This window comes from Amblyomma mixtum, chromosome 3 (assembly GCF_055824585.1).
Source record: "Amblyomma mixtum isolate Tamu chromosome 3, ASM5582458v1, whole genome shotgun sequence".
Lineage (NCBI taxonomy): Eukaryota > Metazoa > Arthropoda > Arachnida > Ixodida > Ixodidae > Amblyomma > Amblyomma mixtum.
This window is the reverse complement of record NC_143014.1, coordinates 431309426-431381514: the sequence shown is the minus strand read 5'-3', so window position 1 is coordinate 431381514 and position 72089 is coordinate 431309426. Positions and strand designations below refer to the sequence as shown.

The 72089-nt window shown below is 50.4% G+C and overlaps 1 long non-coding RNA gene and 1 pseudogene across 1 annotated transcript; both read left to right on the top strand.

Moving 5' to 3' along the window:
• The first annotated feature begins 41985 nt into the window (after positions 1-41985).
• Positions 41986-43081, top strand: LOC149358109 (uncharacterized; annotated as a pseudogene).
• A 7498-nt stretch (positions 43082-50579) lies between these two features.
• LOC149358108 (uncharacterized) lies at positions 50580-70795 on the top strand. Its single transcript, XR_016289940.1, has 3 exons — positions 50580-50715; positions 67801-67864; positions 70478-70795. It is a non-coding gene; the product is annotated as an uncharacterized LOC149358108 (long non-coding RNA).
• Positions 70796-72089: the final 1294 nt, after the last annotated feature.

Genomic DNA, 72089 nt, shown 5'->3' with positions numbered 1-72089 from the left:
GCGCAACGATCGGCGCGGCGACGACCTGCATGACACAGCAACGCAGCTGGGACTCACTCCCCTCAACACTGGCCAGCCCACCTTCCGACGGCGTGGATCGCTAGGCTCCTGCATCGACGTTGCGTTCGCGTCCAGCGGCATCGAGGCGACCTGGCGTCGTGCACCATCCCTCTGGGGCTCGGATCACTTCTCCATCACCATAGAGCCCACTGCTAAAGAGGCGCGCCCCATGCGTACGTACGCTATCGTGAATTGGGGCCGCTTCCGCCAAGAGGTGGACGCCGCCGCTGCGTCCGGCGCCGATTACTTCACCAGTCTTGACCGGAGCGCCCTCGCAGCCACGCGTCGCGCAGAGGTGCGGGCAGGTCAGCCAACACCCGACAATAAGCTGCTCGATCTGCGCGACAAAAGGGACAAGGCGGAGCGCAGGGCGCGACGGACGGACAAGCCAGAAGACTGGACGGTCTACAATCGGCTATACGCAGCGGCAAGACGTCACTCCAACAAGCTCTATAGACGGCAGTGGGCTTCTCTCTGCAACAAGATGGAGAAGGAGCGCAGCTCGCGACGGCTCTTCACCACCCTGCGGCGCATCACTGCACCTCAGGCGAACCCTCAGCCCCTGGCCGCTCGCGCCATCTCGAGCGGCCAAACAAACCAACAGCTGGCTGAGCAGTTCGCTGACCGATTCGCGCCACAGTGCCCCGCGAGCAGTGCAGTGACGACATCGGGCCCCAGTTTCGACGCCATGCAGTGCCTCTTCCCCCGCCCCGGATGACGGCCCGTGCAACGCGCTCTTCACTGCGGCGGAACTGAACGACGCGCTGCGCCACTGCACCCGCCGCTCAGCGCCCGGGCCAGACGGGGTTACCTACCAGATGCTGCGCAACCTGGACGCGGAGCAACGTAAAGTCCTCCTGCGGCAGCTCAACCTGGTGTGGGAACGCGGGGTGCTACCTGAGGAGTGGCGCACAGCGGTCGTCTGCCCGATACCGAAGCCAGGCCGCCAACCCACGGAGCTCAGCGGATACCGTCCAGTGGCGCTAACGTCGGCGGCGTGCAAGCTGATGGAGCATATGGCGCTCCATCATATGGCACTCCATATGATGGACCATATGGAGCATATGGTTATATTAACTCTATGTGGCGCTCCAACGCCTGCATGCGCGGGCCGCGGAGGCGGACTTGTTCGACGAGCGTCAGACAGGGTTTCGCGGGATGCGCTGCGCGGCAGATTCAATCGCGGACGTTGTCTCCGCACTCGAGCACGCCGTGGCGGCGCGGCAGGTAGCACTGCTCTTGCTGCTCGACGTCTCGAGTGCGTTTGACAACGTCCACCGTGCGGTAATTCTCGCGAGGCTGGAAGAGGCGGGCGTGGCCGGTCGTCTGTTGCGTTATGTGCAGGGGTTCCTCAACGCTCGCACTATTCGCGTGCGCGTGGGAGCGGCTCTCTCTCAGCCCCGCCCGGTGGATCTAGGCGTGCCGCAGGGGTCGGTGTTGTCCCCGTTCCTGTTCAATGTGGCGATGTCGGCGGTGCCGGGCTGTCTGCCCACAAGCAACCGGCACCGCGTGTACATCTCCATATACGCAGACAACATCGCTCTGTGGTGCTTGGGACCTCCGGGCGAGGCTTCCCGCGTGAGAGACTGCCTCCAGGGTTCCCTTGACGCTATCGGCGACCGGTTGTGGGGCCTCGGTCTGGCGCTTTGCGCGCGGAAGTCTGCAGCCATGGCCTGCGGAGCTCGCAGATGCGCCCGCCTGGCGCCGCTGACGTTGGCTGGGACGCCGCTGCCGTGTAAGAGCTCCGTGCGGTACCTCGGCCTGGATATCGACCAGCGCCTCTCCTTTCGCCCCGCGGCGACCAGGGCCTGCCAGCAGATGAAGAGGACTACAGCCGCCGTGCACAAGCTCACCGCCCGGGGCCAGGGGATTTCTCAGCAGGCTGCGCTGCGCCTCTACAACGCCGCAGCCTTAGGGGCGATACTCTACGCGCTGCCCCTCGTCACGGTGCGCAAACCATCATGGAAGGCACTGGAGGTGCAGCATCGCAAAGCGCTGCGGACCTGCCTCGGCCTACCCGGCAACTCGCAATGCGAGGCCACACTGGCCGAGGCGGGCGCGTGGCCGCTGCAGCTACAGGCCACGCAGCGCTCGCTGCACCACATCGACCGCCTTCACCGCGCACCGGACGGCGGGGAACTCCTGCAGCGCCTTCGTCAATACCCGCGCCCAAGAATGGGCGCGGCACTGCAGGAATATGACCAGCTGACGCGCGCCACGCCCCCCTACGGCCTCTGCTCCCCCTGGCCCCTCACGACGGAGGTATAGCGAGAGATCGTCGGCATCGCGGGAAAACGCAGCACACCACTATGTGCGGTGCAGCAGCTAGCAGGAGCCGTCATCTACGAGCAACTGCGCGACCATCTGCTTGTGTTCACTGACGGCTCCGTGGTGAGCGAAAACTGCTCGCTCGTTGCAGCGGCCACCATCCCCGCCCTGCAGCTGCACCGCCAGCAAAAAGTGGCTTACCTGGGCTCTTCGACCACGGCTGAGCTACTGGGTCTTCGCCTGGGCTTGGACCTGGTGCTCACCCTTACTCCGCCGCCACCCAGGTGTGCTCTGCTGTGTGATTCCCGTGCCGCCCTCAGCCGCCTGCAGACTCCCGGCCGTGGCACCCCGTTGCTGTGCGCGTTACGCGAGCGCATTGAGCGCCTCGCGGAGCGCAGATGCAGTATTCGCGTGCAGTGGGTGCCCGGTCACTGCGGCATCCGCGGCAACGAGCAAGCCGACGAGCTCGCCACCGCCGCACATCAGCTTCCTCCCAGCGACGAACCGCTCGCCCTGGAAGACGTGCGTGCGGTGATCCACGACCACCTCCGTCAGCAACACCCGGAACCTCGCATCGCGCGGGGAGAGCGCATTTCTCTCGTCGGCGCGCGCTCACTGTCGCGCCTCCAGCGGGCGATGTTCATCCGAGTGCGCGTCGGCTGCGTGTGGCCCGGGGTAAGACGGGTGCGCCACGGACTTTCGTCGAGCGACGCGTGCGCTGACTGCGGCGCAGTGGAGGCATTGGAGCACATATTCCTTCGCTGTACCGCTTCTGCAGTGCCGCGTCGCGAGATGCTCGCGGCCTACAGGGCGCTGGGAATCATCCCGGACAGTCTCGAAGCGCTCCTGTGGCCGCGCGGCAGTGCGCGCACCCGCGACAGAACAATGGTGAGCCTCTGTGTGTTCATCGAGCTGGCAGGCTTGAGTTCCCGCTTGCTCTTCGCCAAGTAGTGCACGCGTGACACGAACGCTCCGTTGGTGCTACCTCGGACGGTATACGCGGCCGGGCGCCCCACCCCGGCCGCTAGTGCAGTGTGTCGCGAGCGCGATTAGTCCGAGACAGGACGCTATGTGTGCGCGCGGCTATGTACATAGAGTTTACATCTTTTGTGATTGTGTGCAGTGGCCGCTCGCGCGCACTTATTTTCGGACAATGTTTGGACATTAGCGCGCGAGCGGCGCGAACTTGATTACTTTTGTATTTTGTAAATGGTGTACAAAGCTCTCCCCTATCCTTTCTTGCTGTCGCTCCCGTCTATACTTCTGCTCACTATCCTCTCCCTTTCCCTTTCATTTCCGCCGGCTGCAGCTCGGGTGCTTATTGCCTGGAAGCATGGGGTGGTACATATAAAACATATCTAGATCCTGTTTCTCGCCTTCAAAAACGAGCTATTCGTATGATAACTTATTCAAATAATACATACCCCAGCAGGCCACTCTTTCAGCAGCTTCGTATCTTACCCCTATCAATGGCATATAAACTGAAGATAGCTGAAATAGTAAACAATGCAATAAAATCTAACAACCCCCTGCCCCTTAGTTTATTTAGATTACCAATGAAACAAACAAGAGCTGGAACCAACAATCTATTTAATTTACCACCTTGTTACAATATGTACGGCCGGAGACTCCTAGAATACAGCGGAGCCCATGTGTGGAATGAAATCCCTAATGAAGTTAAAGAAAAAAATAACTTTTCGGCATCTTTAAAACACTATTTAATTTCCACGGAAATGTAGGAATGAATTCAATTGTGTGTGTTAATCTTGAAGTTTTTTTTATTTTACACGTTCTGCAGTAATATTGTACTTGTTTTGTATTTGGACCCCTCACTAGCCGTAAAGGCTATGGGTCCAAACAACAGTTTGTGTACTGTTTCTGAGAATAAATAAAGAAAAAATTCAAATTAAAAAAAAAAGATATTAGATAGCAATTGCCGCGGCCGGCAACACTCTTTTGCTTCACTTTTTTATTTTTTAAATAAACCACTACCACCACCAAAAAACCGTCACCTCCCCAAGTACGTCTCTTCGGAGCCCTGCCCGCTCTTTGACTGGGACATTTTTTCTTTTTCTTTGCGGTATGTGCGGCGCTTGTTCGTAAACTGGGTCTTCAAGGCCTCTGTTATAACAAAATAATAAATCACTTATAAGCGGCACTCCCCGTTTCACCTCGTGCCACTGTGTATTTCGCTTGAACTTTTTCATATTGAGCAGCACGCCTCAACAGTCAAGCCAACGATAAAGAAAAACAGGGAGAAGGTTTGAGAAAAGCAACGACAGACAACGTAAATATAGAAGCCAGCTACGAGAGGTAGGCACGCAGGTGATTAAAATGAAGCGGCTAATAAAACAAACCAGAGGATAAATGAGTGGCACAAAACTTTAGCGAAGAATACAGCTGCTTTATGCCGCAAACACAGTAAAATTGAAGCGCACGTGCCAACAGTTAATGGCATGTAGCCAGGCCATGTCTGCTCCATTCGGTCCCGTATTTGAGCTCACATCACCTGCTTCTTTTGTGTGTTTGAATAATCATCCCGGCTTGTATTCCACAAAGTTGGAAACTCTTCAGTAAGAGAAATAACATAAACTGTCGTTTCATCCGGCCACGACATCACGGTAGCGAACGCAGTGCAGCTTGTCAGAACAGGGCGTCACTCAGAGAAATGTGGCAGCCGAAATATTGGCAAGAGCTGCGGTTGCCGGAGGTAGCGCGCGCATGCTCGCGGGCCGCCGCTAATTCCCGTGGGGGGAGAGGCACTTGAGGTTCCGTGCTTGACCAGTCCGCGGGCCGAAAGCGCGCCTCTCAATGTCGTGACGCATGAACACGTGAGGCGCGGGCGAACGGACCGTCGTGTGAATCGGCCTCTTTCCCCCGGTGAAGGAACCCCCTACCAGCCAATGGCGTCAGCTGATTCCCGTGACCCAGCTACTGTGGCAAAGCACGGAGTGGTAGATGAAAGGGAATAATCCCTTCCCTCTGGTCGGGGATAGACACCTCTCTCCATTGTGGCCCCGCGACCGACGCCATTCCTGGAAGGGGGACCTTTGACAGGCAAGAGCCACTGAGTTCTTGAGTTGTACTGGACTGTATGGGGAAGGTGGTTCAGAGCCCTTCTTTTTTTCACCTCTCCTTCTTTATCCCGTCTTATTGGTCCTCCTACTCGCTTCAGTATTGTGAGAATATTGTGATTGTGCTTGGGGTTCATCATCATTCACATGAGTCACAAATCAATAACGTCAAGCCCAGACCCATCCCCTTCCCTTTACTTCTTTCCCTTAATTTCTCTCTCTCATGCACAAGTGACCTGGACCACCTTGACTATAAAAACAGAGCCCGCAGTTTAGAGCCCTCATTTTTCAAACAGTTGGCGTACAGATTTGGTCCGAAGTGGATTCGAACCGTGAATTTGGCGACGTCTGAACAGTCGGCGTGAGGGAAGTGTGGAGGTTGAACCTGCCGTATAGCGAACTGCAACTCAGCAATTCCTGAGGTGAGCCCATCCAGCAGTTCACGTTTGCATGTCGAGAAATTACCGTTCTATTTAACATATCCACTTGTTGAAGTCTCGTTATAGCGCTCCTGTTCTTACAAGATTGTAGATGCTTGCACACTGCCGTTGGCGTTCGAGGTCTGTTCAGATATTTCTCAGATGGATCTCAATATGCATTCGTTATTTGAATGAGAGGGATCAGTCTCTGAATGGAGGAAATCCCGCTTCCCACTTGATGGCCTACACGTGGACGGTGTAATTCTCAATGAATTGAATTGCAAAATTGGCATATCTCGGTACACTCACTCATGAGTACACTCATATTGCCTCACTCAAACTCACAGTCACGTCTGTGAGTCTGAGTGGACGTGAATGTGAGTGAGTGGATACGAGTGTGGGTGGTCTTCAGTGTGAGTGCGAGTCAGTGGATGTCAGCATGGGTGGACATGAGTGTGAGTAAGTGGATGTAAGTGGAGATGAGCGTTAGTGCGAGTGAGTGGCAGTGAATGGTGGGTGGACGCGAAGTCGGTCGGAGGTCGGACAGCGAATTCGGTCGCGTATGTTTCTCGACGACGATACCCGCTTAGCTATTTTTATGTTGCTGACAGCTGAGGGAAGCAAATATTCACTACAGTGGGCGCCCGAGGAAGCATAAGGCATCATGCCGGTGTCTTTGGACAACCCAAGCAGGGGATATCGCTGGCACGAGAACGGCAATCTTTCGTTGCTTTTTTTGTTCCCCGTTGGCACGGGCGCAGGCCCTTCGCGGATGCAATGAGTCGCTACGAGTTTTGTGAGATTCTTTATCGAATTTCGCAATGCCCGTCCTTAAAATAGATGGATGTCTCTTACCACGCTCCTCGCACTGCTCGACCTCATATCCACAAGAGTTACAATACGTACTGCTTAAATAAATAACGACTGTCCGCTTCTCGGCAATAACTAGATGGGATCTCGAGTGCTGCAGTGGACTCTTAGGTTTGTTCTGTTCCAAGGTGTGCGCATTGCAGTGCTCTGATCTGGCCGTTATATGTTGATTGTGCCAGACCCACGCGAAAACCTGACGTACTGGGCCCAGCTCTTCAACTGCAGGAGCCCGGCTCGAGCCCGGATACGACGCGAAAACCAAGTGCGCTTTTCGGTAACGGCAGAGGATTCTTGTTTCTATCATGTACTTGAAGGAGCTCAGCGTCGCAAATCAAGCATGTGGTTTTAATTTTTTGTATGCGTAGCATTAGACATGGTGATGCCTTTCACGCCCAAGGATATACACAAACTGGTAATATTTTATGTTTTAATTTGCGCCAGAAATGATTGTTACGCGCCGATGGTGATAGTGAAGTTCGCGGTGCTGGGCATTGTTTGCCGCGTCCGGGTTCGCTATAAAGTAATGTCCACTAAGTTCTTTTTTCTACCCTCCGCACAACTGCAGAGAAGGGGGGCGAGTCACACTCGCTGCCCAGCGGGACAAGGGGAGCCGGAGAGCGGAAGATTCCGAGAATACGAGAAAGGCCAAACTAGAGCTGTGCACGGGCCGCAAATTTCAGCCCGCGCCCGGCCCGAGCCCTACACTACTGACGGAGGCCCGGCCCGGCCCGGCCCGGCCCGAGACCTAAGCCCGCCCGGGCCCAGCCCGGGTTAAGGCCCGGCCCGAGTTAAGGCCCGGGCCCGGCCCGACCTGCAAAACTGAAATTGAAGTGAGGATGAAACAGAAAGAGATAATTTAAGGAAAATCAGTTTATTTCAATATTTTTAAAATGCTCGGCTCTCATGGTCTAGATGAAAATTAGTGAGTATATGCAAACACGGCGCATGTAGAGAGTTATCAATCCAAGTTATTATGTAAAAACAACAAATCGTCCATTGATGACGGCTTGAGGCAAGTGCGGCGCTCCTGCATAATGAACCCGGCAGCGCTGAAATTTCTCTCGCTGCTTGAACTGGTAGCCGGAATGGCTAACACTTTCTTGGCAAGAAGAGAAAGCTTTGGGTACGTCGCTGCCTTGCTTCTCCAAAACTGTGATAGCTCAAACTCTGAGCAAGGGGTCGACTCTGTGGCCAAGTACTCGCTCAGCTCGTCTCTTTCGGCACTCTGATTGCTGATTTCGTCGCTCCACTCGCTGAACAAATCCATGCACGGCTTTTTCGCAGGAGGTTGTTCTTGCATAGTTTCCGGCAACTCCTGTGGTGTCGACGCGACGAGCTCTCGTATGCGCCCGTATACTTCATCGCGCTCCTCGGCGGAAAGCATCCTAAGGTGCCGAAATTGTGGGCAGAACATTGTTGCTATCTTGTGCTCCATGGTCAGGATAACCTTTTTCTTCAGGAAATGTTGGGCACGTTGTTGAATTTTCGCCATTTCTGTGGCATTTGATAGATGGACTTGGTCATGAAGAATTCTTTCAAGTTTGGAAAAGTGCAGTAAGGCCAAAGGCAACGTTGGTGTTTTTTCCGCCTCCAGGGCTCTTGTTGCTTCTGAAAACGGCTCCAGAAATGCGATTAGTTCCTTGAGAACCGTCTTGTCCAAGTTGTCCATGATGGAAGAGTTCCTCACTGCAAGAAGAGCTTCAATTTCTGCAATTTGGCCGAATATAGATTTCAGCATAGAAAGTTTAGAATTCCACCTTGTCGGAACTTCCTGGCGAACGGTTTGATTGAGTTGGCTGGCTAGGCCACTTTGTTTAAGAAATTTCACAACTGATTTTACATTTTCCAGTGTCTCACTAACACATGGGGCTTCAGCTTGAATGAAATCTTCAGAGAATGTGTTCCGAAGAACGGTATTGAGAAGATGCGCGCAGCAGTTCATTCTGTTGTAGGACTGAAGAGCACACATGATGTTCGCACCCTGGTCAGTCACGAACGTAGCTTTCTGCAGAGCATCCCTGTCAATCCCCAGTTTAGAAAAACAGCGTTGCAACTCTTTCCGAATGTTTTCCCCAGTCTTGCGTTCCTCAGAAAAATTACAAGTAAAAAGAACGTGGGCGTGCAGACACCACTCGCTGTCAATGTAATGTGCCGTAGCCGTCGTGTACGCCACTTTGCGAAAGTCGTCTGTCCACATATCCGTAGTGATCGCACAGCGACCCTCGATCATAGCTGTGGCAACATTCGGCATTAAGTTGCCTCGAATTTGCGTTGATAGGTCGGCTACTTTTCTGGAGACAGTAGTGCGATGCGGAAGGACATCACGGACATCGACATTGCCATGGCGAGCACCAATGCTGATTAACTCTTGTGCTATTTTTGCAAAGCCACTGCCACTGACCACGTCAAATGGACGCATATCTTTAGCACAGAAGTGTGCTAAAGCTGCAGTCAACTTTTCCTTCGCCGATGCTGGAAGCTGTGAGCTTGACGGTTTCAGAAACGAAGTTATTGTACTTGCGTTGGCTGAGCTGCTTTTACACCGGTGCCTCTGCAGATGCGATGTTCTAGTTTTAGAAGACTCGTAGGCGAAGAACGTCTTGCACATCTTGCACTGTACATGACCCACGGGAGAATTCGTTGCACTCTCACTGACGACGAGAAACTTGTCCCATACAGCGCTCTTAGCATCAGGTTTGGGATTAAGCTTAAAGCGTCCGCCGGAAATTCCGCTTCTAAGGTTTTCGGCACTGAACTTCTCCATGGTACACGCCTGAATGTTTCAAGCTCATAACGTGTACGAAATGAACGAACTGTTCTTAAGTACGAAACGGAATGACAGAGGCGTGGTCTCGTAAGCCTTAGATGCCGTGCCGCGACTGGCCGCTGTTTGTGTTGTCAAAGGATAAGCCAGCCAATAATTAAGCTGCAGCATGGCTTTTTCCTGGAAACGGCGACGTTGCGGCTATGTTCCTGCTTCTGCTGTTCACAGGAAGGAAGGGGCTTTGTTTACTTCGCTGGCATGCAAATACGGGGAAACACCACAACCAAGCCTCTGTCGGAAGTAGAAGAGAGAATGCAATCCCTGCCGCGGTGCTTTAGGTGCGTTTCGAATCGTCTTCCCGAGAATTGGACAAAACGTCCCATCTTTCCCTTCGCTTGATACCGACAACGGCGAGTCAAAGAAGTCAGTCCTTTCCCCGGACGCTGCTGCTGCTGCAAAAAAAAAAAGGACCTCTCTTGCGCTGGCAGTGACGTTCCGTTTGACAACTTCCCGTCAACAGCCAGTGCCGCAGTTCATTAGAAAATCTTCCCTTGCCACCAATGCATGGCTAAATTGTATGCGTTGCAAGGGCGACCCCGCGTGCGCCGTACGCAGCCTCACCTTCGCTTCATACTACCCTTCATACTGCAAGGCTCCCAGACCTAGTGGCTTCCAGCATTGGTACCTGCTAGAAACTAAAATGCGTTTCGAGCCCCACCTAGCTTTTTTTTTTGCTTTTTGCTAGCATTTGTACTTTCTACCCTCCTAGTACATTCCTTACTTGATGGTGCTAACACAAAGCACTTCCTGCTGTGCCTGCAAAGCCCCAGCGTACCGTGGCTAAATTCACACTTTCGCAGAAGGTAGTAGGAACAGCTTTTGTCCAAAGTTTAGAGCCTAGGGGGTTTGGTTCTGAGTCACACGGTGTGGCTCGTGATGCATTCCTAGAGTTCCAAGCCTGGAGGTAAAATTCCTAGTTCTGCCCCCTTCAGTGAATATGACTTCCATGAATACTACAGGAACCTTACTACCCGGAAACCCGCAGAGCTCTACACTTTTGACTAAAGGCTAATTCACGCTGGTGACTCGCGGAGCCACTCGAATCTGCACGGAGGGGGCGACCCCAATGAGTCGCCAGCGACATGTTTGGTGCCCGATTTCGCTGTCCTCCGTGACTAATCGAGCCGCGCGACCTCCGTGCATTCACGTGACGGCAACTAAACTTTGCGCCTACGCAGGTAGCCATGGCGAGCAAGAAGATAATGGTCACAACACGTCGTTGTTGCCACACGAGCGAGAATCCTGTTGTCCCGTACATGTGATAATGACCCCCCCCCCCTCCCACCCTGCCCCCGTCAACGCGTGGCGGAGGGTACTTTTGCGAGTGCCTTCGGTTCGACACACAACACCTTCCTTTGTGCAGTGTCATTTGGGCTCGTGGGACCACTCATGTGGAGATTAGTTTCGAACCTTGCAACAGTAGGGTGGCTGGAGCCACGCAGGACCGATCGCGATCGCGAAGCCCGGCCGGCCCGTCCGAGACAAATATACCGTGGCCCGAGCCCGGCCCGGGCCCGGGTGAATAGACTTCCGCAAGGCCCGAGCCCGGCCCGCGGGCCGGGCCGGGTACGGGCTTTCGGGCCGGCCCGAGCCCGTGCACAGCTCTAGGCCAAACCCTCTCCGGGAACGTATACGTCACGTGGCATCCCTGTGCACGTTCTTGCGGCAAGGCGGATCCGCGTTGCGTGCGTTGACAGCTTGAGGAGCGGTCAATTGGACATTGCCACGCTAGCTGCAGGCATGAAGACAGTTGGAAGTGACCGTACTGAACAGATGGGCCTTGAGGGTACTTTCTTCGAGCCTGGGTTTACCAGACGTTGAAATAACCTGCACCGTGGAAAAGCGAGAATGTTCGCGAAACTCGCGGGATGACGAGAGAATCCTCCGAAATCTTGGTTGTGAAAAGTGTACTTATTTGTACAGTGTTTGACGAGATGAGTCGTCTTGTTTCAAAAATCATTGATAGTCGTGTTGTCCTTTCCCAATTGTTGATTGGTGATGCGTTCCTTTCCTCAATGATATTGTGACGTGGCGGCCAGCCGAAGAACGAGGCGTGATGAACGATGGATAAGAGATGATTTAATGGCCGCTGGCCTAGCGCGAACGCTCCGTCCCGCGCCACTGCCAGCTGTCTTCGTCTTCGTATGTCTTCGTAACATTACCCGGGGCCACCGAGCGATCGTCCCGATCGTGAACTGAAGAAGACATGGACGAAGGGATGCGTGATTCAGCGATAGCTTCCAGGGCAGAAAAGAAGTGGCAAGGTGATGAAATGCTGGCCGCCACAGGGGATCAGATGACAGGCGAATGAGGCCTGGTCCACGAAGCATCCGAGCCGTAGGGTGCCAGGAGTTGACGGCCGGGGTCCTTGGACGCCCCGAATGGCAGGGGCAGGGGGGCAGTGCCCTTACGTGTGGGCCTTTTTGTCTGTCGGGTCATTGTGGTCGCGGCAACGTCGTCGGTTCGTCGTGTCTTGTGGTCCGGGCGGGGGACGGGGCTGGGGTGAGTGGCGAGGTCGGTTGAGGTGGGGCGGGCTGGGGCACGGCCGTGCGGGGCGGACCAGGTACTCACGGCCGACGTCCACGGCAGGCGCAGGACACTGAAGTTCCGTGACCAGGATGGCGATGAAGGGACCCCAGCACCTCACACCAAATGTTGCGTGGCGGCCAGCCGAAGAATGAGGCGTGATTAACGATGTATAAGGGATAATTTTAATGATGATGATGATGTCCTCAGGCTGAATGGCACATACCCACGGCGGGGGATGGCCGCTGGCCTAGCGCGAGCGCTCCGTCCCGCGCCACTGCCCGCGTCGTCTTCTTCGTAACAATATATTGGATGGATGTTTTTGAAGTTGCCTGATTGATTACTGTCCCCACCGAGGGGGGGGGGGGGTATATAGCATTTCAATCCGGCTGTTTCGGCGCGACCGAGGGCTGGTTTCGTCACGTAAATCTATGGCCCAAACTCTGAAAGCTTCCTTTCCCACGAAGTCTTCCTAACCTTACGTGAGGCCTCCTTTCCGCGAATGTTCGATGGAGGAAGCCAGCTTACTCTAAAAGCTCGCCTCTCCTCAAGTAAGGTACGCGTGTCTGGGTTTGAGGGTTCCTTCACATCGGCCAATAGGACGCCGAGTAGCAAGTTGCATTCCCGCGGCGACAAACACGGCGGCGCAATTCGAAGGTGGACCCCTCGATTCGGTCTGAATGCGTCGTTACCGCATTTTTCAGTGCGTTCGCTGGCCATAAATGGGGAATTGGCCTTTCGCTTTGTTGTATCCCCTTATTGCTTTTGTGTGTGTGCGCCCCCGCATCCTCCTCCTAACGACCACTCGCATCCTCCTCCTAACGACCACTCGCATCCTCCTCCTAACGACCACTTGCCCCTCGTCGCACGCTGTCGCCAGATGCCCCCCCCACGGTGCGCCCCCGCACCCTCCTCCTGTTCTGGGAAGCCACTCCCTCCCGTGGACGCTTCTCCGCTCCCTCCTTTCTTCGGGCGGCCAGTTCGGCTCCTGCCTCGGTCGACGCTGGTCGCACCCTCATCGGCTTTAAATAAACGAAGTCTTAAAGTACCGTGTGCGTCTTTCGCTGCATTCAACACAGCGACCGGACACGACAGTGGCGACGAGAAAGTGGATTCGACCCGCGCTACGCAACGCTATTGACAAGCCATGGCTACGCGAGGGTTTCCCAATCAGATACCAGAGTTCAACGGCTCATCGCGGTCATCGTGGGTTGGACGCCTTCAGTTCTACTTTGAAGCTAACAACATCACAGACCCAGCCTTGAAGAGGGCCAACCTGCTGACGCTGTGCGGGGAGCAGACCTACGATACTGTCTGCGCCCTTATTCAGCCAAGCACACCAGCGGCAGTGTCTTACGACGACATCGTAAAAGCGCTGCAAAAGCACTACGACCCAAGGCCATCCGAGGTCTACAGCCGGGCTCGCTTCCAACGACGAGATCAACTGGGAGGAGAAACTGTGAGCGCCTACGTAGCCGCGCTCAAGAAGCTCGCTGCCGACTGCAATTTTGGAACGCTGTCGACAACAGCTACCGGGCAGGAGGGAGACGCAGCTTCTTCTGCTAACACCACCATGCTTCCCTTGGACGTGATGTTACGCGACAGATTTGTGTGCGGACTGAGTGACGAGTCACTGCAGCAGCGCCTGTTCGCTGAGAAGGACCTCACATTCAGCAAAGCTTACGACATCGCCGTTCGAGCGGAGAGCGCCGGTCACCAGCAGAGAGGGATTCGCCGGAACACCGAGCCGGTACACCAGACAAGCAACCAGGTGCGCAAGCCTTCTGTTGTTGTAAAATCGGTCAAAAAGGCACAACGCTGCTGGCGGTGTGACGACCAACACAACCCCCAGGGATGTCGATTCCAGTCAGCCACGTGTAATTTTTGCCACAAGCGAGGGCATATCGAAAGAGCATGCATTACGAAACGGAGACTTGCCAAGATAAAGTCACCTTCCCAGCCTAATCACAGCGTCAACGCCTCAGAGAATACGCCGCTATCTGATCTCCATGGAGCAACATCAGCAACACCATCTGTGTTGTACGACCTGAACACCATGAATCTCGGCACGCGACCGAAGATTTTTACAGAAGTAAGCGTACATCACCAGCTGATTAAGTTCGAGGTGGACTCCGGCGCAGCCTGTACTCTGATCAGTGAGGACACGTTCCGAACTTCATGGCCATCTGACGCACCCGCCCTGCAACAAGACGACACGCACCTGCGAACGTGGTCAGGACAGAATCTGCCACTATTGGGCTCTGCCAACGTGCAGGTTAACTACAACGGCCAGACCCATACGCTACCTCTGCTTGTTGTGAAGGGAACAGGATCAAGCCTTCTACGGAGAAACTGGTTTTCTCCACTAGGCGTGATGATATGCGGCATACACCAGACGCCGAGCCAGAACATGGTTGGTAAACATCAAAACGCCGATGCGCTAAGCCGTCTGCCACTAGACGCAACTGTTGACGAACCATTTCCACCAGGAGACGTTCTGATGTTCGAAGCACTGCCAGAACCTCCGCTTACAGCAGGCACAGTTGCAGCATCTACGCAGAAGTGCGCAGCTCTCCGGCTAGTTTACACAGCTGTTCAACAAGGCAACGTGCATAAACTCAAAGGGGACAACTTCGACGCTTACCGCAGGCGAGCTACAGAGTTGAGCACCCATCGCGGCTGCATCATATTTGGGTCCCGAGTTGTGATGCCGAGAGAACTACGCGCACAAGCTATGTCTCTCATCCACGCCGGACATCGGGGCATCGTTGCAATGAAAAAGTGTGCCAGAAGCTACATGTGGTGGCCTGGCATTGACAACGACATCGAAACAGTGGTGCGAGAATGCAAGCCTTGCCAGAGCAGCCGGAGCGCCCCGCCGAAAGCTCCTGTCCCAGAATGGGAAAAGCCAGACACACCATGGCACACACTGCACATTGATTTTGCAGGACCAATTGAGGGCTGCACTTTCCTTGTGGTCGTAGATGCCTACACAAAGTGGCTTGAGATAAGGCAAATGGGACAGACGACTTCGGCAGCAGTCATTGACAACCTCCGATCACTATTTGCAACGTTCGGCCTGCCGCGCAAGGTAGTGTCGGACAACGGAACACCGTTTGTGTCTGCGGAGATCCTCAAGTTTTATCGCGACAACGGGATCTCATCAGTTACATCGGCCCCCTACCACCCAGCGACAAACGGACAAGCCGAGCGCTACGTAGCCGAGCTAAAACGCGCCCTTGAAAGAGATCAGACAGGCTCCCTGCAGCGCCGCCTTGCGCGCTTTCTCTTCAAGCAGCACACGACGGTTCAGAGCACAACAGGCGAGACCCCCTCGAAAATGATGTTCGAGCGTGAAATGCGAACCCGGCTCACAGCCATCCTCCCCGAGCCAAAGGCAGAGACGTTCCGGGAAGAAAAAGCAATTCCGCGCTGCGGCACGCTTAATGAGGGGCAGCGCGTCCTCGCCCGACAGTTTCTGAAAAAGCCACGCTGGGAGGAAGCTACAATTGTCAGACGCATAGGCCTGCGCTCTTGGCTCGTCAACATACATGGCACAGTAGCACGCCGACATCTCAACCAGCTGCGTAGATTTACGACGCCGTCTGAGAGCTGTCCGCCAGCGGAGAGAACACGTGCACCATCTTCCCACATAGCCTGGCACCTCTTCCCGGAAGAAGAGACTTCGCCCAGGACAGACCTAGGAGACACAGCGAACAACAGCCAGCCTACAAGTGTTTCTCCCCCGAGCGCACAAAGCCAGCGCGCCTCCACGCGTGAGCGCCGACCCCCTGCACGATACCAGGCAACTTTCTAAGGGGGAAGGAAGTGTTGTGTCCCCTTATTGCTTTTGTGTGTGTGCGCCCCCGCATCCTCCTCCTAACGACCACTCGCATCCTCCTCCTAACGACCACTCGCATCCTCCTCCTAACGACCACTTGCCCCTCGTCGCACGCTGTCGCCAGATGCCCCCCCACGGTGCGCCCCCGCACCCTCCTCCTGTTCTGGGAAGCCACTCCCTCCCGTGGACGCTTCTCCGCTCCCTCCTTTCTTCGGGCGGCCAGTTCGGCTCCTGCCTCGGTCGACGCTGGTCGCACCCTCATCGGCTTTAAATAAACGAAGTCTTAAAGTACCGTGTGCGTCTTTCGCTGCATTCAACACAGCGACCGGACACGACACGCTTCATCTCATCTTGGCTCTAAGAAAAGCATGAGTGTTAAATTTGCCTATTTTTTTTTTAAATTTAGATTGACGATTCTGTCGCTTTTCGGCTTATTAGAGGACCGTGGGTTTGTTGATAGAAATGGTTTCTGTCCTAAGAACCAGATGGCGCCACCAGGCAGAGCTGGGCGGAAAACTCGCCCACCAGACGCAAAGGGAATGGCCACATAAGCTAAAAGTGGGAATTAGAGAAATGTCGTAACGTCCCTCAAAATACCTGCGTTTAGTTTACGTAAGCATGCATAAGCTTTAGGCATAAGCATGCATAAGCATGCGTAAGCATGCATAAGCGTTCTGTTCTCTGTTCTGGACCAGTGCCCTCATGAAGTCATTCTTGGCCTCGACTTCCTGTCTGAGCATTCAGCCCTCATTGACTGCGCCACTAATGTTGTTCACCTTGACCTTCCTCTTTCTGCTGAGTCGCCGTCCCCAGTTATACACCGTCTTTGTGCTGTCGACTTTGTCCGTCTACCGCCTCAAGCCGCAACTTACATTTCTTTCTCATCTGTTCCCCCTGTACCTGATGGTCACTACGTAGTCACTCCGGAACTTGACGTCGCCCTGACGCGCAGCATTGCGCTTCCACACATTGTATTTACAATGTCGGCCAACCGAGCGTACCTTCCGGTCCTGAACTTTGGTTCATCCATACAACCGCTCCCGCAAGGCATCTCACTCGCCACGCTGTGCCCTGCTGCCGAATGTGTGATATCAGTGGTGGACACCTGCTTACCTTCCACTCAGCAATGCCGGCTGCCTGCGGCCTCATCAACTGAGAACCCAACGGACGACTACGCCGACATGATCGCTTCTGACCTACCGCCAATGCAAGCTCGCGATCTTAGGTGTCTCTTATCATCTTTCCGCGACATCTTCGACTTTGATAGCCGTGTTTTGGCTCGGACCTCCGTGGTGACGCATCACATAAACACCGGTGATTCCGCTCCTCTCCGCAGACGTCCGTACCGAGTGTCCAGCGCCGAACGCACCGTCATAAATCAAGAGGTGGACAAGATGCTCGCAAAAGACATCATTGAGCCCTCGTCAAGTCCTTGGGCTTCACCAGTCGTCCTGGTGAAAAATAAGGACGGCAGCTGGCGCTTCTGCGTTGATTATCGGCACCTCAACCGCATCACAAAAAAAGACGTATATCCACTCCCAAGGATTGATGATGCATTAGACTGCCTCCACGGCGCCAAATATTTCTCTTCAATTGATCTTCGATCGGGGTACTGGCAAATTGCCGTTGATGAAAAGGACCGCGAGAAGACCGCCTTCGTGACGCCTGATGGCTTATACCAGTTTAAAGTCATGCCGTTCGGCCTCTGTAACGCCCCGGCTACCTTCGAACGAATGATGGACTCCCTTCTTCGTGGCTTTAAATGGTCCACTTGCCTCTGTTACCTAGACGATGTTGTGGTTTTCTCGCCTACTTTTGCCACGCACCTCGAGCGCCTCTCCAATATTCTGACAGTGTTTCGTAACGCCGGCCTTCAGCTGAACTCATCGAAATGCAAGTTCGGTCGTCGCCAACTCACTATTCTCGGACACCTCGTTGACGCTTCTGGTGTACGCCCAGATCCCATCAAAATTCAAGCTGTGAAGGACTTTCCTCTTCCAAGGTCGTCGAAAGATGTGCGCAGCTTTGTCGGCTTGTGCTCGTATTTTCGCCGTTTTATCAAAGATTTCGCCGGCATCGCTCGTCCCCTCACCAATCTTCTGATGAACGACACCCCCTTTACCTGGGGCCCTGCTCAAGAGAACTCATTTTCATCCCTCGTTCATTTGCTGACCACTCCGCCCATCTTAGCACATTTTGACCCCTCGTCTCCCACAGAGGTTCGCACGGACGCCTCCGGATATGGCATCGGCGCCGTACTTGCCCAACGTCAACAGGGTCAAGATCGAGTCATCGCTTATGCCAGCCGCCTACTTTCAGCCGCAGAGCAAAATTACACCATTACTGAGCGCGAGTGTCTTGCCCTTGTCTGGGCAGTGTCTAAATTCAGACCCTACCTGTTCGGCCGTTCATTCGCTGTTGTCACTGATCACCACGCTCTCTGTTGGCTGTCTTCACTAAAAGATCCCACCGGTCGCCTTGGTCGCTGGGCATTGCGCCTCCAAGAATACTCATACTCCGTCGTGTACAAGTCAGGGCGCCATCACCAGGACGCTGACTGTTTATCCCGATACCCTGTGGAACCACCTGACCTAGAGGACGCTGAGACCCTGCCCTGCCTCTTAGCTATCTCCGATCTTGCCGATATTGCCAACGAACAGCGCCACGACTCATCTTTACGTCCTATCTTTGATGGCATCAATTTCAATTTCAATTTCATTTATTTTCCAGAAAATTCTGGCGGCTGCCTGGACTAAAAGCTGTAGGTATACAGCTTGACGAGGCCCAGGCAGCCGTTACAAGGCATAGGAGCAGACATTGTTGAGAACATTGACATACACACAAAAAAAAAATAAAAACGAACACATAGTCAGGTTACAGTTTTCACAAAACAGGACATCCAGAAAGCACAAAATCATCAATAAATTACAATAGGGAAATACAGAAAACATATTTACATAAGATACAAGGGAGCAGCTGTACTTTGGCGCGAATTATACGTCAGGAATTATTTTTGAAGAAATAATTCACGCAATGCTTTCTTAGTAGGGTTATTTATGTCTTTATATCTATTTAAAATTACTGGAAGATTGTGCTGTAATGCTTGGAACTTATAGTCAGTGCGAAAATGGGGAACAAACCAAGTGTCTGTGTTGCGAGTATTAACTGTGTGAGCGTTCTGTTTCAATAGCGCAGTGCCTTCAATCATAGACCTAAAGGATGACGACAGATGAAATGAAAGCAATATTCGGAATTCATACATACTTTGAATTTTTAACACACTGAATGTTTCAAAAGCTTGCCGTGTGTGGCTTAGGTAATCAAGATTAGCAATGTGACGTATAGCTTTCTTTTGCAGAAGGTAAATTTTTTCTAAGTTGGCCTTAGTTGTTGTCAACCAGACTAATGAGCAATAGCTTATTTGTGAGACAAATAATGCATAATATATTTGTAGCTTTATTTTACCAGGAAGGAACGCGCGGCAACGAGCAATTGCACCTGTTACCAACGAGAGGTTTTTTATTATCTTCTCAACATGCGAATCCCATGTAAGGTGTGAAGAAAAAGTTACACCGAGTATGGTGTGTTCGTGAACAATTTCAATTTCTTCACCACCACAAGTGATCTTTTTTTCGAGACGAAAATTTTTGTTTCTTGCACAAAATAACATAACTTTTGTTTTTGCAGGATTAATTTTTAGTAGATTAATATCAGACCATTCATGAAGCCGATTAAGAAATTGATTGCACTTGGTGACTAGTTCATTCACATCAGGACCAGAGAACAAAATCGTGCAGTCATCAGCGTAAATAATGAATTTTAAACCTTGGTCAATGTTCACAATACTGTTTATGTAGACATTAAATAGCAGAGGGCCTAGTACACTTCCCTCCGTTCTGCAAACCGATCTCCGTCTCTGAACCTTTATGTGCTCCAGAACGGCATTTTGTATCGCCGAAACCTACGCTCCGATGGCCCTCCGCTCCTGCTCGTGATACCCCAACATCTACGCTCTTCTGTCCTTGAAGAACTGCACGACCTGCCGACAGCCGGTCACCTTGGCGTGTCCCGCACGTACGCTCGGGTGCGGCATCGCTTCTTTTGGCCTGGTCTCTATCGTTCCGTCAAGCGTTACGTGGCCGCTTGCGACCTGTGTCAACGTCGGAAAAGGCCCTCCACTTTGCCTGCCGGTCTTCTGCAACCCATCGACATACCTCCGGAACCTTTTCACCGTGTTGGCCTCGACCTTCTTGGCCCTTTTCCGACGTCCCTCTCCGGCAACAAGTGGATCGCTGTCGCAACTGATTATACGACTCGGTACGCCATCACGCGTGCTTTGCCGTCCAGCTGCGCTACCGATGTTGCCGATTTTCTTCTGCAAGACGTCATCCTTCACCACGGCGCCCCTCGTCAACTGCTCACCGACCGCGGTCGTTATTTTCTATCCAGAGTAGTTCACGACATTCTTCGTTCGTGTGACACGCAGCACCAGCTCGCGACAGCTTACCACCCACAAACCAATGGGCTTACGGAAAGGTTCAACCGCACGCTCACCGACATGTTAGCCATGTACGTATCGCCAGACCACCGAGATTGGGACGCAGCCTTGCCTTATGTGACATTTGCATATAACTCTTCCCTTCATGACAGAACAGGCTATTCTCCTTTCTACCTTTTGTTTGGTAGGCATCCCACCTTGCCTTTGGACACACTCTTGCCGCCTTCTTCAGCCCCCACCACTGCTTACGCTCGGGACGCCATCTCCCAGGCCACGCTGGCGCGCCAAATAGCACGTAGTAGGCTCCAAGCCTCTCAAGTTTCCCAGAAGTCAGCCTACGACCGCCGTCACCAGGCCGTCGAATTTACCCCGGGATCACTCGTCCTTCTCTGGACGCCCTCTCGCAGCGTCGGTCTCTCCGAGAAGCTCCTTTCGCACTACCGTGGCCCTTACCGTGTCGTGCGCCGTGTTACCGACGTGAACTGTGAAATTGCTCCCCTTGAAACCTCGCCATCGTCATCTGGCGCCACCACCGACATCGTCCACGTCTGTCGCCTTAAACCTTATCACGACGCCCATACGTCGCCGCCCTAACGCCGAGACGGCGTTTCAGCAGCCGGGGGTCCTGATGCGGGTAGACGACGACGACAAAGAGCGATGGCACGAGTGGGAAGAGTAGAAGAGGACAACGAAGTTCGGACTGTGTTCTCGGTGCCGCTCGCAGCTGTTCTTGTCTATTTGTAAATATCTGTAAATATATTCTTTCCCGTAACAATATTTTCTAACCATATCTCTGTACGCCACGATCAGCGACGTGCTGGCCGGGAGATGTGAACGAGGTAACATTTCGGCGGCGGCGGCGGATTTCGCCGCCGAATGCCCAAGTGTGACCGAGCTGCACCGGTGTGGAATCTGAACGCAAATTCTTCCTCTGAGCGCACTTCCAGTGGATTCACCGCGTCGCAATAGCGACATATATAGCTGTTGGAGGATACACGTACACTTCATCGACAGCATATTCGCAAGCACGGTTAAACAATTGCGTGCAGTCGCCCGCGTAGCGGTCACTCACCGCTGCCATTTTTTTCCCGCCTGCTCAACTGCGCTCACGCCGGGCTCGCGTCCTTGTATCGTGTCTCGCCGCCCGCGCGAGTGTGCGGAGTCACGTGTGGCAGTAGTGATTCAGCGGTGATGTAGCAGTCGGAGATCAAACTGTGAGTGACTGCTGTGTTTCCTGGTGTTCTGATCACTCTAGAAAAGGACAGCGGCTATTTCGCTTTGCTCGGGGAAGCGGACGGAAAAAAAAGTGGGAATCACTGTAAACCAACCGAACTCCAAAGTATGCAAGACAAGGCATGTTAAATGTTTGCATTCCAACACAGTGTTTGCCTGGGGCGGAGTTATAACGCGCAACTTTAACGTGTTCGTCCTCATAAACTTCTCGCACTTGACTTCGGGGCGATTGAGAAGTTGTTCAAATGGCAGTCTTTGGCGAATATGGAAATGTAGCTCGAAATATGTAATCCTGTTTGCTTGAAAAGTAATAAGTTCAAATCGCCCGTAGTGAGAATGAAATGACTGTTCACAAGACGCCGAGTTAGAAGGCATATTAGCTGCGCAAGAAGATGTATTTTTGCGCAGTTAAGTTTGATTCGCTTTTTAAATAATCTATAGCACCACCCTGTCTTGGCGCAGCCTGTCAAGTATGCTGCTCGCTTCGACGAGAATATAGTGTCTAGAAGAGGAGGTGTGAAAACCGGTCAGGAAAAGCTGGCCCCTTCCGCGTGACTGCCGCGCGGCGGCGCTGTTGTCAGCGCGCGCAGCGCGTCTGCTTGCGCGAGCAGGGAGAAGGCTGTAGCGGAAACGCGCTTTGTTGCATTCTCGAAGTTTTGGCAAGCGCCACAGTTCTTCGGACATTATAAAGCTGAAGCGACGCTGCTGTTGGCATAAAGACGCGGATAAACACAGCAGTATCTTTGGGCATCTGTGCGAACTTTGCGCGAGTTTTCTGCGAGCTGAAGGCACGCATTTTATGAATCTCTGCTAAAGTCAGTTAATTTTCGTGGTGCTTATCTAGGGCGGAATGTGTTCTGCACAACTTTATAAGCAATTTTTTTTTGCTCCAGAATGAACGCGATAGTTAACGCCAGGATTACCGGATTTTTTTTAACGTTACCTTTTGTGACGGTGTTATAACGTTCGAAAGCGGTTGATTCCGTTTCTGCCTTCCAAAGCAGCACTAAACCATTCACAAACACTGTGTTGAGAGGTTTCGGAGCCATTTCAACTACTTTTTGCTCGCAAATTTGCTGCCTGTGTTCTGGGGGGCGTCATGCAGCCTACGTAAACGAAATTAAGCGCATTGCTCGTACAGCTATAAGATCGGGTGTTGCATCTACGATTCGTGCATTTTGGATATGATACAAGAATCCAGTAAAAGCATCCAGTATGTTCCTGGACAAGCAAGCTTTACTGGGAGCCAGCAGATCAGTTTTGCTGCTTGGGTCACATTAGAAAAGGCTTTGTTCTTTTTCCTTTTTTCCATTAATTTCTTGGTTGAGGCCCTACAAAAGAAAGTGAATCTGGTGAGGCAGAAAAACCTGACTACGTATTTTGTGAGCTCAGAACAGTACTCCACACAACCAATTTGTGGCACATTTGTGCTCACCTTGTAAAATAGGCTGAAAGCAAAAATTAGAATGCAGATGGGTTCTGCAGAATTGGTGGGTTAGCCTGCTTTCAACAGTATGAATCAAATCGTATAGTGAGGTCGATGGGTACAGAAGCCTACTCAACTCCCACTTTTACAGACATCAGCTCAATTCTATTGGAGCGGCTTGTCGGCTCTTGCCATGACGCGCGCCCACTACGAGAACTGATCCGGGCAAGACGGCGTACGGAAAAGAGAGATTGTTTGCGAACATGATCGCGCCCAGGAACAGAACATCACCTCTGCGTTTTTTTCTTTGACGTCGGCGGCATTTCTGCCAGCACGCAGCAAGGATATTCACCAAACAGCACGCAGGAGATCGCACCGAAACACACTGATGACGGTCAAACCACGCGGTGACAATTCACCTTGCCGCCTCCTCCGGAATTCCGGAATGCTTACGGCGCCCCTGACCGCAGCGCTCGGTTTGGCCCTGGCGGCAGTAACGCGCAGGGGGCCACCCCTCTCTATGGGCAGCGCGCCGCGTTCTTCACACCTCGCGTACCTTCTGCGTTATGTCACTTTCCTTTTCTCACGCGTTCGTTTTTTGCCTCTGAGAGTACACGGGCTACTTGGAGCTGCGAGGATGGCAGCCATGAGGAAAAAAAAACTGAGGAGGGAGCGTCCGGCGACAGCCTTGCAGCCTACTATTAACAAGTAAAAATATAGTAAAAAGAAGAGAGTTTGTACCCTCCGTGATCATGCCACGTGATGGCGTGCGGTGAAATCTAGCCTGGCTGCGTGCGCGCATGCGCGCTTTAGCACGGCAAACTGACTGTAGATCAACCCCCTTGCTGTAGACGCCCCGCGCCACAAGCCGCGCACACGCGCGCACTAAAACATACCAGAACCAAAACATAAAGGACTGACTGGGAGAACGAAAAACTGAGGGAGAAAACGGCTTCATAAACACTGGGCTTGCGAACGCTGGCCGTGTGACGTCACGCTCCCTCCTGAGTTTTTTTTTCCATCATGAAGGCAGCAGACGACAGCTGCCCAGAAAATGAAGCGCCGCGCTAGCAGCCATATTGAGTTAGACTCTGTGCATTTTTGGTACTTTTCGTGTTCCTGGAGGATCGTGCGTTAAACCTTCACATCAGCTCCGTAGCTGCTCTCTGACCTATCGCAAGACTTTTTGTTCTTGTAGTTCTACTTTCTTGAAATCCACTACACACGGACGCGCGTTCGGAGCTGTGAGCGTCTATTGTTTGCTCGTGTCAAGAGGTACTTGTTGGCTAGTTTTGCGATATGCTGTCTGCGCGCTTACCCAAACGCATCACCGTTGAACCACTTGTGTACTGTAGCAGCTACCGCTTTTTGTAGACGTTTTTGCGAAGGCTTTCCTCTGTCTGGCTATCCGCAACTAATTGGGCTATTTTGTGTGAACTTCGGCGCGAGCAGTAGCGGCGCGCGTACCCACGAAGCTGAGTTCTGTAATCACTGACGCTAAGCTGACAGTATGGTCTTCAAATCGACTCAGTGATCGTGATCGAACGCACGGCGTTGCTTCTACGTCGTGGTGGCCATGGCTTGCGTCGTCTGCTAACAGAGGACAGCGGCCTGCACTGGTTAGCCTGACTCTGACAGCGAGTCCGCAAGCAGCCCCTGGCAAGTATAGGTCATCCATGACGGTGTTTCGTGTCAGAGCGGAAGCCGACCTAGTTCAGCAAGTAGTTCGGAAATGAAAAATCGAATATGCCCACTGACACCGCCGCTGTACCCCCTGTACCCCCTGTTTGCTTCTTAAACTAAGCTCTTAGAGCTTTCGCTGTAATAGCTGTAACCATGCCGTTCACAAACAGCTGAAGTGCTCAATGTGGTTGGCAGAGAGGCCTGTAGCAAGCATTGCTGCAAAGGAAAGCAATACGACACACCTGCCGACTAATCGAGCTCCCTATAGTTTTCGGCATTTGGCAGAGAAAACGGAGCTCAGGAGCGGACCAAAGCTTAAACCCATTCGACAGTTGCTGGGTACGAGCGGCACTAGACTCAACCTCTCGCAAATGAGGCGAGCACTGAAACAACTAGGCAACCGCGTGGTTTTGAGGAAATTAACGGCGCAGGAACTGCCTCGCTTCTCTGTGGACACCTCAAGCTTGGCTTGAGAGAAGAGAGAAAGAGGTGTCACAGTGGAGGGTTGAAGAATAATTTAATGGCTAATAATTGTTAACCTGTATCGACATTGCACGGTAGAAACGCGTCTCCTCACGATTGCGTGACAAGCCGTCTCGGGCTCTTCTGGAGCATTTCCTTTCACCTTCAGAGCAGCGCCTTCAGATGCTGCACCTTGAGAGCCGCGGGCTTTCTCCATCGATCCGGTTGGATGTGCTCCGGCGGCGTAGTTTTGGTGAGGTCTACTTTTCTTGTTTGTCCACAAAAACAATTTAAACAAGGGCTCCGCACGAGACGCGTCCTCACGCACTTCCGCAGACAAGCTGGAGCGCTCGAGCGGCGCGCCACAGATGCACTGTGTCAGCGTACAGCGAAGCTCATTCCTTTCTTTGCTGACATCTGTCCAACTGACTGCAGGTGGTTTCGGGACCTTCCTGCCCTGTCCTTTGGTGCGGCGTTTTGGTTCCAGGAAGTGTAGTCGTCACGACACAATTATTAAAGGGTAAGCGTCTATTGAGGTGCTTTTGCGCCTGCTTCTGCGGCTGTTCACCGGCATCTGTGCTGTAGCGCATATTCCAGAAGGATGTCTTGCGCGCTGCAGCTGTGTGTTAGCATCTCTGCTGTGCAGTTTTTATCGCAAATAGGAATGGGTTTAACCTCCCAAAGCTTTACCTATAGACTCTCAGGAAAGTCGCAGAAGGGGGCTGCGAATTAATTCCGACTACTCAGTCTTTTTTATCGCACACTTTCATTCGAAAGCACACTGCCATGTCTCCGCTTCCATCGAAATGCGGCCGAAAATCGATCCTGCGCCCTTGTACTCCTCATCCGAAAACCGAAACCCCTGAGCCACCGCTGCAGGCTGCTGCCTCGGCATCCCGTCGATTTGGAGGTTGTGGAGATTGTTATTTAATGTTCCTGGCCTTTAGAGGCATTGGCCGATTCCCGATATGCCCAGACGATAACTTAGGTCTCGTCCGGGTGTCACTCAAGCGACTAGAGTTAAACATGCTATGCAGGAGGGACCGAAGCAAAAAAAGCTTGTGCAAACCGAGACATTAAACGTGTTCACATCACGCATGTGCAAGCATGGCCCACGAGAGCTTACTCGGACTCCTATTTTCCGCGGTAGCACAGTGGTTATGGCTCCCGGCTGCTGACTCGAAAGGGGCGAGCTCGATCCCGGCCTCGATGAAGCCCGTCCAAGGTCATGGGTCAGGAAAGAAAGATGAGATAAGGAAAGGAGGGACGGTGATGCGAGAAAGAAGCGAAGAAGTAGGGGAAAAAATGGAGCGATGCTTTGCCGACAGACAGAGACATTGAAATAAGATATAGACGCAGCGATGTCGCCCGCCGCTCGTTATTGGAGCTGAAAGACCGTCGCCCACATGAGCCTGTCTAATCACATCTGTGTTTCTCTCTTCTCCCGAGCGGATGCAGCTTTGAAGCAGATTGTTTCATGAGAGAGAGTTCAGCCAAGATTCCTCTGCGGATGGCTGGGTAATCAAAATAACAAACCAAAAAAGCAGGTGTGTTTGCGGCTGGCGCAGCAGTGAAAGAGAGAGGGAGCCTGGACCAGCAGAGCTTTGCCCAGCTTATGACCAATACAAGATCGAATAAAAGGGTCATCGTCGCGCTTGTGTTCGCGAGGAACGCCGTCGACAAGGTCGAACTGTGCTAGTCGCCGAGCGAGAAGCTCATCAGCGGCGTAGCCAGTCCGAAGAAGGGCGGCCGGCGAAGATCTTGCAGCATTGAGAGCCGCGCCATCGATAAAACGAAAACCTCCAGAACTGACGCCTCGGTCGAAGTTCGCGCTGAGGGCTGTGTTCAAGCGAGAGCGTAGAAATAATTGATTGAAACTTTTTTTTTTATTCCAGCAATATAGGAGGCTCCCTTATTCAGGTACGCAGACCCGAGCAGGGGGCCGGGATTCCGCAACTAAAAGCGCGCGAGAGTATATTGATCCTTCGTGGCCTCGGTCGCCAGCCGGATGGCTTCTTTTTGTTCTTCAGGGCTTGCTATTTACAGGAGGGACTCCCAAGGTTCTAAGTCTAAGATGTTGGTCATAGCCCTAGGTGAGAAGGGGCATTGCCATATGATGCGGTCTAGTGTGCCTCTCGGTCCACAATATTTACATTTATCGTGTTCTCTGTCATCTATTTTGTGGTGGTGTACCCATACGGGATTGTTGTAGTTTCGAGCCTGCAACCTTCGAAGGCTTATCGCCTCTTCGTTGTTTTGTTGTTTGTGTGGTGTTGGAAATATTTTCCTGCTGAGCCTGTAATATTCGCCGATGTCGTTGTATATGTTTATCCTCTTTCCGGATTCTGGGTTGTCGAGCCTTTTTGCGTTCGTCCGGTAGTATATCATCGAGGGGTCTGAAATTCACGCATGAACGTGCAGATCATGATCGACTCCAGTTTCTTGACCTACGGCTTATTTTTACAAATGCTCATGTGTGTTGGGGCTTATCAGCCGCGCTCAAGGAAGTCACTTTTGCCCTACGATAGTGCCCACTCCAAGCTGGTAAAGCGTGACATAGTATCTGTGCATGAAATCTGCATTAGAAAAATCCTGCGCTCACAAGATAGGTAAAGCTTCCAGTGCCAGATCGATCGAATTTCTTCTGCAGATTACCCCGCACATCTGGTCACCAACATGTCTAAACCTTTCGCAAAAAATTAAAAAACCGGACCATGCTAAACATCAGACAGAACAGAAACCTGTGCAGGTTATGCCTTACCTCCACGGTCTTTCACACAATTTGAAGAAAGTTAAGTCTCTTCACTGGGTTAAGCTTGTTTTTTCGGCTCGTTGCAAACAGGGGAAATTATGTCCGATGGTGGCCGAGAAGCGTGTAAAGGCCTGTAATATCAAGCATCAAACCGTTTACACACAAATCACTGCGAATGTTGTGTACGAGATTCCCTTGACGTGCGGTGAAGTGTATGTGGGTCAAACCGGGAAATGTTTCAATGAGCGCGCCCGCAGGGACAACGTCCTCCTGAAGAACAAATCTGAGGTAACCTTCCGTTACACGACAGCAGTTGCCAAAACTGCTACCCCAAGTTTAATGAAACTAAGTTTCTAGCTAAGGCTATGGACAAGACCGAAAGAGAAGTAACTGAGGCCTTCTTCATTAACATAAGAAAAGACAAATGCGTTAACACGCCGTATATTAACCTTTCTAGGAATGAACTTACCTTTTCGGATGGTTACATCTAGACTCATAACTTTTTCGCTTCTCAGTGTTTTAGTTTCCTTTTAGAACTTTTAATGTGCTTGTAATTTATTTGCCGCCCTTTACACGGTTTTTATCCCCATGTTTCACTTGTTCCTTTTCTTTGTTATAAATTTCGTCATGTTGTTAGGCATATTTTTATGGTGTTATGCCCTTATTTTTCAGTGTCATCTTTTATACAGCTCTGTTTTCTCATGTTGTTACGCATTGTTGTGAGCCGATATGAATGCCCCTTTTTTACTATACTTCGGCACGTGTTTCATATGTTCACATTCCTGGGTTTGTTATAATCTCACATAGATATGCCTTTTTGCATGCTCCCTCTTTTGTTTTGTTGTTGGGTTCACGCTCCGTCACGCAGCTCATCTCTGGTTATCAGCGAATATATGTGTGCCTGGCTTCTTTTGTCGTCATTAATTAAAGTTGAAAGTTGCGCTTCTTTCCTGCCGTCTGTATCCTTTTTCCTGTGAACGTCTTTTTAGCGCACAACCTATCAAATATAGATATCTCGGGCGAGCGCCTGAACAGTTTCGTTTCCAGACACTGATTCGTGGTCTGGGGGCCATTTGACTGGGATCTTGCACGTGACCACTCTTGGTTTGAGTATTTTCTTCGCCTCGACCCAGACTCTTCCTTTCTTTAGGTTACATATAGCTATTTTGTTCTCTGTGATTATAATGTTTGCCTTCGTGGCGACTCAGGCTAGTGCGATCGTCACCTACTCACCAACGTCTGCATCTCTTGTGTTTACCGAAGCCGAGATCAAGGGGATTCCAGTCACGTTTACCACTGCTGCGACTGCAGGTCCCGATTTGCGAGTAGCTGCATCTGTGTATGCTACAGTGTTTGGCTCTGTTCATTAATTTCTCTTTCCATGGCCTTAGCACCGACATTTCTTTCTGCGTTGTGGGTGGGACTCTTATTTCTTGCCGTGGGTGGGATGAGAAAGTTGGCCCTGCAACCTTGGCTTAGGCTGGTTTTGGGGTTTGGCCCTCTGTCGTGCTGGAGCCCGACCCATTATAGGATTGTTTGCCTTGTTTCGGATTGGCTGAGCCCTTCTACTTCGGCGACTCGCGTGGCTTCCGCCACTTCCTCCCACGTGTTATGTGCTCCCATTCCCATTAATGTGAATGTGGATGTACTGTTTAGGAGGCCGAGTGGGCTTTTGACGCTTTTTCTTATTACGACATCAATTTGTTCTCTTCCTCTTGATGTCAAGTTCAGGTAGGGTATTGCAAAGCAAACCCTGCTGATTATGCATGTCTGAACTAGCTTTAATAAATTCTTTTCGTTGAGCCCCCTGTTTTTTAGAGACACTCTTCTGACAAGGCCGGTCACTTGTGCGGAATATCCTTGTAGTTTGTGGATTTTTGCCGTCGGCTTGAATAATGAGGCCGAGGATCCTAATCTGGCTCACCAGGTGTGCTTTTTGGCTGTCTACTATGATGCCTAAACTTGGTTTTTCCTTCTTACTCGTCTAGACTAGGAGCTCTGATTTATGCGGCGAGCACTTGAGTCGTATCTCGGCTGCGTACTACGTAACTGTGTTTCAGCCGTGCGGTGTAGTTTCTCTTATATTTCCGCGTCCGAGTCTTCGTTTAGCCAGATGTTAATGTCATCGGCGTAGAGGCTGAACTAGATGTCTACTTTGAGCGAAGGCGGTAGGTTGATCATTGCTATTTAGAAAAGCAAGAGGTAGAGTACAGATCCTTGTATTGTGTCTCTGTCTGTTGTCTTGATGACTGGAGATTCAGCTTCTAGGAATTTAACTTCTCTCTGAAAGGAAGCTACTTATGGAGGGGAAGGTTTTTTGCGCCGACATTCATTCCCTCAAGATCCTTGAGGATTACATAATGTCTTAAGTTGTCAAATGTCTTTGTGAGGTCCAAGCCTAGTATGGCGTTTGTGTCCCTAGTCTTTCTTTTGTCTACGATTTCGTGTTTTTGTCTGACGTCCTGTGTGCATATGAGTCTTCTTAAGCCAACCATTTCATGAGGCCAGAGTATCTCGGTTTCCATGTTGTTGGCGAGTCTTGTTTTGATGACCTTTTCCACCATTTTCCCTAGACACGAGGTGAGGGAAATAGGCGTCAGGTTTTCTAGTTTCTGTGGTTGTACAGGTTTGGGATTCACAAAGACGACATCCGCTGGTCTCCACTGGATGGAGAGCCTACCTTCTCCAATACTTGTTGCAGGTATTTGTTGAGGTTGGCGATGGAGTCGTCGTCTAGGTTTCTAATTGTTCTATTAGTTATGTCGTCCGGACATGGTGCAGAATTCCTTTTGAGGCTGGTAATCTCTGCTCAGACTTCAGCTTCCGTTATGGGCTCCTCGAAATCTGGGTTATCTAGTCCCGAGTATGTTGGAGGTGCTTGAATGATGGTGCTTCCAACCCAATTGTCTTAGAGTCTGTTAATGCTTCTGAGCATTCGAAAGCGTGCTTTATCTTCCATTGGTTTATTCCCGGCGGGTTTTGGATTGCTCGGGCATAATAGGTGGCGGAAGATGCTCCACGTCTTGGGAAAACTCGTTTGCTTCTCCATGTCGTCGCATACTGGGCCGATGCCTTGCACTGCAAAAAAATTCCGTGTTACGTACAAACTTGCCATAAAAGAACGAACTCTTGCTCTGTTGCATTTAAAATCAATGGAACATCCATAACACATTCGTGAAGGTAGCCGGGCATATTATGCATTTTCTGAAACGTATTACACGCCGTAACTGTTGGCCCCAGACTAGGCACCACATGACGTCCCATTTCCGATCTGTACGGATTACTCTTGTTCAACAATGTCCGCAAACTAGTATGGTGAACAGGCTTGAGGATGTCTAATGAGATTAACCCCATGTGCAAAGGTGAAGATCTGGGGCGGGGGGGGGGGGGGGGTAATCGAATTAGACCCAAGTGACGCATAATGTTGCTTCAATGTTGAGGGATTGCTACAAATTGTGAGCAACGTTAAATAACGAAGGCCTTACTTTGCTATAACTTTAAAAGAACGTTGACTTTATAAAAAATGTTTTCACCTTGTTGCTAGCCCCATGACAGGGTAACAATAAATAAATGCATTTAATAAATAACTTAGAAATGCAGCGTAACGAGGTCAACAGCTAAAAAAACATTTAGACACAGACAATGGTTAGACAACTTCTCCAAATTGAAATTGAACACCAGCTGAAAATGCATTACAAACATGGTGGAAGTGCACATGTTGAAAGCCGAATTTCCGTCTGCCGTTTGATAAGGAAACAGACCACTGAGAAAGCCAAAAGCATGGGCAAACAAAATCTGTGAATGCAGTGCAATGTGGCAGTGACATCTTTTCTATACAACCATCAATCAAAAATGCTAACTCCTTCATGGATAACAAAAGCACAGGCACAACAAAATATTGCTCATTGCAATGTTTAATTTATTAGGCACCTTTTGCCGGCCATTCATGCCTGGTCTTCATGCAGATAAATGAAAACACTGCCAAAAAGCAGTGAGCAACCATAATTGCTGTAGTGACAAGGAGGATGCGCACTGTCGGTGCGGTTCCCTCATCCTGAGTAGGAAATAATGGCTGTTTTTTTCTGGAATGTACTCTGGAAGCATGAATTTCCTATCCACCTTTTATTTAGCTTGCACTGACATGACCCCTCATGAACTCGGCAGCTTTGACAAACATGTGGGCCAGTCGACAGCCACAGAATACTGTCGAACCCTGCTAACTTGCAAAAGACCAGTGCTCAGAAAGAAAAAGTTGACTAAAAAAATGAGTAGTTCCTTATATGCACTATGTTTTATATGGTACTAAAAATGCGCCTAAGACATGGCACGAATATTGTTTTTTGCTGCTCAGTTACAAACTTTCTAGCCTGTGCTAACATATTACTGCAATGTAAATAATGAAACATGCCAGCATTGCGCAACATGCTGTAAGACTTATAAAATACACCCCCTGCAAGGCTACCACATGCCTCTTACATGTGGTAATGTTTATATCTACCAAACTATCTAGTCTGTAAGATGAGACACAAAGCCTCTGACATCTGGAGATGTGTACCTCCCATGTAATTAGAGTGATTGGAGATGCTCCTTCTTGATGGCATTTCAGTTGCTAGGTGTGGAAGGACCAGATATGAAGGTGAGCAACTAGACACGAACTTTTTAAGCAATATCACAATAAGAAATGTGCCTTGGCTTTTCTTCCGTCCAAAAACGAGTTTTATTTTCCATGTTCTGTGTTCACATAACTGCTTGCATGTGCTCATTTTGGCTTGCTAGGAGGTGCTTTTCTGTGTTAAACTAGTTAATCTGTGTTCTGTGTTAAACTCTGGCCTCAGTCCTCTGCACCTTCTTAATTTTTTGCTAGTGTTCACCTTAAGTCATGTGCAAACTCACGCAGATCTCAACTTTTCTGTTTCCAACTGTCCCATCTTCTCTGCCTTTGTCGTGTCCATCACTGCATCCGACGCCTTCAAGTATGCTGTGTATAATCACCTTAACTAATCTGCCTATTACACCGTAATTTTTGTTAGCCACCCACTCCTCCCTCTGGTGCCGATAGGCCCTGAGAGTAAATAAATGAAATGTAGTCTATGCTAAATCTCAGCAAGCATGCATTATGTTCATTTGATTTTACCATATTGACCAGTAGAGAGTGGAGGGAAAAAAGCTGCTAAGTGGAGCTCGAAATGCCTCTCGCCACTACACTGGAAAGCAGCAGGCACCAAGGCATACGCAACCACTAACGACAACAGAACATGCCAAGTGTGAAGTAAATCAGTAACGTTCCTCACATTTATCCCAGTGCATACTCTCTGCTCAGTAATTTATTACCCCATTAGACATTCTGCAAAGAGTGTATACACCAATGTGTCACCACAGTACAATGAGAATCATTAACCCTGTGCCAATACAACAGCAAAGAAATTTCTGCCCAATAAATGCATAGCTTACAGTACAACCAACAGGCAAGAATACGCCACCCTGGCACATATTTAGAAAATAAGCTCAAAATAATAAATAATGACACGCGCGACTCCCAGTGTTGCCAGGCTATAAGGTTGCCAGACTGTGAACTAAAACCCAGTGTGGCCAGACAATTTATGCCCTCACCCTTTTACGTTCTCCTCTGCCCACCGCTACGCTGCATGCCGGAACCGCCTAGCTCGTTAGAGCAGCCGTGCCCCGAGTGGCCGTCGTCTGTTCGCCAAGCGAAAGAGCACGTCCCCGGCGATTGCGAAATTGGTTTTTTAGTGACCGATGTCGCGCAGACGGGTACCACAGCGAGCGTATTAAGACGAGACAGACGCGTGCTTTTCTTGAAATAAGCGTGCTATGCTCAAATTCACGCGACTCACTTGTCCCGCAGACTGGTACCACAAACGAAATTTGGCGCTGGGTGGCCCCAGCGAGCGTATTATGACGAGACAGACGGGTTCTTTTCTCGAAATAAGCGTGCTGTGCTCAAATTCACGTGACTCATTTGTCGCGCAGACGGGTACCACAAACGAAATCTGCCGCCGGGCGGCCCCAGCGAGCGTATTAAGACGAGACAGACGCGTGCTTTTCTTGAAATAAGCGTTCTATGCTCAAATTCACGCGACTCACTTGTCGCGCAGACGGGTACCACAAACGAAATCTGCCGCCGGGCGGCCCCAGCGAGCCTACTAAGACGAGACAGACGCGTGCTTTTCTTGAAATAAGCGTGTTATGCTCAAATTCACGCGACTCACTTGTCCCGCAGACTGGTACCACAAACGAAATTTGGCGCTGGGTGGCCCCAGCGAGCGTATTATGACGAGACAGACGGGTGCTTTTCTCGAAATAAGCGTGCTGTGCTCAAATTCACGTGACTCATTTGTCGCGCAGATGGGTACCACAAACGAAATCTGCCACTGGGCGGCCCCGGCGAGCGTATTAAGACGAGACAGACGCGTGCTTTTCTTGAAATAAGCATGTTATGCTCAAATTCACGCGAGTCACTTGTGGCGCAGACGGGTACCACAAACGAAATCTGCCACTGGGCGGCCCCTGCGAGCGTATTAAGACGAGACAGACGCGTGCTTTTCTTGAAATAAGCGTGTTATGCTCAAATTCACGCGACTCACTTGTCGCGCAGACGGGTACCACAAACGAAATCTGCCACTGGGCGGCCCCTGCGAGCGTATTAAGACAAGACAGACGCGTGCTTTTCTTGAAATAAGCGTGTTATGCTCAAATTCACGCGACTCACTTGTCGCGCAGACGGGTACCACAAACGAAATCTGCCACTGGGCGGCCCCGGCGAGCGTATTAAGACGAGACAGACGCGTGCTTTTCTTGAAATAAGCTTGCTATGCTCAAATTCACGCAACTCACTTGTCGCGCAGACAGGTACCACAAACGAAATCTGCCGCTGGGTGGCCCCGGCGAGCGTATTAAGACGAGACAGACGCGTGCTTTTCTTGAAATAAGCTTGCTATGCTCAAATTCACGCGACTCACTTGTCGCGCAGACAGGTACCACAAACGAAATCTGCCGCTGGGCGGCCCCGGCGAGCGTATTAAGACGAGACAGACGCGTGCTTTTCTTGAAATAAGCGTGCTATGCTCAAATTCACGCGACTCACTTGTCCCGCAGACTGGTACCACAAACGAAATTTGGCGCTGGGTGGCCCCAGCGAGCGTATTATGACGAGACAGACGGGTTCTTTTCTCGAAATAAGCGTGCTGTGCTCAAATTCACGTGACTCATTTGTCGCGCAGACGGGTACCACAAACGAAATCTGCCGCCGGGCGGCCCCAGCGAGCGTATTAAGACGAGACAGACGCGTGCTTTTCTTGAAATAAGCGTTCTATGCTCAAATTCACGCGACTCACTTGTCGCGCAGACGGGTACCACAAACGAAATCTGCCGCCGGGCGGCCCCAGCGAGCCTACTAAGACGAGACAGACGCGTGCTTTTCTTGAAATAAGCGTGTTATGCTCAAATTCACGCGACTCACTTGTCCCGCAGACTGGTACCACAAACGAAATTTGGCGCTGGGTGGCCCCAGCGAGCGTATTATGACGAGACAGACGGGTGCTTTTCTCGAAATAAGCGTGCTGTGCTCAAATTCACGTGACTCATTTGTCGCGCAGATGGGTACCACAAACGAAATCTGCCACTGGGCGGCCCCTGCGAGCGTATTAAGACGAGACAGACGCGTGCTTTTCTTGAAATAAGCGTGTTATGCTCAAATTCACGCGACTCACTTGTCGCGCAGACGGGTACCACAAACGAAATCTGCCGCCGGGCGGCCCCAGCGAGCCTACTAAGACGAGACAGACGCGTGCTTTTCTTGAAATAAGCGTGTTATGCTCAAATTCACGCGACTCACTTGTCCCGCAGACTGGTACCACAAACGAAATTTGGCGCTGGGTGGCCCCAGCGAGCGTATTATGACGAGACAGACGGGTGCTTTTCTCGAAATAAGCGTGCTGTGCTCAAATTCACGTGACTCATTTGTCGCGCAGATGGGTACCACAAACGAAATCTGCCACTGGGCGGCCCCTGCGAGCGTATTAAGACGAGACAGACGCGTGCTTTTCTTGAAATAAGCGTGTTATGCTCAAATTCACGCGACTCACTTGTCGCGCAGACGGGTACCACAAACGAAATCTGCCACTGGGCGGCCCCTGCGAGCGTATTAAGACAAGACAGACGCGTGCTTTTCTTGAAATAAGCGTGTTATGCTCAAATTCACGCGACTCACTTGTCGCGCAGACGGGTACCACAAACGAAATCTGCCACTGGGCGGCCCCGGCGAGCGTATTAAGACGAGACAGACGCGTGCTTTTCTTGAAATAAGCTTGCTATGCTCAAATTCACGCGACTCACTTGTCGCGCAGACAGGTACCACAAACGAAATCTGCCGCTGGGTGGCCCCGGCGAGCGTATTAAGACGAGACAGACGCGTGCTTTTCTTGAAATAAGCTTGCTATGCTCAAATTCACGCGACTCACTTGTCGCGCAGACAGGTACCACAAACGAAATCTGCCGCTGGGCGGCCCCGGCGAGCGTATTAAGACGAGACAGACGCGTGCTTTTCTTGAAATAAGCTTGCTATGCTCAAATTCACGCGACTCGCTTGTCGCGCAGACGGGTACCACAAACGAAATCTGCCGCTGGGCGGCCCCGGCGAGCGTATTAAGACGAGACAGACGCGTGATTTTCTTGAAATAAGCTTGCTATGCTCAAATTCACACGACTCACTTGTCGCGCAGACAGGTACCACAAACGAAATCTGCCGCTGGGCGGCCCCGGCGAGCGTATTAAGACGAGACAGACGCGTGCTTTTCTTGAAATAAGCTTGCTATGCTCAAATTCACGCGACTCACTTGTCGCGCAGACAGGTACCAGAAACGAAATCTGCCGCTGGGCGGCCCCGGCGAGCGTATTAAGACGAGACAGACGCGTGCTTTTCTTGAAATAAGCTTGCTATGCTCAAATTCACGCGACTCACTTGTCGCGCAGACAGGTACCACAAACGAAATCTGCCGCTGGGCGGCCCCTGCGAGCGTATTAAGACGAGACGGACGCGTGATTTTCTTGAAATAAGCTTGCTATGCTCAAATTCACGCGACTCACTTGTCGCGCAGACGGATACCACAAACGAAATCTGCCACTGGGCGGCCCCGGCGAGCGTATTAAGACGAGACAGACGCGTGATTTTCTTGAAATAAGCTTGCTATGCTCAAATTCACGCGACTCACTTGTCGCGCAGACAGGTACCACAAACGAAATCTGCCGCTAGGCGGCCCCGGCGAGCGTATTAAGACGAGACAGGCGCGTGCTTTTCTTGAAATAAGCTTGCTATGCTCAAATTCACGCGACTCACTTGTCGCGCAGACAGGTACCACAAACGAAATCTGCCGCTGGGCGGCCCCGGCGAGCGTATTAAGACGAGACAGACGCGTGATTTTCTTGAAATAAGCTTGCTATGCTCAAATTCACGCGACTCACTTGTCGCGCAGACAGGTACCACAAACGAAATCTGCCGCTGGGCGGCCCCGGCGAGCGTATTAAGACGAGACAGACGCGTGATTTTCTTGAAATAAGCTTGCTATGCTCAAATTCACGCGACTCACTTGTCGCGCAGACAGGTACCACAAACGAAATCTGCCGCTGGGCGGCCCCGGCGAGCGTATTAAGACGAGACAGGCGCGTGCTTTTCTTGAAATAAGCTTGCTATGCTCAAATTCACGCGACTCACTTGTCGCGCAGACAGGTACCACAAACGAAATCTGCCGCTGGGCGGCCCCGGCGAGCGTATTAAGACGAGACAGACGCGTGATTTTCTTGAAATAAGCTTGCTATGCTCAAATTCACGCGACTCACTTGTCGCGCAGACGGATACCACAAACGAAATCTGCCACTGGGCGGCCCCGGCGAGCGTATTAAGACGAGACAGACGCGTGATTTTCTTGAAATAAGCTTGCTATGCTCAAATTCACGCGACTCACTTGTCGCGCAGACAGGTACCACAAACGAAATCTGCCGCTGGGCGGCCCCGGCGAGCGTATTAAGACGAGACAGGCGCGTGCTTTTCTTGAAATAAGCTTGCTATGCTCAAATTCACGCGACTCACTTGTCGCGCAGACAGGTACCACAAACGAAATCTGCCGCTGGGTGGCCCCGGCGAGCGTATTAAGACGAGACAGACGCGTGCTTTTCTTGAAATAAGCTTGCTATGCTCAAATTCACGCGACTCACTTGTCGCGCAGACAGGTACCACAAACGAAATCTGCCGCTGGGCGGCCCCGGCGAGCGTATTAAGACGAGACAGACGCGTGCTTTTCTAGAAATAAGCTTGCTATGCTCAAATTCACGCGACTCACTTGTCGCGCAGACAGGTACCACAAACGAAATCTGCCGCTGGGCGGCCCCGGCGAGCGTATTAAGACGAGACAGACGCGTGATTTTCTTGAAATAAGCTTGCTATGCTCAAATTCACACGACTCACTTGTCGCGCAGACAGGTACCACAAACGAAATCTGCCGCTGGGCGGCCCCGGCGAGCGTATTAAGACGAGACAGACGCGTGCTTTTCTTGAAATAAGCTTGCTATGCTCAAATTCACGCGACTCACTTGTCGCGCAGACAGGTACCAGAAACGAAATCTGCCGCTGGGCGGCCCCGGCGAGCGTATTAAGACGAGACAGACGCGTGCTTTTCTTGAAATAAGCCGGCTATGCTCAAATTCACGCGACTCACTTGTCGCGCAGACAGGTACCACAAACGAAATCTGCCGCTGGGCGGCCCCTGCGAGCGTATTAAGACGAGACGGACGCGTGATTTTCTTGAAATAAGCTTGCTATGCTCAAATTCACGCGACTCACTTGTCGCGCAGACGGATACCACAAACGAAATCTGCCACTGGGCGGCCCCGGCGAGCGTATTAAGACGAGACAGACGCGTGATTTTCTTGAAATAAGCTTGCTGTGCTCAAATTCACGCGACTCACTTGTCGCGCAGACAGGTACCACAAACGAAATCTGCCGCTAGGCGGCCCCGGCGAGCGTATTAAGACGAGACAGGCGCGTGCTTTTCTTGAAATAAGCTTGCTATGCTCAAATTCACGCGACTCACTTGTCGCGCAGACAGGTACCACAAACGAAATCTGCCGCTGGGCGGCCCCGGCGAGCGTATTAAGACGAGACAGACGCGTGATTTTCTTGAAATAAGCTTGCTATGCTCAAATTCACGCGACTCACTTGTCGCGCAGACAGGTACCACAAACGAAATCTGCCGCTGGGCGGCCCCGGCGAGCGTATTAAGACGAGACAGACGCGTGATTTTCTTGAAATAAGCTTGCTATGCTCAAATTCACGCGACTCACTTGTCGCGCAGACAGGTACCACAAACGAAATCTGCCGCTGGGCGGCCCCGGCGAGCGTATTAAGACGAGACAGGCGCGTGCTTTTCTTGAAATAAGCTTGCTATGCTCAAATTCACGCGACTCACTTGTCGCGCAGACAGGTACCACAAACGAAATCTGCCGCTGGGCGGCCCCGGCGAGCGTATTAAGACGAGACAGACGCGTGATTTTCTTGAAATAAGCTTGCTATGCTCAAATTCACGCGACTCACTTGTCGCGCAGACGGATACCACAAACGAAATCTGCCACTGGGCGGCCCCGGCGAGCGTATTAAGACGAGACAGACGCGTGATTTTCTTGAAATAAGCTTGCTATGCTCAAATTCACGCGACTCACTTGTCGCGCAGACAGGTACCACAAACGAAATCTGCCGCTGGGCGGCCCCGGCGAGCGTATTAAGACGAGACAGGCGCGTGCTTTTCTTGAAATAAGCTTGCTATGCTCAAATTCACGCGACTCACTTGTCGCGCAGACAGGTACCACAAACGAAATCTGCCGCTGGGCGGCCCCTGCGAGCGTATTAAGACGAGACAGACGCGTGATTTTCTTGAAATAAGCTTGCTATGCTCAAATTCACGCGACTCACTTGTCGCGCAGACAGGTACCACAAACGAAATCTGCCGCTGGGCGGCCCCGGCGAGCGTATTAAGACGAGACAGGCGCGTGCTTTTCTTGAAATAAGCTTGCTATGCTCAAATTCACGCGACTCACTTGTCGCGCAGACAGGTACCACAAACGAAATCTGCCGCTGGGCGGCCCCGGCGAGACGGATACCACAAACGAAATCTGCCACCCGGCGAGACGGATACCACAAACGAAATCTGCTCAAATATGCTCAAGTTCACGCAATTCAGTCGTCGCGCAGACGGGTACCGCACGCGAAAGGCTCCGCTGCGTGGCCCCGGCGAGCGTATCAAGATTAGACAGACGCGTGCTTTTCTTGAAATAAGCGTGTTATGGTGAAGTTCACGCAATTCACACGCCTGTCAAGATTATTAAGAATTTTTATGTTTTGTTTACCACGTAGCAGCCATTCATTGCCAGTACTGTTGAACTACGTATGAAAATTTGATACACTTGAGCAGCTTCTCAGTTTGTTGGTGATGGTTTCGTGATGCAATTGTCTGTTAAGTGGTCAACGTTGAGGTCAGCTGGGACAAGATAATGAAAAGCGAGAAAATATGCTTCAATATCAGTAGAAATAACCACTTCAAGCATACAAATGTTAAGAAGACGGAATGCAGTTAATGAAATGTGCGAAAAGTATTTTTTTATATATCAGAAGACGTGGAGTCGCGGGCGCCATCTTCGGTAGCACAGGCTTGCTTTCGCAGTGTACGCGGAACCCGGCTGCCAGTAAGGGCCGATTCACACGACGGACTGTTGGCCCTCGTGAAGGATTTTTTCCAGACAAACAAGACGCATACACAAGAGGGAACCACACAGTACAAGGGCTGGACTAAGAAGGCTGAATGGTGGACCTGTTGGTATGTCAAAGGCCCTCGGACCAGGCGTCACTTGACGTCCAATTTTCGGTCCGCCTGTTTCATTCCTGACGAACAATGCCAGTAAACTGGCATGGGGTATGCCTATGACTATGTATAAGGGCATGTGCAAAGGCGAAGGCCAGAGGAGCGTGATAATCGGATTAGACATGGGCGCGGCTTTTCCCCCTACCGGGGCTGTGTGGCTGCTAGGACATTGGTGAAAACCACGTATGTATTGGGAAGAAAACGAGAGAGGTGGGAGTACAAAGCCACTAAGCAAGCACCAACTTGTCCGTCAGCTGGGGCGAGGGCAGGAAGTACGCAGTGTGAAAGTGCCAGGAGAGGAGCTTCCATAAAAGCCCCTCAAATTAGCTCATCTTCACTGTCTTTCTTACTCATATTCTGCCTCAGATTTGGCGGCAGGTATTTTCTTGGGAAACTTGTACCCTGCCAGGAGGGCGGTGAGGGTGCAAACCAAGGTTTGATGGTGTTGTCTCCCTTCTTGTTCTTTGTGTTCTGTCTAAGTGTGGGGTGCTTTTTTCGTGGTAAAAAAGTTGGAGCCCAGGACTGACGTGGCCAAAAATAAAGCGCCTTTATTGCCGCTGGTGCTTTAGAACATATATATCATGGAGAAGCTTTAGCCCAAAAGGGCTGCACAGACAGAGGCGAGGGGGGAGGCAGTGCCCGCGGACAAGGTGTCACTTGACGTCCAATTTCCGGTCCGCCTGATTTATCCTTGGCCAACAGTGCCAGTGAACCAGCATGGCGTACGGCCATGATCGTGTCTATTGTGCAAAGGTGAAGACCAGAGGTGCGGTGATACTCGGATTTTACATGGGCGCGGCCTTTTCCCCTACCGAGACCAGTGAATTAAGGCTGCACACCTGCAAGCCTCATTATTTTCTTTTTTTTCCTGGAATCCCTCCTTCTTCCCTTCCTATATTGTAAGCACCGACACTGGTAGCCCAATCTGGTACCCCGCGCACTGCAGTCTTTCCCTCTCTCCATCTCAAGGTATGAGTAATCGACGCCACCGTATTTAAGCGAGTCGGTTGTCCGAGTTAACCCGACAGTTCCGTTGTCCGCTGTCTCAGTGCGCTATTTTCTACCTGAAACATGCCCACCGCTGGAGTGCGTGTGGACCCGGACATCATCAGTTTTTGCGTGCATGCTGAACGACGAAAAGGCCCTGGACGAATTTTGCCGTGACTACGGGCTGCTCCCAGCAGCACCAACAGCCCCGCCATCGGACCCGCAGCGCCGTGGAAGACTCCTGAGAAGTCAACACTTCTGGGGAATCTGCGGAGACATGGGCTTCAACCCCGGTAAGCCAAACTGCACGGGCTCTGTGGTAACACGGATGCGCAAGTGTCCGAAGGGTCCTCGGCCCACCTTCCGCTGCGGCGCCTGCCGGAAAGAGCTCTCCCAAGAAAACGGGGAAGCTGTCCTCCACGGCCGTCAGGCCACGGCCAGCTTCTTCGCTTTCAGGGATGCCGCCGACCGACCCCATGTGAAGATGTCGCGGCGTGAAGTCCTTTGTCCGATGTACTCCACAGCCAAAGAAATGAACGCCACGGTAGCTTCCGAGTGGACCCGGGGGCGGTCTAAGCTCGGAACGGAGGCCGGCACGGATTGGACCAACTTCATTCGTGAAGTTGGGGCCAAGGACCTGCTACAGAGGCCACGCATGGGTGGCCCCGGGGAAGAAGTTCAGGTCGACGAGTCTGTTCCGCGGTCGCCGAAAGGCGAACCGGGGTCGTCTGCTGGCTGGGGACGGCGTCCCAGGCTGTTTCAACAGCAATTACGGCGGCGTGGAAGATCGAGGGCCCTGGGTCGTCGGCCTGTATTGGGTGTCGACGGGAGAGACCCGACTTTTTGAAGTCGAAAAGCGGGACGGCGACACCCTGAAGGCTATCATCAGTGACAACGTACTGCCGAAAACCCAGGTAGTCAGGGACGAGTGGCGGGGATATAACAACCTGGAGGCTCTACAGGACGCGGCCGGTGATATGGACCTGCAGCACAACACAGTGTGCCACCAGGACAACTTCGTAGACCCGGCCACCGGTGCGCACACTCAGAATATAAAACAAGCTTAGCAGAAAGCCAAGCGCGTGCTAGTGCGCACCGGTGGAACGAGCCGAACCCTGCTTCAGTCCCACCTGAACTGGCTCTGGTGGACCAGCATAAACGGCCGGACAAAGTGTCAGGACCCCTTCCTTCGACTCGTCGAGGCCATTGCCCGCCAGTACCCCCAGGCTTAAACATCATGATCGCCACAAATGGCCCTTATCAGGGCCACCCAATTGCTGATTTGGCAGAAATCGCATTTGCTTCCAACAGACCGCTGTTCCCCCTCTTCTCACTGAACATTATCTCATTAAAGTTATGAAGTGCTTAGAATTGGGACATCCCGAAAGTATCATTTTTCCATCTTGCCTCGTTAATTAGGACGCTTAGGTAACTGTGCAACGCCGCGGGTAAGGCTGGTCGTCCATAATAACGATTCGAAAAACAAATTCGAAAGCTAGTTTTTAGTGTCTACATATACGAATACTAGTGGACATTGAGAGACAGAAATTAAGAAGAATCTTTGGACCCCACAATATTATTATCCTAGTTGCAGCTAGCTTGTTTGAATCGCCAACTGGGCTATCGCACGCGTAAAAGCCTGTTATGGCGTGACCATATGAGGTCACCGTTTTCGCCGATCTACAGAAGAATGGCTACATACGTGGCTTTATTCAACGCGTTGGTCGCCGTCAGGGGGAACAGCCAACAACGAAACGCGCGCGCGTTGTGCTTCCATACATGAGGGGAACCAGCGAGGAACTTGCATGCATTCTGGGAAAACATGGAATTTACGTGGATCACCAACCTGTTTCGACAATAAGCCGCTTCTTAAGACGACCGAAAGACCGCGTCCCCAGAGAAAAACAACCGGGTGACGTTAACAAAATCCCGTGCTCCAAGTGCCCGGCTTCATACGTCGTCGAAACAAAAAGCCTCCAGCAAAGAATAAGGCAACACAAAAATGACATCCGGCTAATGAATTCAGAATCCAACCCCCTTGCCGAACATTGCGAGCGCGCCGACCACCGAATAGCCTTCGGGGAGGTGAGCGTCTTGGCTGTGGAGCCAAACCTGTTCAAGAGGCGACATGTGGAGTCATGGCACATCCGGTTCACAAAGGCGGCGATGAATAGGACTCCAGGAACGCTCCCATCCTCGTGCGTTAGTGCACTGCGCCACGTGCTAACAAAGCCAGAGCGAAGGCAGCACCCCGCTGCTGCTGGCACGCTTTAGTCACCCCTGAAGAAGGGACCGAGTTGGTCCCGAAACGTTGGGAAAAAAAATAAAGGTATTGGTTATCGTCAGTTTCCTCTTTAACGATCTCAAAAACCCAACAAAACGGACTTCCGTCGAAGATGTTTTCGTTCCTACAATTACTGTTCTGAATGCGGCTTTAAACGCAGCACGAGCTCCAGAGAGCTTTCTTTACTGCCAGAAAAAAAAATCTAGCCACTACGAAGTGACTGGGCAATAATAGAATGCACGCACATGAAGTAATTATTTCTGCAAGCCTCCTTCTAACGACGCCCGCATTTCGCACTTTTTTCGAAGCTCACCAAGCACAGCCTACAATTTCGTTGTTAGCAGTTATTCAGTTCAACACTGCCTACCCCCAAATAAAAGTGTCAATGTTGCGTGAATCTGAGCATAACGCGCTTATTTCAAGAAAAGCACGCGTCTGTCTCGTCTTGATACGCTCGCCGGGGCCACGCAGCGGCGCCTTTCGCGTGTGGTACCCGTCTGTGCGACAACTGAATTCCGTGAACTTGAGCATATTAGACAGTTTTAGTATAGCGTACGCAAAACTTTTGCGTACGCAATAAAATAGCGCATGTAGAATGCGCATGCGCAGAACGCTAAAAGAAGCTTAGCGTTTAGCGTACGCACGCAATTTTCTGGAAATAGCGTAGCGTCTTTGCGGGGCTTGCGGAGACAACATGACGGCGCCCTGTTTGCCCGCTTCGGTTCTAAAATACCTGGTCATTGAGTTATTCGGCGCTCAACTGGCAATAAATGGTGGTATTCGCTTCCGCTTTCTGTCGTTTCACTGGGACGCAATGCTATGTGCGATAACTTGCCGGTACTTTTGAGATAGCAGTCTATTTTCAAGGCTGTAAGCCTAACGATAGGTTGTGTACACTGTCGTCATGGCAACGGCCATTTTTAGCACTTCTCAAAAGCTTTAGTTTCGTTTTCGTACACGTGACAACCATGGCCGCCAGCCGCGCGCGTTTTTCGGTGGCGGATGACAGAGCTCTTGCGCGAGGTTCACGAATGCAACCCATTCGCAAACCCGCTCAAGTGGGCCGAAATCGCAAGAACTCTTGGCGAGTATTCGGCGAAGGCGTTCACAGCTCGCGCTGTGCGCGAACGTGCCGAGCTGCTGCTGAGCCAGTACGCGGCCAACGATCGTGTGAACCTGCGCAAGTAACCATCGCTCCAACAAAACTTGGGTAGGGCCTAGTTGGTACATGATGTTGTGAAGGTAAAGGATGCGCAATCAAAGGACGAACCACGAAGAAAGACACAGGGACACACACAAGCGCTTGTGTGTGTCCCTGTGTCTTTCTTCGTGGTTCGTCCTTTGATTGCGCATCCTTTACCTTCATAACCATCGCTCCGCATGCGGCAACATGAGGTCGTCGATTTCCGCCCAAGTGAGCACAGAGAGGAGGCGATGATCGCACAGGATGCTTGAAGGCATGTCGTGAAGGCTGGGGAAATCACCCGAAATAGCAGAGGTTGCAGACAAAAACGAAAAAGCGCGCGCTTTGAGAGTTTGGCTTGGTTTGGATCAAAACGACCTCAATTTTTTTTTTCGACGTGTGGTGGCGCTAGATACTTACCCAAACGGGGCTGAACCTGGATGTTGTATGTCTACTTAGCGCCTATTGCGGAACGGTCCGCAAACGCTCACCTAAAAGTGTTGTTCGCGCTTTGAATTTAGCGTACGCATACATCTTGCGTGTTGCGTACGCAAAAAACGCAAACGCTATTATTTCAAGAAAAGCACGCGTCTGCCTCGTCTTAATACGCTCGCTCGGGCCGCCCAGCGGCAGATTTCGTTTGTGGTACCCGTCTGCGCGACAAGTGAGTTGCGTGAATATGAGCATAACACGCTTATTTCAAGAAAAGCACGCGTCTGTCTCGTCTTAATACGCTCGCTGGGGCCGCCCAACGGCAGATTTAGTTTTTGGTATACGTCTGCGGGACAAGTAAATCGCGTGAATTTGAGCATAGCACGCTTATTTCAAGAAAAGCACGCGTCTGTCTCGTCTTAATACGCTCGCTGGGGCCGCCCAGCGGCAGATTTCATCTGTGGTACCCGTCTGCGCGACATCGGTCACTAAAAAACCAATTTCGCAATCGCCGCGGACGTACTTTTTCGCTTGGCGAACAGGCGACGGCCACTCCGGGCACGGCTGCTCTAACGAGCTGGGCGGTTCTGGCAATAGACCTTGGTTCTGGCGTGCAGCATAGCGGTAGGCGGAGGAGAAGGTAAAAGGGAGAGGGCATAAATAGTCTGGCCTTAATTCACAATCTGGCAACCTTATAGTCTGGCAACACTGGTATAGCAGACGGGTACGACTCACGAACATGGAGGAAGAAAAAAACTAGGAGGGAGCATGACGTCACAATCTTGAAGCCTAGTCATAAAAAAATATAGTGGAAAGCATCATGGGAAAAAGGCCCTCACGTGACAAGGCAGCGGTAGCTCTTAGCCGGATTTCGGTTTCGGTTTCGCTCTCTCGTTCTTCGAGCAACTGCGCGACCATCTGCTTGTGTTCACTGACGGCTCCGTGGTGAGCACAAACTGCTCGCTCGCCGCAGTGGCCACTAACCCCGAGCGACGCGTGCACTGACTGCGGCGCAGTGGAGCACATGCTCCTTCGCTGTGCCGCTTCTGCAGTGCCGCTTCTGCAGTGTCGCGTCGCGAGATGCTCGCGGCCTACAGGGCGCTGGGTATCACCCCGGACGGTCTCGAAGCGCTCCTGTGGGCGCGCGCAGTGCGCGCATCCGTGACAGAACAATGGTGAGCCCCTGTGCGTTCATCGAGCAGGCGGACTTGACTTCCCGCTTGCTCTTTGCCAGGTAGTGCACGCGTGACACGAACGCTCCGTTGGTGCTACCTCGGACGGTATACGCGGCCGGGCGCCCCACCCCGGCTGCTAGTGCAGTGTGCCGAGCGCGCGATTAGTCCTAGACAGGACGCTACGTGCGCGCGGCTATGTAGTACATACAGTTTACTTCTTTTTGTAAGTGATTGTGCGCAGTGGCCGGGAGACCCCGCGCAGGGGCAGACGTAAAGCCGCCGGCACTCTCTCTCGACAGCGAGAGAGAGAAATATTTCACTGCCGCATTTCACGTCGGAACCGCGTATGTGCGCGAGCGTATTCGGCGCGACTTGTGCCTCGAGATTAGGGGAGAACGGCGGGCCCATGGGCGGGCCGAAGTCCGCCTGCCCGAGAAATAGAATCTTGCGCAGCGCGCCGGAGCGCTCGTTAACGTCCGCTGTGAGCGCTCTGGAAGCCACTGCACCCCTTTTTAGAGGCTCGTTTTCTTCGCATACTCTCGAGTTCTGCGCTTATAGCATGCGCTGAAATAAACGCTCCGTATGTGTGTATAACGACGAAAAGAATTCCTCTCTATTCTCTTTATGAACCACAGTTGAACAGTAACGAGGTCGCGGCCACACCCTTTGAAGAAAAGTTTACCTCCAGTTTTCTACAGTGCTCCCAAAAGCTCAAGAGTGTAATCAACAGAAGTGTTGAGACGCGGAGCCTTCGACAACCTCGAGCTCGGTACGCATTCCGCCAAAGCTGCAACACAGGCGCTGCGCTTCTGCGCTACATCGGAGCACGGACGTTCACTAAAAAACACCGCTGGTTGGCAGTCTGGTAACTGTGGAGGAGGGCCTATTTCGCAAGAGCCAGTGCGCAAAAGGGCCCTCGGCAGCGGCGTCAGAGGAGGATGGCTTGCAGAGGCTGAGCGCACTCTCTCCTAGTTTTTTTCCCTCCATGCTCACGAAACCCTGCCGTTTTGGTACAGCATGGTTCCGACATTCATGGTGTACTAAGTACTAGAATAAGGGGTAGTGTGTTCAGGGAGGACTCGCGGTTGTCGCTGTTGATGTCGAAAGCCACGAGCCGGCGCCACCAGAGCACGGGCTGTCACTGCATGCACTCCTCCCGATACGCGGCGGTGCGTTCTGTGCATTGTACCTAATATTTTTGGTCCTTTTAAAAGCCAGCACTTCAGTAACGTGCCCTGTAAATGTTTGTCGTTGTACATGCACGACAAATAAAATTAAATGCAACAAGACAAGTCGCGCACGGAAGAAAAAAAAAGAGCAGTGACTAGCAGACGGCCGCGAAACAAACACAATTGGGGAAAAGCAGCTCCGCTAATTTATTGTAACAACGTCATTGAATTGAAACAAAATATTAGAAGAAAGAACACAAAGAAGTCTGCAGGTCATTGTTAAAATACTAATTTTTCGCTGCCCTGCATTCTTCCCGACTACCTCATATTTTCTTTTGCTTAGAGCGCGGCTCCAAATTCTTTTCCAATAGCTGCAATGTGTACAGACGCAGAGAACTTACAGCGGGTACTGCTGCCGAGGAAAGATTGAACACAAGGGGGATGAACAAACTGTTGTGCATACTGCAGCAAGCAGGAAGCGCGGCCTCGAAATCGTGAGCAATTCATGATCAGACGGCCGCGGTGGCATGCTGATGAACATCGGCTGATTTTCGCATGCAGTTTTTTTTTTCGCCCTGCCTCTCGCGACTGGTTGATGCCCTTGACAAAAACACGACAAGTAGCTCGGGTTATTGGGAAGCAACGTCCGCACGGCGTCCGGCGTCAACTCTGGTTTCCCGCGTGATATGCGGACTTCTCCGCGCACTACTGATCAAGCTAGGATACCCGGCAGAAGACGAGGGCGAAGACAAGACAAACATTGACAGCCAAATTAGGAGCACTTTCTTGGTTAAACCAGTGCCCAGAAACATGGACCCGAAGAACCACGAAGGAAGACGGGCGGCGAGATCATTGGAGTTGGACAGGTTCCTAAAGAAGAAACAGATGGTTCTGTATGTTGACGCGTCCAAGTACAGAACGAAGGAAAACGCTAGGGCGGTAGCAGTAGTGAACGGCAATGGGAATATAGTTACTGGTGCATCAGTGCGCACAAGGACAACACAAGCAGCGGAAGAGATCGCCATAGCTCTAGCCCTGACTGAAGCCAATCGGCAGGGACTGAGTTATTGGATAGCCACGGATTCTCAGGCTGCAGCAAGGGCATACAGAGATGGAAGGATCGGCCGAAAAGCCGCGAGTATTCTCTTCCAACAAAAACAACACAGACATGGATCAAACAATACAAACATTCAACACACCATCATTTGGGTCCCTTACACTGGGGTTGAGGGAAATCTCATGGCAGACACCGTTGTCCGAGGGTTCACGAACCGGAGGGCGGGTTTGCCTGTCGAACCCTTCAGCACGCCAGAATCTTACGGGGAGGCAATGAAGGCGTTGTTGGGAGCTCCGGCGGATATCCTCGACAGAGAGCAGGCCACCACGCTCAGACGACTACAAACAGACACATACCGAAGCAGAGCCATGTATCACAAAATGTGGCCGAACAGATACGCGAAAGAGTGCGTGTGGTGTGGGGGCTACGCCACAGCGTACCACGCCACCTGGGGCTGCGAAAAAAGCCCTTTACTACCAAAGGTAAATAGCCCTAGTCTAGAGCAGTGGGAGGCCCTCCTGGCTGACTCCGACCCGAGCACACAGCTTATGCTGGTGACGAGGGCCAAGGCAGCGGCGGAGGCCAACGGGATCCTGGACTAGGGAAGACCGACCACTGAAGCTCCACATCTATCTGTCCTCATCCCCCTACTCCCTAACTCTTCCTTCTGAAAAAAAAAATAAATGTTTTCACTACTACTACTACTACTCTCCGTTTATAACGTGCACGTAATCTCTGAGAATGCACGATGGCTCGAAGTGCAGTTCTCATACCGAGTACGTTTCATCCAGGGTCTTGTCTTTCCGGTGCGAATTCCGCTCCCAGATCTTCCTGCGCGCTTCATCTTTTGGAAGAGCGAAAAGCGACGGCTTCTCACCCGTCAAATGGTAGCCTGTTGTGCACCCAGGTGTAAAGCAGTGCCGTTGCCGCCGACGATTCGGCATTCCTTCAGTGTCGGACGGCCAGCGGCAATTATAGCACGAGAAAGGGATCACATGAAAAACTTTCCGTGAGCCGCGCACCACGCAACCGCGTCAATACACGCGTACGCGTCACTGACTAGCAGACGACAACGAAAAGCGTGCCTTTTCCCGACAGCGCATGCTACAGCAGCGCCATGGTTCCGACTGCAGGCTTGGCTAGCGCTTCGACTTCGTCACGGCCAAGCTGCGCTGCTGCCCTGGTGGCAACAACGTTCATGTAACGAAAAGAAAAAGTTTAATATATAAAACCTTTCAGATTCTCAGCTAAGAAAGCTACCGTAAAACGAAGTACATCGGATATGTTTTTGACGTGGTGCGCTTTTGCGACGCCAGCGACGTGAGGAGAGACGCGAATACGCGAATGGTGCTATGAATTTCCCGTACACTTCTGCAAGCCGCCATAACCTATGGTGCACATATGCTTGGTGCGGTGAACGCCGACGGTGCGAACTGTTTGAAGCTTATCGACTGAAAATTGCTCAAAAAAGTCAGCGGCATTGCAGTTATATTGTTTGTGTGCAGCACGATTGACTTTGGCGGCAGCCGCACAGCAACGCCTCCGGTTTGGCGAACTTGTGAAAAGGTGAGCATTTTGTTGTCAAATTTTGAAAGCGGATTTTTGTTTGTATTGTAACCGGCCCTATGTTTCGTCGCATGTTATGTTCACAATAACATGAGTACAACGCGCATGCGCTTTCTGTCTCTATTTGAAGTAACATTGGTCGATCAGAGTAAACTTTTGTATTCAATTAAGCACAAACTGTCCATGTTGGTACTGCGCGTCGAATGTGCTTTGAGATGATTCTGCGCACGAGATGGTCTTCTGATAATTCGTTTATGAGTGATTGTATACGCACGACGTCGTGTTCGCCGACCGAAAGTTTGTACACGCACGACGTGATACGGTTGCGCCATCTGACGAGGAAAACGAATATCAACTTTGTTTCTCCGTGGCCTCCGTGATCGGCTCCGGACGTGTGCCGCTGTTCTTTGCTCTATCGCGGAGGCCACGGTCCCACCGCTCCGTCCTAGCCAGTCATATGACTGCATATGACACTCCACACACTTTGCAATTACGTAACGTCCTTGCGCTCGCATTTGTGTGTTTTTTTTTACTTTTCTTTTCCTAACTGCGGGCCCGAGAGGAAAGGCGGAGGGAGTGGTGAAAAGTCGTCCGCTTCTACGCAGCGCGTTTGAACTTGTTTGTTTACGTCAGTCTTGTTTACAAAATTGTCAGTCCAATGTTTCCAATGCTGCTACAGTCTTGCTGCGTCCGGAGCAAAATGTGTGTGTGTGTGCGTGTGTGCGCGCGCGCCTGTAGCCTGTACAGACGCGTGTTCCAGAATTACAAAGCCGCTAATAATCGTTCTTGGCCGCCTAGCGCAGGCGCATTTGGCGGCAGGCGCCTCGGGCGCGACCGCGAGCGCCCGCACCCCGCGCGCGAGCGCTGCTTCGTTTTAAGTTTCAATGATAGGCGAAATACGAAACAGAAAGAAAGCAAGCAAGCGCGCACTTATGCTGCCGCTACACATGTGTAGCGGCAGCTCCCAAAGGCGATGCGCTCGATGCCAGGCTCGACTACGGAAAGGGACGCCGAGGGTGGCTGCAGCCGTTGGGAAGGGGTTTGAAGCGCCGCTGTGGGACGGGCGAACTATAACGAAGGTGGTGAGGGGGAAAACCACTTGCTTAGAAAAGCAAAAGGTGCACGAAGGTCAGCAGCACGGGGGCCGGCCAACCGGCACATATAGCTAGTTCGCTTGCCAAAAAGCGCTGCCGAATGCCGCGCGGTATCTACTACAATAGTTTAGAAGAGGCAAGTGGTGTACCATTACGAGAGCGCCTAGGGCCCGCCTCGAAGGAAGCGAAAGACGGGAGGTGGCGGTGAGGGAAGGGGAATGGTTCAAACAACGTTATAAAGACTCGCGTCATGCAGGCAAGCCGAAAAAGTGCTCGTTCACAACGCTGTATTTAGTCACGAGCAGTGTATTCGTTCCGACTCGGAAAATCTCTGAACGCTTGTTTCGCGAACTTCGCAAAGCTGTCATACGGCAGAGTTTCGTGAGACGTACCCGCCGTCTGCTATCCCAGTGTTGCCATACTGTAGTGTTGCCAGACTTGCGCGACTCCCAGTGTTGCCAGACTATAAGGTTGCCAGATTGTGAACTAAAACCCAGTGTGGCCAGACTATTTGTTCCCTCTCCCTTTTACATTCTCCTCCGCCTACAGCTACGCTGTCGCGCCGGAACCGCCCAGCTCGTTAGAGCAGCCTTGCCCGGAGTGGCCGCCGCCTGTTCGCCAAGCGAAAGAGCACGTCCGCGGCGGTTGTGAAATTGTTTTTTTAGTGACTTGTTGAGCAGGCGGGTACCACAGACGAAATCTGCCGCTGCGTGGCCCCAGTGAGCGTATTAAGACGAGAGAAACGCGTGATTTTGTTGAAATAAGCGTGCTAAGCTCAAATTCACTTGTCGAGCAGACGGGTACGACAGACGAAATCTGCCGATGCGTGGCCCCAGTGAGCGTATTAAGACGAGAGAAACGCGTGATTTTGTTGAAATAAGCGTGTTATGCTCAAATTCACTTGTCGAGCAGACGGGTACGACAGACGAAATCTGCCGATGCGTGGCCCCAGTGAGCGTATTAAGACGAGAGAAACGCGTGATTTTGTTGAAATAAGCGTGCTATGCTCAAATTCACTTGTCGAGCAGACGGGTACAACAGACGAAATCTGCCGCTGCGTGGCCCCAGTGAGCGTATTAAGACGAGAGAAACGCGTGATTTTGTTGAAATAAGCGTGCTAAGCTCAAATTCACTTGTCGAGCAGACGGGTACGACAGACGAAATCTGCCGCTGCGTGGCCCCAGTGAGCGTATTAAGACGAGAGAAACGCGTGATTTTGGTGAAATAAGCGTGCTATGCTCAAATTCACTTGTCGAGCAGACGGGTACGACAGACGAAATCTGCCGATGCGTGGCCCCAGTGAGCGTATTAAGACGAGAGAAACGCGTGATTTTGTTGAAATAAGCGTGCTAAGCTCAAATTCACTTGTCGAGCAGACGGGTACGACAGACGAAATCTGCCGATGCGTGGCCCCAGTGAGCGTATTAAGACGAGAGAAACGCGTGATTTTGTTGAAATAAGCGTGCTAAGCTCAAATTCACTTGTCGAGCAGACGGGTACGACAGACGAAATCTGCCGCTGCGTGGCCCCAGTGAGCGTATTAAGACGAGAGAAACGCGTGATTTTGTTGAAATAAGCGTGCTATGCTCAAATTCACTTGTCGAGCAGACGGGTACGACAGACGAAATCTGCTGATGCGTGGCCCCAGTGAGCGTATTTAGACGAGAGAAACGCGTGATTTTGTTGAAATCAACTTCTCTGTTTTTCCGCATCTTTCCTTGCTAATAGCAATAACACTAGATTATCTGAACAAAACAATATGCTTCTACCAAAAGTGAGTACAAATTATGGAAAACAAACTGCTTTTTTCTCCGCCATCAAAACCTGGAATTCATTACCACTAGCAATCAAATCCGCACGTTCGCAGTCCGCTTTCTACACTTTACTAAAAAAACATCTCTCATCAACCCATTCAGCTTCATGCCATGCTTAAGTTTGCCTTAATCTTATTTTCTGTTCCCCACTCTGACAGCGAACGGTCATATTGTTACTCATCTGGAACCTCTTTTTTTTTCCTCCGCCTATGTTTTATATCTGCATTTATTCAATGCCCATTGCTATCCGATGTCTTTTTGTGTTCTTTCTCTTGCTCTTATGCTTTGCTGTTTTATGCCATTTTTGTTAAATTATGCCCGCTAACTATTGTATAACTTATTCATTGGCGCAAATTACACTAATAGGTTTTAACTTAATTGTATACTTTTGTTCCATCTCCCCTGCCAAACTTGTGCACTTTTCTTATGTATTCCTGATGGGAGGTTCCCCAGACAGTTTTCACTTTGGGACCTCCTACTGTACTAACTTTTTTATGAAACTTACAACTCATTTGTATTTCGTTTTAATAAACCTTTAAAATCTGCGCGAAAAAAAAAACCGTTCAAGAGGCGACATGTGGAGTCATGGCACATCCGGTTCACAAAGGCGGCGACGAATAGGACTCCAGGAACGCTTCCCTCGTCGTGCGTTAGTGCACTGCGCCACGGGCTAACAAAGGCAGAGCAAAGGCAGCACCCCGCTGCTGCTGGCACACTGTAGTCACCCCTGAAGAAGGGACCAAGTTGATCCCGAAACGGTGGGCAAAAAAGTAAAAATATTGGTTGGCGTCAGTTTCCTCTCAACTATCTCAAAAACCCATCAAGACGGACTTCGGTCGAAGATGTTTTCATTCCTACAATTACTGTTCTGAATGCGGCTTTCAACGCAGCACGAGCTGCAGAGCATTCTTAACTGCCAGAAGAAAAAAATATCTAGCCACTACGAAGTGACTGGGCAATAATAGGATGCGCGCACATGAAGTAATTATTTCTGCAAGGTTGCTTCTGACGACGCCCGAATTTCGCACTTTTTTCGAAGCTCACCAAGCACAGCCTACAATTTCGTTGTTATCAGTTATTCAGTTCAACACTGCCTACCCCAATTAAAAGTGTCAATGTTGCGTGAATCTGAGCACGCGTCGTTGGTACCTGTAAGCTAGACGCCTACGGCGCCAGTAGGTTCCTTCCCCCTCTCGACGGTAACTACCGTGTCCATCGGAAGTCTAGAGGGGTTAGGAATGGTGACAGCGCGTCGCGCGCTTCGGACGCTCTCCAAGGCCGCGGGAAACGGGGACCAAGGGGCCGACGACCGTTTCCTATTAAAAAGAGATTAGCTCTCAAGTGGGTGGGGGTCAGTAAGGTCGGGAGTCGGGGTCTGGCGAGCACTGGCCGCCGCCCACTTGTACCTACAGTGCCACTCCAGCAGTATTGATTGAAATTGCGCGAGAGCAGATTTAATAAAGCTCCGCCCAATTATCGACGGTATTAAAACCAGCTGCAAACAAAGAAGAGGAGCGCGCCGAGTCCCAATCTCGGCCGCTTTTCTACAGCCCTTTTTCAAACCGCCTTTTTTCAAACCGCCTGTTTTTTAACCGCCTTTTCCTCCTGTTGCCTTTATTTTTGTTTCCGTCTTCAATAAACTAGTTTTGCTTCTCAAGAAGTTTGGAGTTGCTGCCCCAACCGGCAACGTGTCGCCGGACGAGTGGACGAAGGCGCGAAGCAGTGGCGGTCCGAAGGGCGGAGGGGGCGCTCCCCCCTCCCCCCCCCCCCCTTCCCCAAAAGCCTTTGCATATCTTCCCGAACGTACGTTTTCGGGCTCTCACAGGGCGAGATGTGATTTTTGACGTAAATCAGCAAACCTTTTTCGTCTGTGATGTGTCCAGTAGTCCCCTACCTTGTACGTTCAACGTGTTAGCGGCAGTTTTATTCCACACAATTCTAAAATTCGTAGTTATTGTCGAGGCATCGGGGCCCTGCCATGCCCCGCTGTTGTCTTGCCTTGGCGCCGGCGCGGCGACGACGGCGGTGCCATTCACATGCGGTTGCGGTGGCCAGCAACCTCGTCGGGGCGACGTGGAGCCACTCATTCATGTCTTTATCCCAGCGTGGGCGAGCAGGCGGGCTTGACTTCCCGCTTGCTCTTCGCTAGGTAGTGCACGCGTGGCATGCACGCTCCTTAGGTGCTACCTCGGACTCTACGAGGCCGGGCGCCCCACCCCGGCCGCTCGTGCAGTGTGCCACGCGCGCGATTAGTTAGAGACAGGACGCTACGTACAATTTGTCGTTTTCTGTAAACGATTGTGCACAGTGGCCGCTCGCGCGCTCTTGCTTTCGGACAGAGCCCGGACATTTGCGCGCGAGCGGCGCGAACTTGATAACTTTTTGTATTTTATAAATAGCATACAAAGCTCTTCCCTGTCCTTCTCCTCGCTATATTTTCCCTTTCACCTCCGCCGGCTGCAGCTCGCGTGCTTACGATACTAGATGGCAATTGACGCGGCCGGCAACATTCTTTTCCTTCGCCTTTTTATTTTTTCTTTAAAATAAACCGCTACCACCTACCCCACCATGAGACGCAGCGACGCCAGCGTGGGGATCGTCCCTTCGGTTGGTTGCACAAGACGCACCGCCCAGCCGCCTTGTCGGAGGTGACCAAGGGCGGAACAAAGCTCCTTCCCCGAACTGAGTAATGAGGGCCGCCAATCGCACTCGTGAAATGCCCGGACAGGTGCATTGACCTTGCTAGACCCACCTTGGCGGGGCGGATGTCTCATCCGACGACCTGTTTCTCCCTGGCATCGAAATGAATATTTCTCACGTAGCCGTTAACATTCAAGGCAAGATTTATGGTATAACATTTATATCGTTCATCATTTAATTTTCAAAAAAAAAAAACGCGCAAAAGTTTACAAATAAAATGTAGATAAAAAAAATGTGTCTATTTTTTTTTTATACGGAAGTTCGTCCGCCCCCCCTAAAACCAATCTCTGGGACCGCCACTGGCGCGAAGTGCCCTTCGAACTGCTAACCATGCACATGCATAGACGAGCCGGCCATTCCGACGACGATCCAGAGGAGAAACTTAACTGGCGCCGTGACCAGGAGGATCAGAGTTTCAAGTTAACTGGTGCCGTGACCAGGATGAGTATGACCAGTGCTTCAAGTTAACACGCTTATTTCACCAATAAATTACGAGGAACTTTAGCGGCTAAAGTGCTGAAAGGCGAAAGCCTGAGTGCTGCATTCTGCTACACGATTGTTCACTGCACATTTTATTGGTGCATTAATTAACTGCCAATTAATGACGCTTAAGCTTCGCCTTTAGGAGTGGAACGCTACAGCGTGTTGTAGAACTGCCAGGGAGTCCATTGAACGCCACCACCCGTTCGGCGCGACGCCTTGCCCTTTGAACGCAACGCTTTTTGAGGAAAGGAAATGGCGCTGTAATTCTCAGTCATCTCGGTGGACACCTGAGCCGCACTGTACAGGAAGGGAGGAAGTGTGAGTGAAAGAAGAAAGAGGGGCCGTAGTGAAGAAAATGAAAATTGTATTTGAGGAAAGGAAATTACGCAGTAACTGTCTCGCACATCTCAGTAGGCACTAGTCGAAAATTGTATTTGACGAAAGAAAGTTGCGCAGTAACTGTCTCACATATTTCGGTGGACACCCGTCAAAATTCGCGCGTGGTGACATCACGACAATTTGGACCAATCTGAAACGCGGACTAATACGCCTTGCTCGTGAGTAAATTGGTTTTTGAGGAAAGGAAATGTATCTGTCTCGCATATCTCGGTGCACTCGATCCTGAACCTCGCCGTAACGGGAAGGGAGGAAGATGGGAGTGAACGAAGACACCGTATTCACTAGACGCAGCTTTGTTCATTCCAAATCATCGAGCTGGCATGGCCGAGTGGTAGCGTGCTCGACTCGCACTCCGGAGACCGGGGTTCGATTCCCAAGCTCGGCCAATTTCTTACTAGGTTTTATTTATTTATCTGGTCTGACTAGAAAAGTTAATTTGACTAATTGGTGAAGTAAGCAATTGACTAAACTCAAACTTACTTGGAGCATCACTATACGATCCCTTTAATTGGTTGCATGGTTGGTAGCCAGAGTACAATTGGCCCCCTGTTTGAAATTCGCGCACTGTGGCGTCACGACCGTTTCGACCAACTGAAAAGCGTGACATTTCTTGTCGACAACTCCTGCTTACAACGATGAGGCATTAAAGGCTTCCGCCTTAAAATCACGCGTTTCTCTCGTCTTAATACGCTCACTGGGGCCACGCATCGGCAGATTTCGTCTGTCGTACCCGTCTGCTCGACAAGTGAACTTGAGCACAGCACGCTTACTTCAACAAAATCACGCGTTTCTCTCGTCTTAATACGCTCACTGGGGCCACGCATCGGCAGATTTCGTCTGTCGTACCCGTCTGCTCGACAAGTGAACTTGAGCACAGCACGATTATTTCAACAAAATCATGCGTTTCTCTCGTCTTAATACGCTCACTGGGGCCACGCATCGGCAGATTTCGTCTGTCGTACCCGTCTGCTCGACAAGTGAATTTGAGCACAGCACGCTTATTTCAACAAAATCACGCGTTTCTCTCGTCTTAATACGCTCACTGGGGCCACGCATCGGCAGATTTCGTCTGTCGTACCCGTCTGCTCGACAAGTGAATTTGAGCACAGCACGCTTATTTCAACAAAATCACGCGTTTCTCTCGTCTTAATACGCTCACTGGGGCCACGCATCGGCAGATTTCGTCTGTCGTACCCGTCTGCTCGACAAGTGAATTTGAGCACAGCACGCTTATTTCAACAAAATCACGCGTTTCTCTCGTCTTAATACGCTCACTGGGGCCACGCATCGGCAGATTTCGTCTGTCGTACCCGTCTGCTCGACAAGTGAATTTGAGCACAGCACGCTTATTTTAACAAAATCACGCGTTTCTCTCGTCTTAATACGCTCACTGGGGCCACGCATCGGCAGATTTCGTCTGTCGTACCCGTCTGCTCGACAAGTGAATTTGAGCACAGCACGCTTATTTCAACAAAATCACGCGTTTCTCTCGTCTTAATACGCTCACTGGGGCCACGCATCGGCAGATTTCGTCTGTCGTACCCGTCTGCTCGACAAGTGAATTTGAGCACAGCACGCTTATTTCAACAAAATCACGCGTTTCTCTCGTCTTAATACGCTCACTGGGGCCACGCATCGGCAGATTTCGTCTGTCGTACCCGTCTGCTCGACAAGTGAATTTGAGCACAGCACGCTTATTTGAACAAAATCACGCGTTTCTCTCGTCTTAATACGCTCACTGGGGCCACGCATCGGCAGATTTCGTCTGTCGTACCCGTCTGCTCGACAAGTGAATTTGAGCACAGCACGCTTATTTTAACAAAATCACGCGTTTCTCTCGTCTTAATACGCTCACTGGGGCCACGCATCGGCAGATTTCGTCTGTCGTACCCGTCTGCTCGACAAGTGAATTTGAGCACAGCACGCTTACTTCAACAAAATCACGCGTTTCTCTCGTCTTAATACGCTCTCTGGGGCCACGCATCGGCAGATTTCGTCTGTCGTACCCGTCTGCTCGACAAGTGAACTTGAGCACAGCACGCTTATTTCAACAAAATCATGCGTTTCTCTCGTCTTAATACGCTCACTGGGGCCACGCATCGGCAGATTTCGTCTGTCGTACCCGTCTGCTCGACAAGTGAATTTGAGCACAGCACGCTTATTTCAACAAAATCACGCGTTTCTCTCGTCTTAATACGCTCACTGGGGCCACGCATCGGCAGATTTCGTCTGTCGTACCCGTCTGCTCGACAAGTGAATTTGAGCACAGCACGCTTATTTCAACAAAATCACGCGTTTCTCTCGTCTTAATACGCTCACTGGGGCCACGCATCGGCAGATTTCGTCTGTCGTACCCGTCTGCTCGACAAGTGAATTTGAGCACAGCACGCTTATTTCAACAAAATCACGCGTTTCTCTCGTCTTAATACGCTCACTGGGGCCACGCATCGGCAGATTTCGTCTGTCGTACCTGTCTGCTCGACAAGTGAATTTGAGCACAGCACGCTTATTTCAACAAAATCACGCGTTTCTCTCGTCTTAATACGCTCACTGGGGCCACGCATCGGCAGATTTCGTCTGTCGTATACCCGTCTGCTCGACAAGTGAATTTGAGCACAGCACGCTTATTTCAACAAAATCACGCGTTTCTCTCATATTAATACGCTCACTGGGGCCACGCATCGGCAGATTTCGTCTGTTGTACCCGTCTGCTCGACAAGTGAATTTGAGCACAGCACGCTTATTTCAACAAAATCACGCGTTTCTCTCGTCCTAATACGCTCACTGGGGCCACGCATCGGCAGATTTCGTCTGTCGTACCCGTCTGCTCGACAAGTGAATTTGAGCACAGCACGCTTATTTCAACAAAATCACGCGTTTCTCTCGTCTTAATACGCTCACTGGGGCCACGCATCGGCAGATTTCGTCTGTCGTACCCGTCTGCTCGACAAGTGAATTTGAGCACAGCACGCTTATTTCAACAAAATCACGCGTTTCTCTCGTCTTAATACGCTCACTGGGGCCACGCATCGGCAGATTTCGTCTGTCGTACCCGTCTGCTCGACAAGTGAATTTGAGCACAGCACGCTTATTTCAACAAAATCACGCGTTTCTCTCCTCTTAATACGCTCACTGGGGCCACGCATCGGCAGATTTCGTCTGTGGTACCCGTCTGCTCGACAAGTCACTAAAAAAACAATTTCACAACCGCCGCGGACGTGCTCTTTCGCTTGGCGAACAGGCGGCGGCCACTCCGGGCAAGGCTGCTCTAACGAGCTGGGCGGTTGTGGCGCGACAGCGTAGTTGTAGGCGGAGGAGAATGTAAAAGGGAGAGGGAACAAATAGTCTGGCCACACTGGGTTTTAGTTCACAATCTGCCAACCTTATAGCCTGGCAACACTGGAAGTCGCGCAAGTCTGGCAACACTACAGTATGGCAACACTGGGATAGCAGACGGCGGGTACGTCTCACGAAACCCAGCCCTGTCATACTTCTCCCCTAAGCAGATCTCCATCACAGCAACGCCGAAATGCCTATCGTCCACGCTAAGCCATTGGCGATCTGGCTATAGTGCCTAGAATTCTAGGCACTATAATCTGGCGGAGGCCGTCGAGCATGGATGGGGAGAAAAAAAAAAAAAAAACGCAGCACGCGACTACGCGCGGTGAGAGCGAACGCCAATTTTCTTCGCTAGACGGCGCAAGCGACCCACGTCGTGCGTGTACAAACCTCCGGTCGGTGAACACGACGTTGTGCGTATACAATCACTCTTTGTTTATTACCAGATATAGTCTAGAAATTTGGAACCGTTGATCCCACTGCAACAGTGCTGAAAAGTTGTTTTGTGTTCATGCATCTGCTGTCCTTAAACATAACTTTTCGGTAATCCTTCGCGTGGTTCCTTTGGATCTGAACAATTGGCTACTGTTGCTAGGGGATAAGCACTTTCGTCTGGGCGAGTTGGTTCATAACAGCAACGAAAGGAATAAACTTGCGCAACGGGATTGAAGAAGAAAACGCAAGAGACGCTGAAGAAAACGCTGCCTTTACGTCTCTTGCGTTTTCTTCTTCAATCCCTTTGTGCAAGTTTATTCCTTTTGTTGCTAGGGGCACCTGGCAGCAGAGCCCCTGGGGACGCCTAGTGGATCAGCCATTTGTCTAGGTGCCAAGTTACCAAAGGTACCATTCCAGACTTTTTTTTTCAGTCTATCAACCTCATATTCCTTGCAAAGATTACAGTATGTAATCAGGTAGTAAAAAAATTGGTAACTTCTACATATTTCAGAACAGTTCAGAGAAATGAAATGAAATGAAAATTGGCTTTTGAGGAAAGGAAATGGGGCAGTAACTGTCTCACTTATCTCGGTGGACACCCGAACGGTCCTGTAAGGGAAGGGTTAAAGGAGGGAGTCTAGAGAGAAATGCACATGCAGCATCAGCATTCTCTATGTAGACTTTTTGAGAGCTGGATTCATTCCTTCTAGGAGAGTGGCAAGCAGTAGGTCAACTGCACACAAATTTATTTTCCTCTGGTGCGAAGTGAAGACTGCGAACATTATAAGACAAATCTCTAGTCTGTTTCATTCTCACTGCATTTGCTCAAAGCATAGTATGAAATGTTGTATTTCTTATACCCTAGTTTCCTTTACTTTGAGCAGTAGACATTGACAATGAACAGCAAGGCAACTCCACTCGCTTGCGATTTTGCCTTCAGCAGCAAAACAGGGAATACATTACCTCATGTGTTCGCTCGACACAGACTCAAAACTTTGATGGACAACAGTGTCCACAGCTGCAATCACCTCCTAAGTGCATGCACTCGTAAGACACATAAGGGTCATTCAGTCTATAAATTCCTGTTGTTTGTCCAGTGAATTCTCTTACGTCATTTTCAAGCCACTGAGTCAAGGCTCCTTTTACTCGGCCCGCCCCAGGCCAACACTACAGTGTTTGTCATCACCATCAACAGCAGCAGCCTGACTACATCCACTGCAGGACAAAGCATAACTTGCTAAGCGTTTCACTGCAGTCTTGTTATTACTGGAACGACCTCTTGAAAGCATTCAGCCTGGTTGTCATTGAGGGTTACTGTTCACATGTCAAAAAGCCGGATCAGCTGTATACTATTTTCAGCTACCAGAACTCGGGTACCTTTCATGACATGCTGGCTGAGGAGTGCTGGAGCACCAGCTGGACATTTGGATGAAGCAATTTTCAAATGTGTGCTCGGCATCACCCGGTTTTGCTCCAGTTGTGAAGAGCTTTTCTTTTCATTTTTGTTCTGTCAAGTGCTCAAATGTTGGGTAATTTCTGAATACCTTTTAGCTTGTGTTCACTTTGTTGTTGAGGTGTAGTTTTTGTGGCACAAGTACTCTGCTCTTACTTTTCAGTATAATTTAAAATTTGTAGGGCACACCACAAAGAAAAAGACTTTGCTTGAATAATCTAGTTCTTCATTGCTGCTAGAGCAACTAAGTTGAGACAACCCAGTAGTTTAGCTCTGGCTAGAATTTCTAGGAGAGTCTCATGAATATAATCATATGACCAACACAAACGGGATATTGTTTGTGCTCTACATAGCTCTTCTGTGAGGCAGGATTACTTCATCTGCACCTGCAGCCTGATACCACCAAAATACCAATTCTTGAGTGAACTTATATGATGTTTTTTTGTCATACTGAGAAAATTTGCCTCATTTGGAAGCAAGAAGCCTGAGCTGATTCTGAACAGGTCGATCATTAGTGTAACGAATTTCATTATCGTCATCGCTTAGTTTACATTCACTTCAGGACAGTGGCTCCTTCCAATGGTCTTTAAAGGGGTGGAGACACCAAATTTGTGGTTCGTGCGTTCTTAGTTGCAAACGTTTCTTATGGCTCCAGGAAGCATGATACACACTCAAAGATTCATATATTCACAGTGAATAATTTATTATAGCATTTTTAGGTGAACGATTTTCGGTTTCGGTTTCGGAACGCCGAGTTGTACAGTGACGTCACAGAAGGGGAAGATCAACTGCTTCGCTTGGTCACGTGGGCCCACAAAAGTTGTGACGCACCTACTGCTGCATCGTCTGCTTTCCCACACACGTGCTGACCAGCGCATATGAAAACAAACAACTGCACGTCTAGTCCCAGCAGCTCGGATTCTGACAGATGATTCCAACGAGTGAGGACATCGACTTTTTTTTTGTTTGCACGCTAATATCGCCTTCGCGGGTTCGCGTGAGGATGCGAAACACTTTGCAAAATGCCAGTAAGCATCGCTGCGCCGCTCTACCCAAGCTGCGCCCACAACCGGTGTCACACTTCGCTGCCGTGCAGCAGTACCTGAGCGCTGCTTGGGATGGTGTACAAATATCACAAGAAAAGACAAGATCGCCTTGTTATCAGAACTGCCAGCTATACTCGAGCAGCGACAAAGCATGTCTGCTTATGTTGGGAGCTTTCGGCAACGGCACCGCTCGCGGGCGCTCCGGGCGACGAGCTCTGCTGCTGCCTGGCTGCCGTGGTCGTCGCTAGGCCTATAACCTGTTTAGCAAGCGGCCGGCGCTTCGGAAGTCGCCTGCGCTATAATAAAAGGCCTACTTTTCACAAATAGCTGTAGTGTTAACAGAATCATCTCACAATAAAATAATAGTATGGTCAATCTCCTCGACGCCTTCGGCAGCGGAGCTAGCGGGCGCCAGGCGAGCCGGACCCCGACGTCGCGCCAGCGGCAGCTGCTAGGCGCGGTTGTGAGAAATTTGCTCATATCACAGTTGTTACCTCTACTAGCAGCTCAGTATTGGTCAGCGATCCTCAAAAATGACACTTTTTTCACATTTCTTGTCCCATGGTTTATTATTTACGTCAAGAACACTCTTTAGCTCGCTTTTATGACGTCGGCAGACGGTATCCAGGCTGACCTACCGGCCGGCAGACTCGGCGTACTTCACGTCCGCACAAGAAAATACAAAACAGCCATGCCACCAGAAAGGATGCTTTCTAGGATGTAGATACGACAGCATGCATCTGTGCTAAAAGTGGATCTTTCGGCAGCGACACTGCCTGCGGCAACGCCGGCCGACGACCTGCGCGCTGGTCCCAGACTGCCCTAGTCGTCGCTAGGCCTAGCTGCTTTCGATATCGACTCCGCAGCTGAGGGAGCTTCGGGACTGGCCAGCGCTCAGAAACGTGCTCCGCTCGGCACCTCTTTACTGTGAACTCGTCCCATAATAAAAGATATGCTCGATTTCCACGACGTCTTCAGCAACAGAGCTAGCAGACGGCAGGCGAACCGCACCAGGTAGCAGCAGCACAAAACCGGCTATGGGATGAAATTTGCTTTCATCGCAGTCATCACTTCTACCAGGAACTCGGTATTTGCCAACGATCGTCACAAACGATGCATTTTTGATATTCATATATCCCAGGGTTTGCTATGAACGTGAACAAACAATACTATCGCGTTCTTCAGATGCCGGCGTTCGGCACGAAGACTGGCGCAGGCCGCCCGGCTCCAAGGAGTGCGCCCTATGTCATCATGACGCTGCCGCTCTCCGCGCTCGCATTGGCTGCCGCTTCCCGTCGTTGTTGCCGCGAGCGGCCCGCCGTTGACATCTAGCAGGCCGGACGCAGGCGACGAGCTGCAATCGGACGCTGCGACGCTGTTCGCAACGGCGCGCCGCAAACCGAGCGAGTGGCGGTTAGCAGCAAACGCGGCTCGCTGGTGCGTCGACTGCGCTCACGCGGCTGTGCCCCGCTCATCGTACGTCACTGTATTTTGGTATGACGTCACTAAAACTTTATTTTTCTACACCCCTTGTGACGTCATGGTTGATGGCGCTAGCGAATGGGTCTAGGCCGTGAGAGTGAGCATTTAGGTAATCTTTGGAACCGAATTAAAATATTTTTTAAACGTTTGTTGCGTCCAACACCTGGCAGTGACTGCCCTTGCATACATAGGAATCCCATAGCAGGCTTTTTATAGCTTCAAAATTTGGTGACTCCACCCCTTTAAGTATCTGTGTCTTGCACCAGCTGCATATTGCCACACTATCCTAAGAAATCTCCTAATCTTATCTGGTGAGCTTATAATCAGCTGTCTCCTCCTATATTTTTCTTTGGTTGAAATTCATTTTGCTGTAATACAATGTGTACAAGCTATTTCCTGGCCTAGTGCTCTGCTTATCTCGAATGAAATGATTGGTAAATGGGTCACTGACCTGAACTTGAGTAGACAAAATTACCTTGTGCTAGAGCACTCTTTGGCCACAGATGCCCTTGTGCCATTAAAATTCATCATCAAATTCATTCTGTTGCCCTAAGAGACCTTTTGTGATTCATTCTCTGCATCGTATGCCCTGCCCAGGACCATTTTCTTGTTTTAATTTGTGCCAGAATATTGACAACTTGGGCTTGTTCTGAAATCAGTGTTGCCACAGTCCAGTGTTACTGCTAACATTTTCATCTCTGTGGCCTACTTTTCTTCCTGAATTTAAACTCAAATCTCTTTGTTAGCCTCCACGTTTCAAGATATGGCTTTTCTTTTGAGCAACATCTCTAGGCTGCTTCAAAACACAAGAATGCCCACCGAGTTCAGTGCAGGCAATTCTAAATCTCTTGATAATTTCTTTCTTATGGTCTAGCTCTCCGAACTCTACTAGGCTTACATCGAGCTTCCTTACCACTTCTAATGTTCCTGTACTCATCATAGGCTGTTGGTCCCTTTCCAGACTATTGGACTTCACTTGTGGTTTCGGCTTACTCTTTTTAGGCCTGCAGTTCTTTCTCTGCTTAGGTCCTCAAGCATACACTGCAATTCATCCCCGTAAATACTTAACAGCACTGTCAACAAATCGGAGCTTACTTGCTGTCTGTCTCCCACTGCTTATATTTCACTCATTGCTTGTTGCTGCTTTTAGCTTTCCTCCATGATTTTGTTTGCTCAGTCCTGGCCTTGATATATTTTCTTCTGCTGCTTAGCTATTAGCTAGGTTAGATGGTTCTGCTACTTCTATGTCCACTGTGAGGTTTGAGAGCTTCTTGCTTTGTTCTTTCTTTATGAGCATCTTTCTCTTCATGAGTCTGATTGGCGGTCTGGAACAAAGCACATATGCATTGTTTATATTAAGCTGATGACATGATAGCCTAACACTTCGTATCGTTGCCATTCGATCCCCCTGTGTACTTGCTTTGTTACACTGGGAGGAAAAAAGTTTAGTGGAAGTCGCGATGAGGCGCATTTTTGTTTAGACTAGTGGCAAAGGTTTACTGTTGCTTTGCAGTGAAGCGCTCTCACCTGTCGCGCACGAGCATTTAGATGGCTGTTAAATACTACTATCAAGGGTTTAGCCGCTGTAGTGTCACAGGTCTGTTTTGTAGGATTTCAGATCATGGTCTTGCACTGTTACTGAAGCCTGTTGTGTGTCAGTCACGCCACTATGCTGTTGTATTTCTGTCTGGTGTAAAAAATATTTTCTGTGATTATGCTGCATGTATGGGTTCATGGGGAAGTAAATATTTTGTGTTGCTTCAACCGGATATTGCTTCAAAATGAACACATTCAATAATACATGGTGTTAAAAAAGCCTTGGCTTGCATAACCCAAGTGTGAGGAGAATACTATTATAGCAGTGTGCTTGCATTCCAACCTTTTAAATTCCTTTTTTGTGAAAAGAATGACGAGAAGTTTCATGAGTTACAGCTCTCTTTCATTGCTTGCTCAGAGAAAGCGTTTATTGCAAGTAAGCAATAGTCGCTATTTTCTATTGTTCAAGTAGCAGCACCAGCATGCCTCGTCATTTTTGTCTTGAATGACTGAAGGTGCTTCCAGAGCATTGCCTTCTTTTTTTTGTTGTTGCTTATTCAGCATGCAATATTGTGTCTATAGATTGCACTTTAGCATTATTTTGCGTTCTCCCAAGCAAATTTTAGGCGGCCAAATTCAGAAGCACCTTGTATTGTCCTTACATGCCCGCTATTAATGCAGAAGTAATTATATGCCACGCTAAACACCAAATCTACATCCTTCAGAGTGGGTCTAGAAGCTTGTCTTCATACTCTTGCCTTCGAGGAGTTCTTATAGGTTTCACATATCTGCTTGGTGTTGGAAGTGACAGCCTTGACTGATAATGATATGCATTTAAAGACACGTTCTGCATTTACAGTTAGGCCGAAATGAAATGCAAACATACGTGTAGAGTACTTTTCTACTGTGCAGCGAGGTATACCTTTAGAAAAGGTTCATAAATGTGTACTTAGGTAGATCTTTTATCCTGAAACAAGAATCAGGCTAGCTGCATACGCAAGCTGAAATCACACAGGTGAAATGTTGTTTCTTGTTCATAGGCACTGTTTGCATTTCATTCCAGCCTGATTGTGCACTACTGCCATAACAGGTACCTTATCTAAATGAGACACTCTCTTGTGGCAAATCTGCAGCTACAAACATTGCATACTTGGTTATTCATAATACCTTTTTTTTCTCATGTGCATAGAAGAATGTCCAGCTACATTGCATGCTTGTTACTTCTATTTTTCTGCTAGTATTAAACTACATATTAGCCTCAAAGACCCGATGTTCAACTGAATGATTCTTTTGTGTCCCACTAGGAAGGCACAAGCATCACGCCTAGGGCTAATTCACCGCCCTTCACCTCTGTTTTGGTTTCACACGGTCAGTTATGCTATTAATAATTATAATCACTTTATAGCATAAGTATAGATGAAAACATATTTTGGGCTAAATGAGGTTGCGAAGTTTTTCACTCTGCACAACGATATACAGGGTCGGTTCTGAAAGTAGTAGGACTCATTTAAAAAAAAAATCTCTGCCTCTCCTGTAACCGAGGGTAGAGTAAGCATGAAATGTTTATGGGCATAACATATTGGTTGTAGATGGTACTAGTCAAAATCTTGAAATGGGTCTAGTGTTCAACACACCGCACCACACCCACACTCTTCTTGTTGCGTCGAAGCGATCGCCTGCAATAGAGCGGGCTTAGGTAGGCAGCCGCGAACCGTGGTGGCCATGTCGCTTTCGGGAGCGGCCGCATAATCATGGCGTTATTGGCAGGGGCGAGCAGTCTTCTGCTGTGGCGTATCACTCGCAAAGCGATCGCTTTCCGCAACCTCTCATTTCATTAGGCTCCATTGCTTGGCTTAAGCAAGCAGCTGTGACGATGGTGGTATTGGAATGCAGGACGATGCAGAAGCGTACGCGGACACGATGGGACACAGGCCTGACTAGAATGTATATGCAGTGCGTCTGAAGGCCAAGCGGCCGGCCTTTTACATGCGTGAGTGTGGGACTGCAGCGCCATCCTTGGGGTTGGCGCGGAAGCAGTTCTTCAGCCAAAAGCCCTTCTCACCCTGGAGCTCCCCTCTTGCTCTCGTCTTGTCTCGTTAAATCTCGTACGGTGCCTGGATCTTCTCGTTTCAGTGCCCGGATGTTGGCTCTCGGTCTTGGCGTGACATCACCACACTGCCAACAACGGGAGCTAAAAGCATTTCATGCTTAAAATTTTATTCTTGAGAACACTACGAGCGATTAGAATTTTTCAAAGTAGCACCCTTCTGCATCTGCACACTGCTGCCAATGAGTTTTGTAGTTTTTGTACGCCTCCAGGAACGCCTGGACTGGAATGCTGTTTAGCTTCCTAGTCACGGCCTGTTGAACCGCCTCTACTGATCCGTGATGCTTCCCCTTGAGCATCGATTTTATTCTCGGGAATAGAAGAAAGTCTGGTGGGGCCAAGTTTAGGCTGTAAGGGAGCTGAGGTAGCGTTGCCACCTTGTGCTGGGCAAGGTACTCCACTACGCGGAACGCTGTGTGCTTCGCCACGTTGTCTTGGTGTAGCTGCCAATTGCTGGCGATGGCTGGGCGGACACGGACAATGCATTTTCGCAGTCTTTTGAGCACTTCCACATAAAAAATTGCATTAACTGTTTGTGTAGGTGGTACGAACTCTTTGTGGATGACTCCATGTCGATGAAAAAATCAAATGAGCATGGTCTTTTGCTTGGATTTGCTCATTCGCGCTTTCTTGGGGCGTGGGGAAGAAGGGGTGTACCATTCGGAGCTCTGCCGCTTGTTCTCTGGGTCGTATTCAGACACTCCATCTCATCACAGGTCACAACATTGTCCAAAAAATCGGGGTCTTCATTCACATGATGAAAAAGATCCTGTCAGATTGCTTTCTGGCTGGCCTTTTGCTCCTCTGACAACACTCGTGGCACCAACTTCGCGCACAGTTTCCTCATGGCTAAGTTTTCTGTCATGATCTCAAAAACTTGGGTTTGAGGAATGCTCAAGTCATCAGCAATCATTCTGATACTCATCCTACGAACACTGTTCAGTAAATTTTTCACTTGGACACATTTTAGTTGGTCTTGCTGGTTGAAGGGCGTCCGGAGCGGTCGTCATCTTCCACTCTTTCCCTACCTTTCAGAACAGCTTGTGCCATTCAAAAACACCTGACCTACCCATGGCCGCATCACCGTGGGCCTCCTTAATCACGTCGTGAGTCTCTTTGCCCGTTTTACCAAACTTTCCACAAAATTTGATCACGTATCGCTGATCCAGTAAACGCTCCATGATTTTGTGTGATGAGGCATTTCGACAGGGGTTCACAGTACGAGCGACCTGCTCTCTTCAACGGCCGAGAGCCGACTGCCAATTTTTCCCAGCGTTCCCAATATCCCCCTTCACCCATCCTGCTCGCTCAGACTGCGTCTTGTCTGCCCGTTTGCCCAAGAAAAAACCAGCCCTACTACTTTCAGAACAGACCCTGTATATGGTTGGTCTTGTACATCTTTACTTGGGTGTTAATGTTTCTGTTGTGGTTATTGTCTAAATAACCTTGCCTCCCTATTGTATCCTACATCCTTTTATGCCTGTCATCCTTCCTCCTGGCTCTCTCTCTCTTTTCAGTTATTGCTCCTCTTTCCTTTACATTAGTGATTGGTCACAAGCCTGCTGTGGGAACAGCAGCTACCACTTGGCCCCTTTTTTTTCATGGAACCTGCACTGCTACTATTAACACTAATAGTACTTCATCAACATTTCTGTGATACTGCATTTTTTGTTATGTATAAATAGTTGGCAAAGCCAATGGTAGCAGAGTTGAATATTGCAATATATCATGCATATATCTTGCATGAATATATCAGTATATTCACTATTACACTACTCTCTGTTTCTTTCAGTTTAGCCATTTGGCTGTGGATATTTTAGGCTTCTTTCCTAGTTTAGTCCACTCAAACTAAAATTTTGCTTTCTGTGTTGCAGGTGGAACCTACAATTAATGCTGCTCTGTGTCTTGTAAGCAGGAGGTGGTGTTAATGGAGCCATGAACTTTTTTTAGATATGACTAGCCTTTGCCTTATTATGTTCTGAACCTTGAGTGTGAAAAGGAAGTCTTGGATTTCTGCAGAGGTGAGACGTCATGGTGACTCTACCAGTGTGATAGACAGAGACGAGAAAGGAGATAAGATAGGCGCTGACTCGCGACTGAAGTTCATTGAAGTGAACGGGGAATATATAAAGAAGCCAAGCAACACCACAAACCATGCAGTTACAGAGCATACATGACAACATGAGTCAAAAATCGCCCTGAACGTTCCCCTGATTGAGATATTGCGTGTTAATGCGATAGACAGCACACTCGCACATTCGTCACCGAGTCGTAAGATGTGTCTAGCCTCGATAATGTCCGATTCAATCTTCTCCGAATTTACTGCCACAATGTGTGTTGCCAATAGGAAAGGGTGGCAGCCTTCACATCCCTTGCAGTGTACAGCCAAGTTAGAACCCCAGAACCCCTAACCTCTTGTTTTCCTGTAATCTTACATTGATACACCCTCCAGTTTGACGTATATAAACTTGACCAAGATAATAGTATCTGATACCACATTCATTTTACAAGGTACATATGCATTTCACTTTACACGTGTACATTTCTCGAGCCACATTCACAGAATTATTCTTGACAATTTTACATATTTTAGACAACTTATTAGGGGCCGAAAAAACCACTTTTCCATTAAACCTTCTGGACACATTTTTCAAATTGTGCGACAGTCTATGTACGTGCGGTAACACAACTGGTCTTTTGGCATCTCACTGGCTGGCCTCGGCCTGATTGTGCCGGTTGCCGCAAAACGGTTTCAGCTTCTTTAACAATTTATTGTGTGCTCTTGCAATGCAATAACACGGTTGGGAAATCCTGCGTTCGTTAACCTTAAAACCTGCGCTTGGAAACTAGTCATCATGCTGTGAAAGCATGACTTCATCAATTCTGAGCCCAGGCTAGATGGTGCAATGTTATCTTTCACTAGCTTGGACTAGCCGACCTGTAGCCAAGTAGCAGGTTAACACTCCTGGGCAAATATCTCCAGCACGCATGGCGTGTGCAGAACACCAAGGTAAAGTCCAGAAACTGCAGCTGTTTTTGTTGCGACATTTGCTGCGACAAGGTAAACCAAAGACAAAGGCCTTGCTCCTTAAACAACTTGAGAAAACAATATTGAAGTTCTAGCGCCTACTTTGGTTTCTTTGTATAATAAGTCCTTTTATAGCGCCACATACCTGGATAAACTGAAGGTAGCAAAAGTTGTCCCGGTATACAAAAATGGAAACCCTGATAATCTAAGCAATTACTGACCAATTTCTGTCTTAAGTTGTTTTAACACTTTTCGAGAAGCTGCTTGCCAAACGTATTAAGAACTTTTTGAAGAAATATGCCATTCTTAACACATCAACATGGCTTTCAGGAGTCAAGATCTACTACTACTGTAATCTTATCCCTATCCGAAGTCATCAATGACGCACTTAACAGAAATTTTGTAGCAGTAGGTGTGTTCCTAGACATAAAAAACGCTTTCGACACCGTGGACCATGA